This window comes from Corvus kubaryi, unplaced genomic scaffold (genome assembly GCF_017639235.1).
Source record: "Corvus kubaryi isolate FWS band 111438036 unplaced genomic scaffold, C.kubaryi_AGA036_p1.0 76, whole genome shotgun sequence".
In the NCBI taxonomy this organism is placed as follows: domain Eukaryota; kingdom Metazoa; phylum Chordata; class Aves; order Passeriformes; family Corvidae; genus Corvus; species Corvus kubaryi.
The window spans coordinates 4,995,712-5,051,703 of record NW_024582063.1 but is presented as its reverse complement, the minus strand read 5'-3'; the positions used below and the strand labels follow the sequence as shown (position 1 = coordinate 5,051,703).

The 55,992-nt window shown below is 45.2% G+C and overlaps 1 protein-coding gene and 1 long non-coding RNA gene across 2 annotated transcripts; both read right to left on the bottom strand.

Annotated features, from left to right (window-relative positions):
* Nucleotides 1-18,481: 18,481 nt before the first annotated feature.
* On the bottom strand, nucleotides 18,482-28,397 carry LOC121675952. Its single transcript, XR_006020293.1, has 2 exons — nucleotides 24,623-28,397; nucleotides 18,482-22,154 (listed from the first exon to the last, which is right to left on the bottom strand). It is a non-coding gene; the product is annotated as an uncharacterized LOC121675952 (long non-coding RNA).
* A 23,416-nt stretch (nucleotides 28,398-51,813) lies between these two features.
* On the bottom strand, nucleotides 51,814-54,087 carry LOC121675928 (cystatin-like). The gene is made up of 3 exons (XM_042051777.1): nucleotides 53,805-54,087; nucleotides 53,219-53,332; nucleotides 51,814-52,220 (listed from the first exon to the last, which is right to left on the bottom strand). Exons 1-3 carry the CDS (start codon nucleotides 54,042-54,044, stop codon nucleotides 52,143-52,145), a joined length of 432 nt encoding a protein of 143 aa, XP_041907711.1. The 5' UTR covers nucleotides 54,045-54,087; the 3' UTR covers nucleotides 51,814-52,142.
* Nucleotides 54,088-55,992: the final 1,905 nt, after the last annotated feature.

Below are 55,992 nucleotides of genomic sequence, written 5' to 3'. Positions count from 1 at the left end.
GGGAATTGTCAGCTTGTCTGAATCATGGTGGATCTGAGCTTCACACAGATGACTTAGCATGGCTGCATTAGGAAATTACAATCAAAGCCCTGTTCTCACCAAAGCATGCTGTGAAATTTGGGATAAACCTTCTAATTGAAAACTAATTGGTGTTATACCGAGAAACGCCAAACAAGACGGTGCCGGTTCAGATCGTTCCCTTTCTCAAGCACCAAGGACAAATTCAGGTTCCCAACAGGGTCACACAGTGAGATGTATTTTCACCTGGCATTGAGAAAAGAATGCCCACTCTGGGAGCTGTGTAGGCAGCTTCTCTTCAAGGGTGTTCTACCACTTCTTGCAGTAGCAAACACAGAGTTCCACAAAGACTGGGACCTCGGAGGCGTCCTCGCCACCATCACACATTGCAGCACCTCCCTGCCTCAGGACAGGGCTGATGCACATCTTTACAGAGACTCCTGGCAGAGCAGGCCAAGCTTGTCACCTCCAGGTCATCTGGCACTCTGAAACACACTCAGCTCCAACACCATCCCAGCAGGAATGGGAACTGAACTGCATTGTGGCTGATTAATAAAGGCAACCCGCTCTGGTGGGATCAACACTCCTCTTTGAGGTCAGCTCGTTAGGATGAGAGAAAGTGCAAGAAGTTCTTGTGAAAATTAGAAGTTTCTGCTGATTTTTCCACTTTACTTTTCCAAGGCCTAGCAAAGAGAGTGATTAGCCTCTTACCTCTTTACTACCACTTTTTACCTACTAAAAAATAATTGGAAGTCTCTGCTCAGGCTGGTCTTTCCTCTCATACTGTGTGTTACAGATGGCCCCTCTGTCTTGCTGTCACTCCTTTCTCTGCACTGGCATTTTGGCAGTGTCCCTGCATCCTTCTTGGATCACAGCTTCACCATCTTGATGCAAGACCCTGCCATCCCTGAGGTGAGCAGGGCAAAGCACTGTCTTCCAAGCTCCACTCCCATTTTCACTGTTCAAATCAGCTCTGCCTTTTTGCTAGGGCATCCTGCATCCCCAGCAGTGTCTGTCCTTTGCATCCCCAACATCTCCCTTCTTCTCAGTGTCATAATCCATGCCCTCATCTCAGACTGCTGAATGCTCCTGCTCTGTGTGTCACACCAAGTGTGTCTTTAGCCAATGCCACCTGAGAGGCTGCAGACCATTTTCCTACTTCACCCAGGCAAAAACTGACCAAATCCTATCCCTCAGAATCACCCTAAATCTCTCAAACTTTGTCTGGGACATGTCAGTTAAACATTTCTGTATTTAATAAATCTATTGATTGATATCAGGCATTGTTTGCACCTCCTGGTAGTTTCACCCACACTGTATGTTAACTTGCTTTGCTGGAGGCGGCATCAGAAGACCTCACTCATGTTAGCTGATACCACTGATATCCACCACTTTCCCCTTCCCCTTCAGGCAGGTCACCCAAGAAAGCAAATGCCATCACTGGCACTGCCATTGTTCTGGCATGACTTGATAAATGTGAGCTGACTGCTTTTAACCCTCCAATTAATCTTTGTTAAGGACTTGCAAAAGAAATGAGTGGATGTCAGTGTCATTCTGGGCATCACAATCAGACTGATGAGTTTATGAATGTCTATGTCCTTCCTTTTAAAAAAAAAGCACCATCTCCAGTGCTGTGGGCTTGCAGCCGTGCCCCAGGAGATCTCAGCAATAACAAGTTTAGAAGGGAACATTTAAACTTTTTACTTCCAGCCTCATTTCAGAAATAAATTTTCTTTTATATTATTGCATTCAGAATTAGCCTATTTTGATGAAATACCATCTTCAAGGAGAAGTATGTTCTGTCACACACTTTTTAATCAGCTCTCTCCCTAACTCATTTGAGGAATAATGCATTATTTTTCATTTTGTTTTGTTTGGTAAAGCTGAGGTGAAGAAGATTGCTTTTATTTCCTGTAATCATGCTGTCTGGTTTGTTGATGAAGTTCTGTTTTCTGCCTGTGAAGGAGTTTTGTCTCAATAGATCTTAAAATACTAAGCACAGGAACCTTAACTGATCTTGGGTAGCACTAAATGCAAGGGTGATTTCATCATTGTCTTTGCAGAGAGCAGTTAGACTAGAAAATGTTTGAACTTGTCTCAAATCAAGTGAATGAAGAGCGTTTCAGTACTTGGTGATAAAATCTGAATACATGATCAGCACAGAAAGCCTTAGCTGTGCCATCTCCTTCCAAGGCTGGGCCTAAGATGTTAAATGTAAAAAGTTCTTGTTAAGTGGTCAGTGCTCAGGTTGTGTTAATCAACACATCTGGATGGTGTTTGCCATCTCAACTCTTGTGCTGGTGATCTCTGGGTGATCAATCAGATCTTCAGGAAAGTGTTTGCTTGCCCACACACCAGGGCTGTGTCCATTTTTAGTACAACAATTTTTTCTTACCCTGTCAGTTTTGACACCACCAAAGCACTGGGGCTGCCTCTGCCAAGCCATAAAGAGCAGACTCAGTGTCAGTGCACACATCCATACTTAGCAAAGGTGGGGAAAGTCCACTCTTCTGCCTGACTTCCCAGCGGAGGAAGCCTTGACAAAGCTTTTCAATGCATGTGAGTGTGTCTGTTTCTCTCTCCCAACTCCTTGTCCTGTCACCCAGGGTTTCCATCCTTTTGACCCATTGCAAACACCATCAATGCCATTTCACAGCGACACAGAGCTTCCAGCTGGAGGATGGCATTGCTGTCTGGCGGCTGCCAGTGTGGCAGGGATCCTTTACCACAGTGAAGCTCCTCTGCACAGCTTTCTAGAACAAGGTCCCTGGTCATGTCTCCTCAGACACAGTTTTCAGGAGAAGAGACAATTAGACCTGTGTTAGGTGAGCTGCTGCATGAAGTTGTGTGAACTGCTTGCTGTACAGAAGGTGTCTCGCTCTGTAGAATTTCCCCGTGTGGAGGGATTTTTGCAAGGACTTTTCACAGTCACAGAAGGGACCCCCAAGGAACATTGACCCCAACTCTTGGCCCTGCACAGCACCATCCCCAGCAGTCACACCATGTGCCTCAGAGCATTGTCCAAATACTTCTCAAACTCTGTCAGGCTTGGTGCTGTGACCACTGCCCTGGGGAGCCTGTCCCAGTGCCCAACCATCCTCTGGGTGAAGAATCTTTTCCTGATATCCAACCTAAACCTCTCCTGACACCTATCACAGGATGTGCTTATCCATCTGGGGAACAGACATTTTGTCCAGAAGGATCCTGTGACAGACAGTATGGAAAGTGTTGCTGAAATCCAAAAAGATGACATCCACTGGCTTCCTTTGTCTCAGTGTCTGTCTGTCTACCCAGCAGATTGGTCTACTAAAAAAAAGCCCAATACAATTTCTCAGCAGATTCAGCCAAACAGGCCCCCAGAACCTAAACACCCGGGTAATCACTTGGTCAGGCACTCCAGTTCTATGGGAAAAGCCCAGGGACAGGATTTGTCACACTGACATGCTACAACTCTCTACGTTCCTACTACACGGAGTTCTGAAAACTAGAAAGTATTCCAGACATCGAAATAAAATATTTACATTCCCCTTCCTTATTGGAGACACTTTGCTGGACCAGCCTGTTGTCAGACTCCTTTATCTGCTTCAGTTCACTTTACTGCTAACTGTGACTTACGCAGGATTTATGATTCAAGTCAAGAGCTTGATTGCATTTAGTTTGCTGGTGACAGAATCGATTCATTGCGGGTAGGAAGAGTGATGCATTGCTTGTCAGCCCCTCACTGGCCCACATTGAGATTATTGAGAAGCCTAGTGAGCGTCTCTGTATGTTTTGGAGTCATGGGGTTTTTTTCTTAAATAACTTCATAATTACTGTAATTCAATATTATTCTCCTGAATGGAGGTTATGGAACAAGGAAAGCCCTGGAAAAAACTCTTAGTAAGTTTGTTTTAATACCAAATGGTCTCATCCTGCTGAAGTAAATAAATTCCTATTTCAACTCACTCATTTCCATTAATTTCACTTGAACTTTTAGGATAATATCAAACATTAATTTTACTATCCAACTTCAGTTGTGTTATTAATATTTGCTAGTATAATGCTTTGTTATTATAGAATAACAGTGTGTGTACCTTATGGAAGTGGAGCATTTAGGGATTGTTGAAACAAAATTGTTTGATGTTGTCAAGACCATCCAATTTGATTATTCTCATTACACATTGCTGGAGGAGGGAAAAGGAAGAGAATTTTATGCTGAAATTTGATTTAAAACAAAAATGACTTCTGAAATGTTGGGATTTTATCACTGGCTAAAAATGCTGGTACCTGGCAGGTATTTCTGCCAAGAAACAAAGAAGCTGATAAAATTAGGCACACAATGAAAAAGAGCAAGGAAAGGGTAGTTGCTGATGGTCCTGTCTGGAGCTAAGATGTTTCCTTGCATGTCAATAGATGAAGCAGAGCTGCTGTAGGAAGTCAGAAAATAAGTGTACTCAGCTCTACAAATTAAATGTCTCAGCTTCATCTCTCAACCTCTTATTGCCATTTTTTTGCCCCTCCCTCTGCAAGTGGCATTGCTTGAGTTCTTGCTGCTGCCCCAAGAGAGGGAGACTGGGAGAATGTCCTCTCCTTCCTGTTTGATTTAAGGCTCTCCAACATTTTGCGCACTGCTGAGCACGTCGAGTTGAAGGACAGGCTTGTCCCCAAGGACATCCTTGTGTCCCCATAAGCAGCCAGATTCACTGGGCATGTAGGACTAAGACATCAGACTGGAACTGAGCAGGCCTGAGGTGCTTCATGGAGTCCTGTAAATATCTACCCCAAGGCTGTCTGACCTAAGGCTACACTTGACAAGTTGCCCCCCAGAGAAAGGTGATTCCTGTGTTGTCTGTCTTCCTGGCACAGCTCACTTATGCTGAAGACACCACCCAGAAGAAGCATAGCTTTAAAAGTGCCTTAAACAGGAGAGCTGGATGCAATTAACATGTGGATGAGGGGAGCTGGATGACCTTCACTCCCTGATGGATTCACTCCTGAGCTAAACACGTCTAAGGCTCTGGCTGTATCTATTCATCAAACTAATGGTGTGATGGTAGTTGTGCTTATTGGATTAAATCATCCCTGAGCCATGGGCTTATGCTAACAAGCAGCAAGCTCCTCAAAGTCCCTGAAGTGTGTGATGTGTGCTGGTTGCTCCTCCAAAAGCAAGGGACACTGTGTCAGAAGATGCACCACAGAGTGTAATAAAGGCTTTTTAATATACCATAAAGAAGCCAGAACAAAAGCTTACTAATGCTGGCCATGCCTGAATAAATGCATGCCAAAGTCTCAGATGTGATGGCTCCTTGCTCCTTAGGAGACCCCATAAAGCATAGGACCGTTGGTGTGGCAGCATTTTACACTGGCCTGCTCAAGTCCACTCTTTTCCTTCCAGTGGTGGGAAATAGGGCAGGAAGGTTTCCATGCACTGGAAAAAATGGGTAATGGTGACACTTTGCAAATCCTACAATGGCAATTGCTCAAACCATGCTGGTGCTTGAGTGCCACTCTTTTGCTAACAGGGGTTTGGGCTTAGGCACTCCCGGGTGCTTTTTGTCCATAAAATTTTGCCTCCCCAAGAAGTTCCCCCGAGGTTCCTCTTTCTTATTCATTATTAGTGACATCTAGTGACCAGCGAGAGTCATGCAGCAAACGAATGAAACCGTAATTAGTAAGTTCGACTGAACTTACATGACAGGAAACTACTTGGACTATTAGTTTAACAAGTATTTCTCACTGCTGCCAGTAGAGAAATCCATCAGGTTCTTGTGCTTGAAATTATCCTTTGCTTCTCAGCCTTTTGCAGAGTGCCAAGGGCTGCCCTAGCCCCTGCAGGAGGTCCTGTGAAGAAGGTCCTCAGTTGAGGCTTTCCAGAACGTTTTATGATCCAGATAACAGCCTTGGGGTTTGAACTTTGATGTGCTTTAAAGGTTCTGATTTTCAGGCATCGAATTTTCAGCTTTTCTTATAAATCAGGTTTCCTCAGGGTATCTCAGCTGGGTGTCTAAAAGATTTGGCAATTTGTAACACCTCCTTTCAACTTGCTTTTCTGATAAAATAAGAATATTTTATTGCTTTGCCACTATTTAACTGAGTCTCTACTCCCTATCACCTTGCAGCCCAAGCAACACAGTAGCAGATGTCTCTGAGGTCATTATGCTCCTCCTGTGCTTCATGCAGATAGGAAACCACGCAGAGCAAAGTGCCTGGGATGGCTGCACAAGTACTGAAATCCTAAGTAAATTTTTAAAAATTCATTTGGGAAAAAAGGCAAGTGGGAGAGACACTTCATAGTGCAGCTACAGCAAAAAACCACGTTAAGTTCTTGTCTTCTAGTACACAAATTTGATTTGAGATGCAAATCTAGGGGGAAATGGGCTTGGCTTGGCCTGGTGTTTGCTACTGCAAGATTAATCTGTAAAAATAACTTGAGAAAGAGGCCCCTTCTTCCAAAGTAATGCTGCACTGGGTGAACAACAGTGTCCAGGTGCAGAGCACCTCAGGTGTGAGGCTGTTATGATCCATGGGAGATGGCCCTGCCCAAATTCAGGTGTAAATCAGACCATAGGCCAAAGTCAATTACAGGGATTTTATTTAGCACTAAATGTGAGTTAGAGAGATAGAAAAGAGGAGAGGGAGAGGGAGAGGGAGAGGGAGAGAGAGAGGGAGAGAGAGAAAGAGAAAGAAAGATCAATGAGAAGATAGTCACTACCCCAGTGGCATCCCATGGGTCCTTTTTCACCCTGGGCTTCTGGGCAATGGGGATCCTGGAGTCTTTCTGGAAGTGCCACCTTTATACAGCCCTACTTTGGGCTATCCACGAGGTGGTCACCAACGTTCCCAATAACTTGAGGTGGCGTGTGCATAAGCAGTTGCTTCCTTTCCCACAGTTTGACACAGTGGTAATTTTTGTCTGGATGCATTACCCAGGATGTGCTCAGCAGACCTCAGCTCTGCTAGGCCTGCAATCAGTGCCTTCCTGCTGTAAATTTCTGCCTTCTGCACTTAGCTCAAGTTCCCTCTGTGGTGGCTTATCTTATGGCAAATTCCTTCTGTGGCTTTGGCAGTGTTTTCAGACAGGCAACTGTGTTTCTTAAGTCCTTTTAAGAGGCACAGAAGGGAGACAGAGACGTGAATGCCCCACATTTCTATTTTTTCTTGCCTCTTGAGGAGATGGGGAAAGACCAATCTGGTTTTTGCCAAGTGGTCCAGCTGAGGAATCCAGCTTCCCAGCAAGATTTCAGAAAGGTTTCTCAGCAACCAATCCTCCACACTGAATGGAGATCGTGGCTCAGATAAAAGGCATTTAAAAGGAGCTGAATCAACACTGGGTTTTGGCTTGTACACTCATCAGGGCGCCATGCAGGACACAAACTCTGTGCCATGCCTGGCCTGCTCCTGATACTGCCACAGGAAATGGTGTGGAATGGGATAGCAGGACTGGAGAGACACCCAACTCTCTATCCAGAGCACACTGCTGGTGCACCTCTGCTGCTGAAGGAATCTGAGTGTGAAATGCCAGTCCAGCATGTGGGAATCTGCAGGGCTGAGCTGCAAGCAAAGCACAGTGAGAGAGAGGGAGCAGGGCAGTCATGGGCCAGCAGCAAGACTCAAAGTTCTCCTTGTGTCCCTGCTGTACTTGTCAGTCCAGTCCTGAGTCCACAAGGGTCCCCAGGGATGCCTAAGGGCTATGGGCTCTTCGGGCTGAGCCTGCTCCCCCCCACAGGCTGGGGAGGGGAATGTCTCAGCATCATTTCTTCGGAGAGATGCTGCAAATGATAGGACTGGTGACAGATTGAACACAAAAAGCGTTGCAGCCTCCAGCAAACCCGGAGCCAAAAGGGCCACACCATTATGCCATTAGTCAGAGCAGATGCTTGTGATAGTGGCAGTGACCTGAAACTGCTCATCTTGTTACTCAGGGAGGGCTTCAGCCATGGGGCTGGCAAGTGTGGAATAAATAAACCAGGCTCTTCTTTCCTTCCTGAGCTGCCTGCCACTTTCAGCTCTCACTTTAGGCAAAGAGAACAGTGAAGCAGTGGTGACAGCTGACACAATGCCCTTCACAGCCAAACCACTGCTGGAAACAGCTGCTGAAACAAATTTTGCACAAAGATGGCTTAGTTGGGGGCTTGTAGCTTTTATCTCCTTTACTCAGACTCTACTCCTCTGCCTTTTTCTGAGGTTTCATTCTACCTTTACACCACCAAGCACCTTGGGGCAGCGATCCCAGGTTGCCACTGGCGTGTCCACCCTCACGTGCACTTGAACAAGAAGTTAATGCCTTTCCTCCTTGATCCCCAGCACACTGACTCGTGGGCCAGGCATCCCATAGGAGTCAGGTGCCTATATTCTCTCTTTTAGGGCCCCTCTCTGCTCCAGGACTGGCACATCTACTGGAGTAGGTGCAAACATCTGGAACAGCTGCTGCAAAAATAGGCTCAGCCTCCACACTCAGAGGAAGAGCAGCTGGAGAGATTTTGCTTTCTCTCCTTGAAGAGGAGGTGGAGAAACAGATGTGATCTACAACTTGGGCAGTAAAGAAGGGTCCACTGCAGAAATTCTCCAACCCCCTTCCCAGGCCGTCCATCCTGTCTTGCATAGGGCATACCTGTTTAATATAAGTTATGCCCATCTCCTATGAGGTGACTCTCCCTCTCACAGTCCCACCCTTCACAGTGAGTGTCATTCAGGGTAGCATCTGCAAGGTCTACTACAGCCTCGTTGAAAAACATCCTTTAAAAAACAAAAAAAAGATAGAAAAACCATGTCCAAGACTAGGTCAAAACATTCTTTGGAGGAAGTGAACTGTGTGGAAACTTCCAACAGTTCTCAAAGGAACACCTGCAACCACAGTGTGCCCCTGCCTTTGGAAAGTGTATGGACAACTGTAGGCACAAAGAAAAATGCTCTTGGATGAAAACTGAATTTTTTTTTTTACCATCGCCTCTCTGCCTCCCTGGCAATGTTGCAGGCAGTAACTTACTGGAAGCTCTAAGTAAAGCCATGAAACACTTGGCTGCAGCAGTCAGCATCAGAATGCCTTTGCAATTTTCATTTAATCAGCTGGCAGCTGTATTGAGAAAGATGGGTGTGCAAAGGCATCTCTTTCCAAGGAGCTCTGACACACAGCTCCTGACAGGCACAGACGCCTTGCTCCCAGACAGACTGCAACAGGACGTGTGGCCGGGAAGGGCTGGAAGGGCTTTGGCAGCACCTGGAACACATACCTGAGGCAGCAGAAGTAGATAGTAGCTGCTCAAGAAGAGAAGGTGGCCTTGGAGCACCCCCTGAAATGCTCCACAGGCCTGTCATCTTATTGGGAAATCTGTATCCACAACCACCTCCCTCCTAATCCCCGCCAAGTTATGTTGATAATGGTCCCTCCTTGCCTTCCTGTCTGCAACTTGGCTCCACTTTAAAATCCGAATATAAACAGAAAAACCTTTAAAAGCTACTACTGCAACCATGTCAGTGTTAATCACACTGTTTATCATTAGCTTTAATTGCTTTACTAACAACTGGCAGGATGTCATTAATGTGGCTAAAAAACCAATCAGACCAAAAAGCTCCCTGTATTTTACTGTGTATATCAAGAACATAAGGTAACACATAAGGGCAGACTTTTGCCCAGTTTTCCCAAGGAAACACTTTTGTGCCTGTCAGCAGCCACTTTCGTGCCATTTTTCCTCCTTTAACATTTTTCCTGTGTTGTGTCCCGAACTGGTTTGATATGAAAGATACAAAAATGCTGATTTCTGTCAAACACCATGAATATAGGCAGGTGGATAGAGAGGAGAAAATACAACAACAACATGGCAAACATTATTAGCCATGATTTCATATTTACTTTTAAAGCTTTAGTGAGAATATAAAAGTGTTTTGAGCATCAGACTGGACCTCTACGGTCCTGTTTTATGACATCCAACACCACATTCTTCTAAGATGTTCCAATTCAGCTTAGAGTGTACTTTTTTGTTCACGTGGTTCCTTTGTTCTGCTTTACTCAGAAGCCCATATGAGGGAAAAAAACAGCATTTCTATGACAAGACCTATTTTCCATAAAACCATAGTGGCTGTCATTAAATCTTATTTGCATTCTCTCATTATTTTTTCCCTCAATGCTGTATTCCCTTTCTTCTGCATTGCTTTGTGCTGGGGAGTTCAGTATTACCTGGATCACCATCACTGGGAATTGTTCTGGGTACTCTGGGATGAGTGAAGCTCATTTCCTGTTTTTCCATCCTGGGATTCCTCCAGATGGTAAGTCTCAGCAAGACCAGACAGCAGCAGGAAAGACTCAGGAGAGGTTCATAAACAGCCCTCTCCTTTTCTGCAAGAAAGGAGAGATTTCTTCCCACCTTGCGGCCTTTGCAGCAAACAAAATGTGTGTTCCCCCTTTGGCTTTTATCAGCAAGTGCTGGTCCCTCTCAACTGGAGATCCCACAACCCTTCAGCCACTGAATTATTCCTCTTCTTGAATCACTGGCAATGCTGCCTGGAGCAGGGTGGAGGCAAAACTGCCCACTTGTAAAGGAAGCTGTGAAAAAGACAAAAAAAATGTTGCCTTCCTTCACAAATCACAGGTGAAAAATTCTATCCTCTTGCCAGAAATGCAGATGTTTCCTAGGGAGAGCAGCTGGATGGTCAGCAGGGAAAATCCTCACCGATTTGTACCCGTCCAGGTGCCAACATCAATTGCACCACACACATGAATTTCCAGTTTGATGTTTCCTACAAATGGGATCTACCTTCAGGAGCTACTAAAAAACCTTTTTCCTCCTCAACCTGAGAGATTCAGCTGACGCATCTGGGGAGCTCCAAAAAGGTTTTTAGCAACACCAGGGAAGAGGAGGCAAATTCTCAGTCTGTTAAGCATTATGTCCCCATTGGCATCAACAGGCTCTGGCCATTCACAGCAGCTGATGCCGCGTCTGGCACCAGAAATTCTCCAGCTTTACTTTTATGAGATCTTGAGATGTACTTGTGGCTCACAGCAGAGCTGTGTGCCAATGTCTCCTTGGAAAAAAACCCCAGTGTGTTAGTTTAACGTTATTAGTAAATATTTAGCTCTGCTGCAGCAGCACTTTGTGGTTATTTAATACCTCCAGGGACAACTTTCTTAAAATAATAGGTGAAGTGCTGGGACTTGAGAGAGCTGAGTGTAATTCTCTGCTGTTGCAGACTCAGATCGTTGGCAGATCAAAGAGCAGTGCTCTGCTGTGATAGGGTATCTGTGTGTATCCCAAACCCTTGGGAGAGGGGGTGCAGAGCACTGGAATTATGGATATACAGTTATTTTGTGTGAAAGCATAGAAAGCAGTTCAAACGTGAACAGGGTGATAAAACCTCAGTGTTTCCAGGAAAGCCCAGTCAACCCCAAAACACAAAAAAGGGCATTAAGTTGCCTTGTCTCCAATGTGGACACAAGAATATTTTTCCAATCAGCAAAAAAAGTTATCCCAGCATTCAAGTGAGGCCTGTGTGATTGTAAAAAAGGAGTCAAGATCTGGATTCTACAGAGAAACATACTCAGGTCCTGTTCTGCAGATTTTAAAGGCCTATGAGCAAATAGCCAGTAATTCCCACATGTGTAGAGTTATCCAGCTTCTAAATGTATGTACCTTATAAAATGCTGGATTTGTTTGATCTCTTTTGTCACAAAAAATCCCCTAGGGAATATTTATCCTGCCTTTGCATGGAGATAGTGAGAAGAACAAATTTTTAGTTCTAGAATATCTCTGTGGGCTGGGCTTCATGCAGACAAAGATGTCAGGTCTAGACACAAAACATGGTGTCCTGATGCAGCATTTGAATCTGTCTCCACCCTGCTTGTGGAGATGTATCCAAGAAAATTCCTGTCTTCTCTAAGAACCATTTCATCAGAACTGAGAGGAGATGGTGATATGGTTTGGGTGGCCAGTAACTCTGAACCAGGAATGCCACTTTTAAGCCTGGCTTCTCCAGTACTCCCAGCTTTCATGTTTAGCCTGCAAAATAAAGCAAATAGAACAAAAATGTCGCAAAGAATCAAACAGCTACCTTAAACTAATATATGAGAGGAGAGGAAACTCTAGGTTGATGCTGAGTGGTCCATGAGAATAAGAACATGCTCAACCCCACTGCAGTGCCATGGTTCCTTCAGCTAGGCATGCAGAGCCTCTCTTCTCAGAAGGAAAAGGGATTGATTAATTAATTAGTTAATTAGTTAACGTGTAGCAATGTGAGGGTGGGGAAAGGCTGCAAGATAATAGTTACCTTTATTATCAAAACCACAAAGCAGCTTCTCATAAATGCCTTCTTTATTTCTCGTGTAAAGGATGTTGTCAGGATCAGAAGAATTTCTCATCTCAAAAAATTTCTGTTAAACAACTTGGTACTGGGCTCCAATTTGAAACATACTCTATCAAGCAGACAATATGAAACAGTGCCTAAATTACTTACCACAAAGATTTAAAGCACAAAAACCGTGACAAATCCATCTGAATTTAATGGATGGATGCAGAACATGCTGCACCCAATTCCATAAATACCTTTGTATCCCAGCCCTTCTTTGCCCTTCCTATAAAATGTTTTTATGATGACAACTTTATTGGTGTTGAAACTACTCCTTTCCTGACTTTCAGATCACAAGAACTTTGTTTGCCTTTCATGTATTACCCAATTATTTTGTCTCCTTATCATAATGCTATCCATTATTTCCCTTTATCTACATAGGTTGTTTTCCCACAGTCATGTCTCCTCTGTCCAGTGGAGGGGCATGGCTGGGCTGGTTGTGCAGTAGCAAATATAACACACCTCAGCCTCCTCCCTGAGGGAGAGGTGAGGAGCTCCAGGCACCATCCCTTCCTTTGTCTCATATCAGTTGATATAAAAGGTCTGTTTGTGTTGGGGCAGCTCCATAGGCGCCACCAGCAATACATCAACGGAGCTGCTTTTTTGTCCAATGTGTTTCTTTTTTCCTTCCTGACCTTTCCTTTGGAACCATTGCATTGGAAATCAATGGCAGGTTTTATGTTCTGATTTTTCAGCTTTGCTGTCACTGCCCAAAATTGGCAAGAGAGAGAAAATTGACAAAAGCCTTAACAGGTATTTGGCAGGCAAAGAAAAATTAACCCACATGCTGTTTTTTTAAAAATCTCACAAGCCATTCTGTGGCAGAAGTCTGGGCTCACGTTACAGCTCTAGGAGTTCACGGAATTGCTCCTGTAAGCAGTGGGCATCCCTCTGTATTTAGTGCGATGTGGCTGGAATCACAAAAAAAGGAACCAAGCAGAGGTGCTGCTCCAGACCTTTGTAAAGAAATGTGTATGTGTTGCTAATACAGCTCAAGCACTTCTAAGAAAGATATTGGATGTTGCTCGTGTTTGGCAAGTAAGCAGGAAAGCACTTCCTGAGCCTTCATCTGCCAAGCTGCTGGGCTCACATAAACCAATTTTCTGGAGCTACATCTGTGAGCAGTTCTGGCATCTCTTTCCTGTCTCCCAACATATCTCCTTGATCACGTCCTTAAGGGACCCAAGGAATGCTTAAGAAGGGAATGTGACTTCGTCTTGTCTCAGATTTTGGGCATCTTTGTGCTCAGATCATTAGCAGATAAGGAAGCTGTTTGCATCCCCTTTGGCAGTGAGGGATCAGTCTTTTCCAGTAGCTCCTTTTTGAGTGTACCAGTTGAAAGGTTAGAAGATAATTATTCCTATTTAGGGCAATATAGGTGCTTAGTGCACATTTTCCAAAGAAATAGCACTGCAAACCAAAACAGGAAAAGACCTGGTTAAAGAATGTTTAGAGAAGTTATGACATCCTTAGGAACAGCTGAAGTTTTTCCTCCTGCACTTCACAGTCAGGTGAGAAGATTTCTGCACCTTTAGGGATTATCTCTGTAAATTCTCTGTAGCTGAGGAATCAAGGAAGGCAAGAAGAGGAGTTCATCTTTCATGAGAGAATGAAGAACCAAGGAAATTGCAGTAATCTAATACCCAGAAAGGCAGAAGATAAAATTATTAAACGATATCTTAGTAGTCATCTAGGGAATAAACTGATAAAAACAGCCAGCATAGATTATTCAAGAACCTACTTTCTCAAACCATTTCTAATTTCATTCCTTGTCAGAGCAACCAGCCAAGTGGATAAAGAGGAGGCAGCAGATGAGATATGTCTTGAATTTATTAAGAGTATGACATTGTCTTGCATGACATTCTCTTAAGCAAAGAGAGAAAAATGGCCCAGCGGGTGCACTCATAAAACTTGTGGTTGGCTCTGTGTCGAGAACAGCACCAAGAACTTTGGAGGACAGGATTAGAAAAGGCTAATTTAGCTGGGGAAATAGCAGAAATCAGTGTAGATGACTTCGGTAAAGATAAGAGCAAAGGCATTCAGGCGGCTGTGAATGATTTCTTCTGGGGTGTCTGCCACTGCAACATGAGGGGATTTGCTGTAGCAGTTCTTTAGAAAATGTTTGCCCTTCATCAAAACGAATTGTGTACTTTCTTTCCTTGAACAGTCACTGGAAAACCACAAAACTCTCAGACTTCGTTTCTCCAAAAAAAGCTGAAATTCTTCGTTCAGGTTTGCTCCTCAGTTATTCCAGCCCCAAACTGACCACTGACCAATTCTTAGATTAGATGGTGTATTCAAACATCTAGGGCTGTTATTTTTCAGCTAGATAGAACTCATGGAAAAGAGCACCACTAACAAAACCCACATTTCCTGGGGCAGAGGAAAAGATGTTCGCTGGGGACGAATCTTCTCGGAGTAAGTAATTAATTAACCATGGCTTTCTTCAGTGCTGAGTCCCCTGTTCTGATGGAATAGTAGAGGAAAGGGCATTGCTGTGGAGTTAAATGCTTTGGCTTTATATTGCAGTAGACATTACCTTTACCCTTTTCATTTTTGAAGGATGCAGCTGAACTAAATAAAATAAAAGATGTTGGAATAAAGGATGCTGTGAAAATAAATACAGCAAACAATAAATTGCTGGATTGAGTGGTGTATGCCAAAGACTTTTCATGCCAAAAACACTAAGTTGCTACCAAAGCTGTATAAATTCTTATTAAAACAGACAATAAGAGTTTAGGATATCTAAAAAAAAAAAAAAAATCTGCTAGATTTGGTTATCAGTAATATCAGGACCTGCTTGTCCTGTTTCAACAGCAGGAGTCACCACAGCACCAAGTGAGCCCAGGGACAATAATCACAGACACATCTTTTTCTTCACTTTTAATATATGTGACACAGCTCACACAGAAATACACCACTGCTGCTTACAGAGATAGAAGACAACAAATAGACTTGATTGGAGAATTATACTTTTTGAGGAAATATTTAGGTGGACAACTTTTTTTTTCCACTACATGTTGAGCAGAGCAGGAAGGAGGGAGAAGAAGGAGTGTTGGGAAAAAAAATCTGCATGAAAACTCGTTGTTTGATGTTCAGCACACATTCATTAGCTGACATTAAAACATTCAAAAAACACAAGTAAGAAAGCCTAATTAAATCAAAAACCATTTTCCACTAAAATATACCAAGTAATTCTTCAAGGAAGTACCAAAGCCTTAACCAAAGGGTTTTCCTGTGAGTGCTGCAGGGTTCATTTCAAGGTTATCCAGCGCAGACTTACATTTTGGTCACTGCACTACCACCCACTCTTAGCTTGTCTTTTGTAGGGAAGGTAAAAGCCCTGAAAATTGGTAGTACAGCAGTAGATGTTCTGCACTAACCACTTACAAACAGTCTGAAAAGCATGAAAATCAAGTTGTATTTCAAGACAACATGTTTAGATATAAAACCTGGGAGCACATTTATGCATTCCCAAGAAATGTATATCCTGGAGCTCAGGTTAAACACACACAGACTTTGCCTGTTATTTCTAGTATAAATTATAAACTTGCTTTTGTCTTTTTCCCTTGAGGGCCTTTGCAAAGTTAATTGTCCCTGACTTCTTGCCAGTATTACCTCAGTAAATACAATATATGTGCATTGGCAAGTGCCTTGCACTGTGCACATGTCAATTGTAATAGATCAATAAATTATTTTCCTGTAATCTCCAATCTAAGGTACATTCTAGAGAGTTTCCAGAGAGCATATCACTCTGTGGAGGTGCTGGTGTACGACCATATCTATAAATATATTAAAATATTCAGAAAGGTGTAAAAATATTTTTAGCTGGACAGCCTTCTGTCTTGGGTGTCTCTGGCAAGGCTGGATGACTTCTTTCCTCAGGAACTCTGCCCAAGGCATGACTGTCTGTGCCTAGAAGTGGGCTTCCCAAATGGAGGAAGAAAAGTACAACATCATGACCTTAGTGCAGCTGTTTGCTCTGGATCTTGAGGTGCCCTGACTCTCCCAGGCAGAAATTCCACTGTACAGCCCAAGCTACACAGCCACTTGTTTCTGGACTTCCAGCTGGCTGTCCATATCATCACACTCCACAACCTGTCAGGAGTGTCCCGGGGTCTCCAGCTGCTTTCCTATGGCATGTTAGAGCAGTAACCTCCTTCAAGTCTTTCATTTCAATGCCTGCATCATCAGAAGCTCACTCCAATGTAAGTCAGAGGATAACTTGATCCATTGCAAAATTATGGCTGAGTTAGCTCATCATTTCCCCCCTTCACGGCTGCATTCATTGCTCCTTCCCATTTGTCAGTTTTGCAATTTCTTTGTCAAAATTCTCCTCCACCATTTCGAGGTCAGAAGTTCCCCACTACTGCAGCAGTTTTTCGGGTCCAATTAGAGATGAATTGTTCATCAGAAAGATGTCAGAATTACTGAAGCACAATTAACCCTCATTGTTTCCAGGGGCAGGACAAGTCCAGCCAGCCCCAGGTGAAATCCCTTCTCTCTATAAATCCCAGTTATGCTCACATTTGCTGTTATCAATATGTGCAGCCTGACAGATGCATTTTTCTTAGGCTGTGTGCAATCTCCATTTGCATGGTAATGAGGCCTTCCAAAGGCATTCAGCAGGTGAGCTGGGAGATGAACTCCTTCCATCAGCACCTGTGTCTCGTGATCAGCAGTGTTTTTCAGGAACAGGAAAAGCTCCAAGGGAGCTGTGCCTGTGTGTAAAGCTAAGACTTGCCACCACCAGTGATGGGACAAGCTGCCAAATCTGCTTGCGAATTAACCAGCCGTATTTTAGGATACACTAATTTATATACACTCGTACTGATGCCATGATGATTTTTGCCTTTTCTTTTATACCCTTCTTATAGCCTTTTACAACTTCTGTATTCTTAGTGCTTTTTGCCTACATTCTTGGACTTGTTTGTCAAGCTTCGTAGCTGGGGATCAGTGTGCCCCAGACCCCAAGGTCCTCTCCAGAACACATTCTGTAAACTAAGATAGAACCATCCAAGTGAAATTTCCTTGGGGAGGGGGGCTCACTCGAGCCTCTCATTGGGGAATCTTTGATAGATATGATAATTAGTAACACCTATAATGTTATACCTGATTAATTGTGTGTGTGCATTGTGGTGTACACTTCGGTGCATTCCACCTGGGCATGGTGCACCTAAGGATCCTTAAAATAAACACCAAAGTAAAAGCCCTTTTCCCCTCCTAACCGTGTTTGACTCCTGATTTTAAGACCGGGAAAAGGCATCAGTACCATAATATTGCATTAGAAGAGTGGATAGGAGATGGGGAATAATAATTTAACCAAGCTCTGGTGGCCTCTAACCCCAGTTTCCTAATGAGGCTGGGTTTTCAAACTGCACAGCACCATTCATCTTCCTCTCTACATTTTGATGACTAACACTGAAGCTGCTGCCCAATTTAAAGCTCATCAGACATAACCTGAGCTCTGGAAGATAATTAAATTCCCTGGGTACTGCCCCTTCTCCAGCTGTTTTCTCCTGGGCTATCCTGGGCATAGTTTACCTCATGTATTCATGGGAGCCTCTATTCTCCAGCCCTCCCTTACCCCTAAATTTTCTCCATCGCTGTATTTCCAGGCTGATCAGCCCTAGTTTGCTCTTCCATGGTTTCCTTGCCCAAAATCTGACAGGCTCCCACTGTCCCCATTGGAATTTGCTGAAGCATCTCCTAAAGACCCTGCTGAGGTGAGCAGACAGGTTTGTTCCCCACTGTCCAAGGTGTGGGCTGACAGTAACCTCCTCCCACAGCCACAACAATGATATTCTCCAATACCGTCTCTAATGACTCCAAACAACAGATTTGTTTTTGCAGCGTTGGTGTTGTTTATCCAGGCACCCATCATCTGTTTTCACAACTTTTCTGGCACAGGTGCTGTTCACTGGGTATGGTGTTTCCTCCTTCTGGAATGGTGCAGAAAACCAGGTTCCAGCTGCTTTCTTCCTGCTGCCTGGTAGTTCATCTGGGCTCACTATTCCCAGGCATTCCCACTATTTCATTGCATTATCTCGTGAGTTATATAAAGGTAATGGTGTACAGAAACTGCTTTCCCCAGACAGTGATTGGATTTTGCTTATGTCATTAAAGGATTCGTTCCTCTGTTGTTTTCTGTAACAGCGAGTAATTCCCATGAAATATTAAGTAATTGATTTGCAGTATATGTCTGGGGGCTTTCTTTTTTTTTTTTAAGTAATTGATTTATTTAGTCATTGCAATTACAGTCCTAAACATTGGTCCCAACACACTTTTTCCTTGGCGCATGCCTTTATCCCATGTGGTTTTATTGCTACACCTAGGGTTAGGGTTAGGGTTAGGGCTGAGAAAACCATAAAGCCTAGAGCTCCAGAGACACTGCAGCTGCAAATGGCAAGCCAAGTCCAGGGCGGCACTGGCCTAAACATTGCTCCCAACACACTTTTTTTTGGCACCTATCATACCCCCATGTGGCTTTTCATGCTCCACCTAGGGTTAGGGTTAGGCTTAGGGTTAGGGTTAGGTTTGAGAAAAATATAAAGCACAGAGCTCCACGGACACTGCAGCTGCAAATGGCAGGCCAAGGCCAGGGCAGCACTGGCATAACATTTCTCCCAACACACTTTTTCCTTGGCGCCTGCCTTACTCCCATGTGGCTTTTATTGCTCCACCTAGGGTTAGGGTTAGGGCTAGGATTAAGGGTTCATGTTAGGGTTATGGTTAGGGTTAGGGTTGACAAAACCACAGAGCCCAGACAAGTCCAAGGACAATGCAGCTGTAAATTGCAAGCCAAGTCCAGGGCGGCACTGGCCAAAACATTGCTCCCTTCACCTTTTTTCCTTGGCGCCTGCCTTAATGCCATGTGACTTTTATTGCTCAGCCTAGGGTTAGGCTTAGGGTTAGGCTTAGGTTTAGGGTTTAGAAAACCACAAAGCCCAGAGCTCCAGATGCAAATGGCAAGGCAAGTCCTGGGCTGCACTGGCATAATGTTTTTCCCAACACACTTTTTCCTTGGTGCCTGCCTTAATGCCATGTGGCCTTCATTTCTCCGCCTAGGGTTAGGATTAGGGTTAGGGTTAGGGTTAAGAAAACCACAAAGCTTAGAGCTCCAGGATCACTGCAGATGAAAATGGCAGGCCAAGGCCAGGGTAGCACTGGCCTTAACATTGCTCCCAACACACATCTTCCTTGGCGCAAAACTTCATCCCATGTGGATTTTATTGCTCTGCCATAATTTCCTGGAAATTGCCATTAATGACTGCAAATTACTTGCACACAGGGCAAATTTTCTTATCACTTGCAGGAAATGGAATTATTAATTTCCAAATGTTATTTATGTGTGCTGGTTTTTGGTGCTTTGCCACTGCCATTCCACCTAGTGAGCAATGCACAGGAAAATCCAATTATTGAGGTCAATCCCAAAGCACTGAGATCCCTGGTGTTCCTCTTCTCAGCTAAACGAGGCAGTGTAAAGAGAGGTAAAAATCCCTAATGGCACTAATGTGGGAGTCTGAGCACCTTGCTAACAGGTTTAATCTCTCATCTGAGGACTTTCTGTTGTCTAATACGGCTTAACTTCACATTTTGGTTGTTTCATTCATGTGAAACATGAAAATTCTGGCAATGCCTCCCCTATAACGCCATCTCTTTGAGGAGGGGGGAAACCCTGTATGAACATATAACCTTTTTAATCTCTCAGCTACTGGTAGATCTGGTGGAAACTACCAAAAACAGCAAAAAGGGATGGAGAGAAGAGTAAGGGAGACAGATACCGATTAAAAAAAAAAAATCACAGTACCCTTGTTTCTTTAGGAAACCATGTGAATAAATAGGTTTCATGCCTTTCATCTACTAAGATGCCAAAGCATCTCTGTGCTGCTGAGGATGGGATTAAGCCAGACCCCCTCCAGTCTCTGCTGCAACAGAGCTTTTTTCCTCTGAAAACTCAGTGCTGAGGATGGTAAAAATTCAGCCTAATTAGACTCAAAAGGACAAAACAGGTGGCTGTCTTGGGAGTCACACTTCTTTCCTCTCAGTCCTTTCTGTGTTTATTTTGAAGCATTAGTGAAATGTCCTTGCCTTCTTGTCACAGCCCCTGTAGGAGAAAAGCAAGTACAGAGAGGAGGGAGCTTGGGAGAAGGGGCTTGGGATCAGATCTTACGAGCCCACTCCTAAAAAAGGACCCAGGAATTTGCTCAATGATAAAGCATGTGATCAAAGAATCAGAATCCTGGAACTGTTTGGGTTGGGAAGGACTTTAAAGATCCATGGGCAGGGATGGCACTCACTCGGTCAGGTTGCCGAGGGCCCCATGCATCCTGCCCTTGAACACTTCCTGAGGGGAGAGGGTACATCTGATTCTGAATATGCACACAGGGATTATAATCCAAAGCAGGACTCCACATCTGATAAAATCCCCCAGCTGTCCCTCTCACCAAGCTTTGGGTCCCATTTGGAGCCTGCAAGAGAGATGCTTTTCATATCAAACTGGACAGAAGATGTGCTCCAGGAACATAACTCACAGTGACCAAGGGGACACCATTTTGTCACGGACTTGAAGTCCTCAGTGCCAGCCACTCCACACCACAGACACAGGACCAAAATCTCATTTGTATCTCATTTTTGTCTTCTGTTAGGCTGAGTTTTTTCATTCAGTCAGTGGTTAAACTTGAAAACAGAAGTTTAGAGACATGAGATAATTTCATCCTTGGAAATATTAAAAGCTTGAACAGACTCAGCCATGAGCAACCTGCTCTTCCTGGCCTTGCTTGGAGCAGGGGGAACAGACCAGAGTCCTCCAGAGGTCCTCTCCAGTCTGAATTATTCAGTGCTTCCCTTGCTTGTGTCACATACTAAATACATTCTGTCTGAAAAGGCCTGTAGTCAGTGCGTCTTAATGAGGTCTCTCAAAACTTCCTGTCACACACAAGCCAAACTGCAGGATTTCTTCCTCTTCATTTCACCCTTGGTGTGCTTATGTGGGTGTCGAAAATCACTTCAGAATGTTTAATTAACTCTAATTGAACCATTCTCGTTTTCTCACCGGTCTCACTCACTTCATTGGCCAATCCTGAAGTTTTGCTTTCAGGTCCAGTCTCAGTTCTGAGAGGGATTTCCAGAGCAGAAACAAATAACTAATAATGCCATAATATTTACTCTTGCATTGCTGTAACTCAAAATTTAGAAGCGTATTCAGACCCCTCCTTATCCAGAATAGTCTTAATATTTCCAACAAATACCAAAATGTGTCTCTAAGTTCAGTGAAACACTGAAGAAATCAGGAACAGATGATTTACTCTGCACAATCAATTTTTTCACATTTTTCATAAAAAAGGTAAGACATTTGGAATGAATATTTCATTTCCAAATACCAAGAGGGAAATTCTCTTCTTATGCTGCTTGTTTTGCTTCTGATATGATTAACTTGGCAGAAGCAAAAGGAGTTCCTCAAGTATGGCAGCACTGAGGAATTTACTTTTCACCCTTGAGGAAAAAAGTTCCAGCTGCAAAGTTGTGGCAGAGCTTTACTCCAAAAAGCCCTCATTGGCTTCTGTCACCTTTGCGTTGTGCCTAGTTCCCCTGCATCCCTCTACTTCATTTATAATCCTCAGGACACTCCTCCAAAAGCTTCCCAGACCATCTTCCATGTGTCTTCTCACCAGGTGGTCATAAATCAGCTGCTTCTTTACCTTCTCCTTGGCATTCCCTGCTCCAGTGAGTTTCTCCATCACCATGCTTGCCATATTTCTCTGCTCCCCCTTGGCTTGCCTTCAAGTAAATTTCCCTTCATCATCATTCAATTTTCAGTTCTGTTGGAGACAAGACAAAAAAAAAAAAAAAACCACACTAAATGAAAAGAATTCAGTGGACTGAACAATCAGAAGCATATTTGCCAGGCTAGACCAGGAATGAGTTGTTAATGAAAGTGAAGGATAAAATTGTAACAAATGCAGGCTATGCTGGGTTTTTTCAGTTGAAAGTCTTTCTAGCTTGGAGGTAAGAACAATCATTTCATTATTTCTGAAAAGACCTGGCAGGGGTCCAGGCCCAGAATTTGATAGTGTTGAGAACTGAGGTAGGCATAAAAGAGTTATTTCTATCTCAATGAGATTTGATGTTCCACTTAAAATCAGCAGATCCCTTGCTAGAGTTAATTGGTGTCAGAGAACAGTTTCTTCTGGAGCAGCTCAAAGAGACACCAGCAGAGAAACAGCCTTGCTCTATTTCCATGTTTTCCTTCCTTCCCTTTGCTTCTCGAGGGTAAAAAAAGCCCATCTGAAGTATGAACACAGATGAGAAGCCTGGAATTTATTGCTCCTGAGCTCTTGTAGGGACCCAAGCGAGAAGTAATTGTTCCAAAGGCCCCAGTTTGCAGGGCATTTAGGCACCTGTGCTTGTTCAAGCATTCCCTTCCCTGAACTGAGCCTGGAGTGTTCCCATCCCTTCAGCCCATGAGCCCAGGGAGGGCTCAGCAATGGGAATGTTAAACGCTTCAGTGTAATCCCCCCCTCGCTCAGTGATTCCTGGTGGGCGAAATGTGTTTCACAAGGCAGAAGAAAGACACGTTTTTTTTGCAGGGTGGCTCATTACTATGGCAACCAGCACAGTGACCTCCCCTCGCCCTGCAGCACTGATTTCAGAGATCAGGGAGACATTTCTGCTGAGTGTGCACATCACTTCCCACTCAGCTGTAGTGGCTGTGCAGACAATCCTAAAAGAGGAGCTAAATGGAATTCAATTAATCAACGTGCCCCACAAAGCCAAACTTCTGGATGTAGCAGCTACTGTGCTGTCTAATAACCAGGAGGTGACAAGGGGTCTGGAAGAGGTTTTTTCATCTCTATATGGTGATGGCAAACAACTGGCCATTGACACAAGCTAGAGTTCAGTTATGTACATTTTACAAAACCAGGGGAAGTTTTCAGCAACACCTTTTTCAGTCTGGGGAGGGGCAGAGAAAACAAGAGCCTGAGCTTGGAGAACATCATGTTTCCCAGGCTGCGCAGGAGTTTAACTTTCCATTCAGGGCAAGATAAGCTTCTGAGAAAAATTACTTTCTTTCATATCTGCAAGAACACAATTTGATTTGTTTTTAAGAGAGAAAAGGGTTTTCTTCCTCATTTCCAGTAAGTGCCTAACAGTTGCCAGGTGAAACAAACAAGGCAGAGAAATAGTTTCACTCTGGGCAATCACAGCCACAGCAGCATTTAGCTTTTGCAGAATGTGCTGCAGTCTTAACCTGCTCATTTTCCTACAAGAGCAGCCCCAAAGGAACCATTTGCTCACTCTTTCACCCTGCTCTTAGGGGGTTGATGTTGGTCCACCAGCAGCGGCAGCTTCTGCACTCAGAGAAACAGCCTGGACACCTGCTTATTTTCCTGTGTGTGCAGACAGTCCCTCCCCTTCCCACAAAACCTGCAAGGTGATTACCTCCCACAGATGTTCCTTGTGCCTATCTTGACATAACTTGGTCCTTGTGCAACTTTTCCTGCATCCCTAGAGACCTCTCTGAGATCACCTATTCCTTGGATACCAAGAGAAGGTAACCTTACTGCAGGGATGGTGCAGTCAGGGAGAAGGGTGGGACACTCACAGGGCCGTGAAATTCAACTGCTGAAACTCAGAAATCTTAGCTGATATAAAGGATTATTCAATCCTGTCAGACTGTTCTGTCACAAGGTGTCTGCACTTTGTCACTCTCCAAGCTCTTGCCACAACCCACAATAGGCATTAGACTTCAGAAAGCGTGAGGTAAAATGTTGCATGGAACCATTAAGTCAGTTCCTCGTTTCAAACCCATTGCAGCTGGTGCCTTTTCTTGGTCTTAAAATCAAGAGTCAAACACAGTTAGAAGGGAAAAAGGGATTTTACTTTGGTATTTATTTTAAGGATCCTTAGGTGCACACGTCCAGGTCGAATGCACCCCAATGCACACCACAATGCACACACACAATTAATCAGGTATAACATTACTAATTAGCATATCTATCAAAGATTCCCCAATGAGAGGCTTGAGTGATCCCCCCTCCCCAAGGAAATTTCCCTTGGATGGTTTATCTTAGTTCACAAAATGTGTTCTGGAGAGGACTTTGGTGTCTGGACACACTGATCTCTAACTACAAAGCTTCTAAAATGTTTAGCTTGACAAACAAGTCCAAGAATGTAGGCAAAAAGCACTAAGAATACAGAAGCTATAAAACGGTACAACAGGGGTATAAAAGAAAAGGCAAAAAATCATCATGGCATCCCAGCCAGAGGACAAACTCTGCACACTCACCCTGCTTCATCCAGTCTTGCCAAAAATTGGTGAGGGGTGACTTTGGCAAGCTTTGCACCGTCTCTTTCTGTCTCCTCCTGTGGCATACACATGCCTCGTCCTCTTGCTGCATGCTCTGATGGCTTCAGCAGACGTGCAATCCTCCGTGCAGAACCAGTCTGCATTGCCTTGGCACTGCCAGGGGACTGGGCATGGCCTTGAAGTTAAAATCCAACAGTAACAGTTGGGAAAACACCACACAGTCCCTGGAAACTCTGCTTTTCCATTGCCAAATTGACTGCAGCTGACTACCCTCAGATGTCCCAGATGAAGACTGTGCTTTTGCAACAGAGAGAGCTGCATTCAGATTGGATGTGAAAAGATGTGATTTTTGTTGTGCTGGACCACATTTCCATCTGGCAGGTGTCAGCATGCCAGAATTGCTGGGGCCATCCTTGTATCTATCCATCTGTCTGTATGGGTCATCACGCTTGGAATACCGCAGAGGAATAAAGTAAAAATCAAAATTCTTCTGCTCAACAGCTGCATGCTCTGGTGATTTCATAAAATGAAGGGAGGGTTGGAGAAGTCTGCCTTTATGTGGTCACTCATGTGTGCCCGTTAGTGTGGCTGTCTACAGCTCCACCATCTCCCTCCAGCTTTTGAACCCATCAGCTCAAGGCCTTGGGACACAAAGGATGAGAGGTCAAGTTGGGCATCACTCATTTTCCCTGCTCCTGGTGTGTCAGATCAAGGCTCATGCCAGCACAGTGTACACACCTCCAGGCAGTGACAGATTTACAGGCCTGTCCCTCTCTATTATTAGGATCAAAGGGGCCCTGACCCTCAGCATCCAACACCCGAATGAAAACAGAGAGGTTGGACTCAGGTCAGTTCAGTGGAGAAGGGAAACCTTACTGCAGTCTGGATCAATCCTGCCAGGGGCAAACAGGGTGACAGATGGGAAAATAAGGTGTAAAATCAGAGGTAAATGGGCAAGAAAAGGCAGGGAGGAAAGAGGAAGGTCTCAGCACTGAAAAACAAATGAGCAGTATTTAATTTCAGCCCTGCTCTCTGTACTCAAAATATGGGCTATCTCTCAGAAAATAGTGTTTGATTAACAAACATGAGCTGCAGCCTGGAAAATTTATCTCCTGAGAGGCCCCACACCTGGCACTTGCTAAATGCAGCAATATTTTGTGCAGGATGACCTGCCACTCATTGGCCAGAGTGTGGCTAGCACAAGTCCCACTGATGGCTAGCAGGTGGTAAATGAACATGCTGTAGGCAGGACTGAGACACTTCCAGGTAATACAGTAGCTACTGTGGTGCTTTGGATCTCTAATGATCTGACTGGTCAGAGCAAGATTGACCACTGACCATCACTACCTTGTGTGCACAATACAAGTTCTCAACATGCTTCAACTCACTTAGAATCACCAGGGGTTTAGGATTACTGTTAAAAAATGTTAAGGGTCACACCTATACATACACCTTCCTTGGATGTTCTTAGAGATTTTTACAATGCACAAACACATCCTGGTTACACCTACAACAATATCAACCCAGTGCACCTGGTGTCCAAACCCAGTCACAGCCAGAGCTTTCTGAGTCAGAGCAAGATTCTTCCAAGCCCCATTTCTCTATTGTCTGTTTGAGTCTCTGCTGTCCCTCTTTAATTCAGTGGCTCAGACCTTTGTCCAGTTCTGTCCTTTCATGACACATCTTCAGCCACAGACAGGTGAGAGAAGGAACTTGTTACCTTTGGAAATAGCCTTTGGAAAAGCCTTCCTTCCCTCATCCCTGGACTGGACATTGTAACGGGCCGTGCTGAGAGTTGTACCAGGGTTCTTGTGGAAGGATTTCAACGTTAGAGAGCATTTGCTCTTTAACTCATAGTACTCAGAGACCACAATAAGCATAAATCACATCTGCATATGCCCAAAATCCTTCCTAATCATCAATTCATTCTGCAGCAATGATCCCTTTTCTGTTCATGCCAGCTCATCTGTGCTGGGGGCAGAGCTGCATTTTCAGCCTCAGAACCCAGAGGGCAAAAAATAAGAGGAACGCCCATTTATCACCTTCTACAAGACAACGAGCTTTGTGCCCATCTTACAAGTCTGGGGAATTGTCTGCTGCTCTTGAACTCACAAGCTTGACAGTGCTACAGTAAAAGCAAGTGGATTTTAAAAATTCAGTGGTCCAGGCTCTTTCCAGAATCTGTAACTCATTCTTTCCCCAGAGAGACAAGAAACTGAGATGAATGTCTCTGCTGGAGTTGTGCCACATGGATTAGTGAAGTGGGACTTTTCCCCTGTGTGCAGATTGACTTCAATTCACCCTGGCTCTGTTTCAATGAGCCTTGTCCAAAAGCAGCCACCTGGGAAGGAGGAAGGGTAATTAACTGATGCTTTTGAGAACATTCCTGCAATGAAAGTACAAAAAATAAGCCAAGGGCAAGGAGATGTGGTGCCTTCATATATGCATATTTGTGTGTGTTTTAGCAAGCAAACTTCAAACAGTGGCTGCCATCAGGGCTTTGCAGGAGAAGAAAGCCAACAGCAGTAAATCTAGGAAGCAGCTGTTTGACAATCTGTCTTCAGATAAAGTTTCTTCCAGATCTGAGTCCAGCCCTGGGCTTCCCAATACCCAGGCTCCTCATCTGTCTAGCTTTGACTCTTAAATATGTCAGAAGCACAGTAGGAGCTAGAAAAATACGTGGTTTCATTCAGATCCTATAGCACAGAATTGGCTGTGATTTTTAAGGAGAAAAAAACCAAACCAGGATTCCTTAATTTGTTATCTGGCGTCTCCTGTTTTTGCTCTCTGACCATGGTTCCCATGCTCTGTGGGACAGGATAGGAACCAGAGCTGCTCCCCCACCTCCACCCTGCTCGAAACTTTCAAACCTCAGATCTGGTCTGCCTCTGACACCAGAGCTTCCCATACTTAGTTTTTCCTTTTTCTTCACGGATGTCTCACTTGCAAGCAAAGGCAGGTATTTGCCTCTGCACAGCAGGTACCAGGATATATCCAGCCAGATTTGGGAAGGGAAAAAATGAGCCTGGTACACCCTGTGGGCCAAAGGGTGCAGCGAAACCCCTGAGGGCCCGCTGAAGCCCTGGCAGGAGCTCTGGTGGGCAGCACTTCTTCCCCCAGAAAACCAATTTGCAGTCCTAGGTCTCCCAAGCATTTTTTTTTTCTGTTTTTCTGGCAGCCATATCCTGTCTCTTCTCCCCATGCTGGCTACTTTTCTCCATAAAAATCAGTGCTAAAAGTAAAATGGGGAAATCATTTTAATAGCTTTTAAACACCTAAAAATCACTACACCCCAGAGGAACCCCTGGCAGAGTTTAGCTCCCTTCATCTGTTCTGACGTCCACTGAACACTTAATTCATGAGTTTCTATGGCACGGGGTGATCAAAAGCCAATGACATTATTATTCATTGCATTTGCACTTTGTCTGAAGCACTTGCAGGTGAGATGAAAATGCTTATTCAAATGCAGGCTCTAAAACACTGTTCACAAATCCATCTGGACACCAATTAAATTACATCATGAATCCAAGATGTAGCAACTTCTTTTATCTGGAGACAACCAGAACAATGCCTGGGTGAGGAATTCTGAAAGCACACAGCTTCTGGTTACAACTTGAGGCTTTCATTAAGGAAAGGTTTCACTTAGTCTTTCTTTAGTGGTTTTTTTCATCTTTTGCTGGAAGTCCTTGAATCATTCTTTCTCCTGGGTGATACTGACAGCTCTTTTTAGAACAAGATTGATGGCCCATTGTCAATAGCCATCATGCTCCTGTAAGAGAAGTGAGAGACATGAAATAATTCGGTTTTCAATAATTCAAGTGATGTTGCTAAATTTGGAAAACAGACACTGGGAGGAATAGGGACATGACGGAACCTTTTTGGGGGAAAATAATTCAGGACTTGTCACTGAGTTTTAATTTGATCAGGAGTGTCGTGGCATCAATAGACCAATAGATTTGTATTCCAAACACTGCTTTACTAGCAGTTTGAGTAATAATCACCTAATGAAAATAATCACCCAGAGAACACATAACACATAATCTGATACCTTTTTGGCCAGACTTTTAGGTATGTTTAGTCTTCTAGTTCACTTCTGTTGTTCCTGAGTCCTGAGTCCACCTTAGACTGTTGGGAGTAGAGCAGACATCAGCTCATGAACACATCCACAAGGTTCATCCCAGGACTGATTCCCTCCCTGCGCAGAGAGGTGCTCCTGTACCTACGGGGCAATGGAAACAGACTTCATGCTGCAATTCCCTTCCCTGTCCATCAATAATATTTTACTTTCCAGCTGGTACCTGCTGAGTCCTGAGCTGCAGGGCCAAGTCCAGTATTTGAATAGACTACTGATAGATGTTTTAAAACCAGTGAAGGTATGAAATAAACTTTAACAGATGGGAAAAGACCAAAAAAAAAAAAAATCCACTAGCACGTCTTTCTCAGTTGAATTTAATAGCCTCTTAGCAACTGACATGGTCCCTCCTGGAGGTAATTACAAAATGTAATCAAGGCACCAAATGACCTCCTTGTGCAGCATTTATGTGTTACCACTCAGTAATGCTATTGCTTGGCTCTTCCCTGCTCATGCTCTCCAACACTCTTCTCCAAGGGAGGGCAGGACACCATACCTGGAGCAAGCTACAGCTAAGCACAAAGGACCAGAAAGGCAATCCATCTCTGTCTCAAAATCTCCCCAGATTGTGAACACCTAGAGAATCTCTTTCTGCACCTGAGAGATGAGTAATTTTTTATCACTGGTTGATCATAGAATCACAGAATGGCCTGGACTGGAAGGGACCGGACCTCAAAGATCATCACCATGGACAGGGACACCTTGCACTAGATCAGGTTGCTCACAGCTCCATCCACCCTGGTCTTAACCACTTCCAGGGACGAAGCATCCATAAGTTATCTGGGCAATCTGTTCCAGTGGCTCACCACTCTCACAGTAAAGAATTTTCTTTGCTCTCCTTTATCCTGACACCTTGGAGCTCCCTATTGTTCTGTCAAATTCTGCTGAAGTGAGGCTCAGAGTTACAGGTCTGAGACATGAAGCTCTGCTTGTGCCAGTCCACAAAAACACCATCACGAGCTAATTCTTATTCCATAGGAAACCAACCTAAAAATCTACTCACTAAAACACTAGAGCTGAGTTCTGGGCTTGGAAGACAGAGCAACGCAAGCCTGGTGAGAGTTTTATTAAGATGACACACATCTGGCTGAGGTTCAGGTCTCCAAATGGATACCTTAGGAAAGGAACAGGCCTTCTCCTCCTGGGATGTCTTAGCACGGAGCAATCCAAACAGCATCCATATAATCGGAAGAAAGCTGCTCTCATCTACCACTGGGAGTCAAAGCAGGTGCCTGACAGCTTCTTATTACAGGTCACGCCTATATATGGGATTAAAAAAAAATGAAAAAAGAAAAAAAGAGAAAGATCAATAAAATAAATTTACTCTTCATGGTTCTCTGCTCTCATTCTGCTTTGATGATGGACGGAAGAATCAGCAGCAAAGTGACTGGAATTTCAAGTGGCAACATGAAAATTTAGCCAGCTGTCTCCTCTTCAGATCCCACTTTTCTCCCACCATTTTGTCTCCTCCTACCCCAGTTTTAGAAGTTTCCTTCCTAAGAGGGTACTTCCCAGGGGCTTGAGAGACCGTGGAAGGTCTCTTAGTCACCCCCCCCGGACAGTAACCCCCTTGCAAACCAGACTCCCTGTTCCCAAGCCACCCCCTGACAGCTCCAGAGAGTTTGGCTCTTGGAGAAGAGTACCTCTATGTTTCATAGCCCACAATTAACTTTTCTTCTTCCAAATTGCCTGAGCACTTTTTAAACCCAAACATGCACATGTTGGCTGTCACACCAAGCAGCGAGAGGAAAAAAAAGGTGATTTTTGAGAAAATTGTGACCACCGTGTGGTGCCTGAGAGTGACTCTCAAGAACACCATCAGCACTTCCAGCCCCCAACAGATACAAGAATGAGTAGGCCACGATGCTTGCAGAGCACAACCATCCTCAACCCACCCCAAAGAAAGCTGCCAATTGGAAGCTGGGAGCACCCTGCTGGGAAGAAAGCCCAAATCTGTAGAAATCCTTTTTTTCATTCCATTTTTTTGGAGTGAAAGTCTGAATATAACTTTCATGACACAGAAAGTTCTGAATTAATTTCTCGTTTAAGCTAATTGTTGACTTCTCCACAGATGTTAAAATGAAACTGCTCCGTAACGTGTGGCAGATTGAGCAGGATTAAAATACACCACCATGAAAATGAAGTTTTTCCTTCTCAGGCCAAAACAAAGGACATTTAAGGCCAGAAAGTGCAGCATGCATACACTGCATTGTTTAAAAAAAAAAAGGCAGATCCAAAATGATTCACAGCAATTTTTTTCCCCATTAAAAGTATAATCAAACCCATCATATTCTCATAAAAGAATTTGCTGTCAAGAAACATGGCAATTTCTGATGGCAAAATCTGCTGTCTGGAAGGTTTCCTATTTAGCCACAGATGGAATGCACTGTGAGATGCTGCATTCTGGAAGTGCTGACAGAAAATAACCTGGTTTCTGCTCCCTTCCTCCTGTACATACAGCCTGCTGATCTGTGCTTGACCTCCTTCAGGAACTGTGGGATCGTTTAGGAGAGAATTGCACAGATTCCCGTGATGATTCTTTTTATTGATTTTGCCAACTAAGGAACTCAGCTATTCCTCCAGGAGCAGCAGAAGAGGTAGGTGATAACACAGTCAACACCAGTGAGCAGTTTTAGCAGGCACAACAACATCTAGGTTGCAGAGTCAGTATTTTGCAGGAGAGCTTGATGGAGTACGTCCTGCTTTTTTTTTCCTAGAATGTTCTCTGCTGAGAACTGAGGGGCAGAAGTGCTCCACTCTTCAGAGCACATGTAATTTCCCCTTGTGCTTGAACCCAAAATTTTTATTCCCTACCTCCCAGTCTAATCTTCCTCCAGGTGCAAACACTGCGGGTGAATAATACAAGTGTGTGCTGGACCTTAAGGGACAATAATTAAGGGGAATTAAAGGATGCAATCTGAAATGCTAAACCTGCAGCCCCTGCTGATAAACATTGCCCCTAACTCATGTTGGTACAAAATACTACTAAACCAATGGGATTTGCTGTAAAAATTGCCTTCTTGCAGTCAGGCATCCAATTCTTGTCCTTCCTTGATGGATATTCCCCAAATAGGTCTTTTTCTTTTTTGACAGAAGGAAAAATGGGAACATTCAGGACAGTTATCTCTGCATAGTTGAGCTATACAGATTTAATCAGCTCCCATCATCCAAGCAGCACAGCTTCTACCAAGGACCCAAATGGTGCCGACTGCAGCATTGTGCTTATTAAAGACCCTGATTTGGCCTTCATTAGGATTAGTGGGGAGACTGTCAAAGACACCTAAATAATTTAGCAGTACAGGTCATTAAGGATAAGAAATGTCCTTCTGGCAAACCCGAGGCACTGCTGAAAAATCCCACTGAAGATTGCGAGATTGCGCACTGTCCAGGGCAGTTCTGCTGTGTCCCATGAAGAAAATCTCTTTTAAAACTGTGCATTCCCAAAGGCTGTTCAGTGGTGCTGTTGAGTCACTTCTCCCTGACTGCCTGAATGAAGCATTCCCATTCTTTTTAACAGGCCGTCTGCTTTCACAACTGTGCACTGCTCCATTAACACAGTGATGCACACATAAATGCTAGGAATGGCCACAAATGCTGCCATTGGCCAGGAGACGTTTTCTGACTTACTAACATACAGCAGTGTTGAAATGAGTGCCATCCCATCATCAACCACTGGGAACCAGGGGATGATGAACACACTTTGCTGTGACTGTCCAGAGCACAGAGGGAAGAAGAAGGGTGCTTAAGGAGAGATTCCGAATCTTCTCCTCTTTCAGGGCTCCTAATTTAGAGGGAACAAGGCACCATCTTTTTGCTGTCAGAGTGATGGGGTTTCAGGCAGAGTAGCTGGGAAAAGAAATTTCCTGGCTGTAGGGAGCTGAGTGTCTCACAGAGCTGATTTTTCTGTGTTATTGGGTGCTGCTCTGACCCCTGTGGCTGTCCATATAGGGAGAGCTCCAGCAAGGATCAATCAGCTGCTTAGCTGAGCATAAAAGGGAACATTAGTGCGGCCTCAGGGATTTGTAGGAAAATTACCTGAGAAAATAAATGTTGCAAAGGAAGCATTTCTACCTGCTGCTAAAGTAACCCTGGCAGTCGAGAGAAGCTTTGCTTCATTCTGAAGCGCCTGAATCTCTTTCAGGGTGCCTTGCAGCACTAGTAGTAGATGGAAGGAGCGATCTGTGCCTAGCAGAATTATTTCCTTCCTGCCTGCTTTGGCAAGGCATAAATCTCTTCTCTATTACCTGGGCTATGTCTCCTCATTGAATCAGGGAGCCCTTCAATTCAGCAGCAACACTCATTTACTCTCCATTTCCATGTGCCCAGTGCACAGGAAGCAGAACAGCCAGGAGCTGCAGTGGCAGCCCCAGGTCAGGGTGAGCTGTCCCTGTTGGCAGTTCCCACCTCCAGAGATCTGGGCTGCTAAAGGAGATGATTTTTATTCTCCTGTACCACCTTCCTGGATTAAGCTGAAGGGCTCCTTATCCATCAGGGCACAGCACCAAGTGGAAACCAGTCTGGTATTTCCACAAAGCACTGCAAGAAGAGGAAAAACTGTAATCACACCCTCCCCATCCCTCACCTTTCTCCCCTTCTCTCTGTCCTGTTCTCCAGCACTTCCACCTTCCTCAAGAAACCCTGCATAGAATCTCCAATAGTAAATCATTCCCCCAAGGGAAGATGGTGTCTCTGGCAGCAACAGTTTCTCTCCTCAGCCTGTCCTCAAGAGCCTGGAGAGATCCCTTGGCTTACGGCCTTTTCATTGTCAGGGGTAATCTCTCCCTCCCTATAGCCATGGGTCTGGGGGGTGATTCATTCTCTGGAGATTTGGTTCAGTCCAGCCCAACCAAAAGAGACAAAAAAATTCCCATGCTGGAATACTGCTAGGGAAGAAATCTGTTGGGATGATTTTTCAAATTTACCTGTGCAAATTTTGCTGATGCTGCCCAGAGGAAAGGTAGCAAGATGTGATCTTGTGAATTCCTGCCAGCCCTGCCCTTTGTGATTTACCTGCTGCTGGTACCCAGGGCCAATATTAATGGCCACCTGTGCAGCACTGATCTACCTGGTCACGAAAGGCACAGGAAGGTGGAAAAGGAGAGGAATGAAAAGCTGTGCTTAAATTTCCAGAGGGTCTTTCTTTGTCCTCCTCTGTAATTGTGGGCACTGAAGAGTTTGCCAGGAGGAGTCCTGTCAGGTATGTTCTTGACAGGTGGGAGTATGAACACTGGAAGGGATAATTTTCCTTTCAGCACCTGGACCTACTGGTTTTCCAGTGAATGTTAAGTTGCTGCCTAGGAAAGTTTTTTTAACTTATCTGAAAGATTTCAATGGAATACAACAGAGAAGCAAATCTTCCTCTCCCTCCAACCTTTTCTTGTCTTTAGCATTTCCAAGTTTCAGTGCACTTCTTCCTCATACAGCTGTATTAGGTGTTTCAGTTACCCCCAGAGTGAAATATGCTCCTCTCTTTATAAAAACTTCTAGATTGTTTGAGCAATTTGTTCCAAAGGCTTAATGCAGTGAATGAGGTTTTGTTTCTTGTCCTCTTCCCCAGTGGTGTGCTGATCATCCTTTTCATAAACTTATTTCTTGGTTCAAATGAAGTGAAATGACATGGGAAATAAGCTGGGATCTCTACATCGTTCATAACTGATTTGATACAAATATTTGATCATTTGAGCAGATTGCAGAGTATTTCTCAATACTCACAAAGAAACTGATTTTTTTTTCCTTCAGAACTGCCCCTCTTGAGAGTCTTTATTCCTAAGGTTTCAGCAAATTGACACAAAACTTTCAGAATATAATTGAGCAGAGTGGGTTTTTTCATCTATTTTTTCATCTAGACTGTCAAGACTTGAATTTCTCATTAAATGGTTTAGGACTTTTGTCAAGATCCACTTTTCTGAAGAAATGTTATTTGTTTACTCTGTTCTGTTGAGGGGGTTTGTTGTTAGTTAGTGAGGAGAGAATTGCACTAATTAGGACTTCAAAATACATATTTTTTTTGCCAGTGGTTTCCCATTAGAAATGATACAACAAGAGAGTCTGACTCATGAGGGAAATTAGATGTATTCTCCAAAGGACAGCTCCCATGTCACTGTCTGGCAGTTTCCCCAAATAATTGTATTTCCACATATCCTACAAAAATCAAATCAAGATTCTAATTTCACCAACATTCTCCATTTTTGGGCAATTTTCATTATGACAGTTTCCAATAGGAAAAGAAAACCCAAACAACGCTTTCTGTGGGCAAGGCAAGCAGGAAATTTTTGACCAGCTTTGGGGCAGCACAGTTGGCATGCAAGAAAGTCATGTGAAACCTTCTTCAGACAGGCAGGAAATATTGTCAACTCCCTGGACCTCCAGTTAGGTGGTCACCACCTTCCTGCTGTTTAAGTCAAAAGGAGATACTATACCTCTGGGAGAAAGTGGGCCCCTGTGGCCACATAAATTGTTCAACTTACAATGATCTATTGAGTAGGGTAATATGTGTGTTGTAAAAAGAACAACATGTGGAAATACATGTAACAATCTTGAAATTATCTCTTTTGCTGGGGATTTACTTTGAATGAAGGAAAGCTAAAAATTTCTAGACACAATTAGCTACTGTGGATGTTACTCCAGAGTCTGGAGTGGCTGGAGGTTGTTGTGAAGCTACGAGAGACATTTCCTGCTCTGAAAACCTTTCAGGCAAACTGTGCATGGAACTCTGAATATTGTATGAAGTGTCATCATTGTGACATCATTAGAGATGAGAAATGTCAACACAGGGAGGTGATGTGACCAGGAGTACACCAAAATTCAGTGGCAAAATAGTGACCCTGGCCCAGAGACAAACACCATATCCCCCGTACCCACCAGGAGGCTGCTGAGGAGGCAGAGCCCCACTTCATCCTGGTCCATGGAAGCAACAGAAATGAGCTGAAATTATAGAAGCTAACTGGATTTAAGGAAAAATATTTTATTATAAGGATATTGAAGCACTGGAATGGCTTGTCCAGAGAGCTGGTAAAATTTCTGTTCATGGAGAACTTCAAGTCCCCTCAGGAGAAAGTGCACAGTACCCTAGTTTGAATTCATAATTGACCCATTCTGGAGTACACACCTCCAGAGGTCTCCACCAATATGAATAATCCTCTGATCTTGTGCAGCATGTTAACCTCACCGCTCTCCTGGTTTTTCCCTCATTTTTTTTTGTGTCTGTGCTCTTCTCTCTGCCTGTGCTTGGGTTCCTAGAGGGTGATCGATACAGGTCAAGAGCTGGACTGGCAGCTCTGTGCAGAAAGAGGAAGAAGAAGAAATATTTGCTTATTGTTACTGCAGCTGAAACCACATCAGAACACAGTTTCTCTCTCATTGATAATTTAAGAAGTAAAGAGGCTGCACCAGGGACACAAAACTGGTGAGCTGGTGAACAAGCTGCTGTCAAATGGATTTGTAGTATTGGTAATTATGGTTGTGACTGATGAGTTGAATAAACTCTTGTCATAAAATTGAGACAGCTTCTGCTAAGCACATCACAGGCATGTAATCATCTTCTGCACTGTCCAGGGTGTTACACCCTTCAGTAAAGGTGAGCTGTACACCACTGCTTAGAAAAAAGGCTTGACTTGCATGAAGCCAGGAAACCAGAAAAGAAGGAAAATAATGCTCAACAAAACCAGAGAGAAGAGGAGCTGGAGAACTTTCCCACACTGTGCACCTCTGCACCACAGCATAGAAGAGCTGACACCACCCACAGTGGCAAAACAGAGCCCCAAAGCCATGCTCCTGGTGCTCTCACAGGCAGGGAGGGCAGAGGACAAGCCACCTGAGGCTGGTAATATCACAGGGCACATAATGGCTTTAAACTGAAGCAGGGTCAACTTAGATTAGAAAGAATTTCTTACGACGAGAATGGTGAAACACTGGAACAGGTAGAGGTTGTAGGTGCCCTGTCCCTGGAAACATTCATGTTCAAGCTGGACAGGGCTCTGAGCAACCTGGTCTCAGTGAAGATGTCCCTGCTCACTGCAGGGGTGTTGGGATTGGTGGTCTTTAAAGCTACCTTCCAATTCAAACTGTTCTATGACTCTATAATGAAGTCACTTTCTGAAAACTCTTCCCTTGATAAAAATCCTCTCTCTCAAGAGGATTTATCCCTTGCAAGAGGGAAATAGCACTGGGAAGGCGTCACCATCCCAAATTATCTTCAAACACCTTCAGTGATGCATGCTTCTGATGCAGCTCCTTCAGCACCGTCTGCTGCAAACACCCTCCTCACGTGCAGCTCAGTGCCTGGCTTCTGCTCCCTGATCCCTGCCACTTCCCTGGCCAGCACACACTGTGAATCCTGAAATTGAACAGATCGCTCACAACTGGCTTTCTGTGGAGTAGCCGTGCTTAAATTGGCTTTCCCTGAGCGTTCAGCCCAGCGTGCTGCTGGCTTTTGCAGGAAATGAGCCGAAACCAATTCCTGGGATGTTGAAATGAAATCCAGCTTTTGAACATTGGCAGGAAGAAATCAGGGGTGGCTGAGCTGCTCAGGAGCACCCTAGCACGCTTGAATCCATCCCCTGCAGTCCAGGGTTGGAGGGACCCACAGCTCCCTGGAGGGCAGGGAGATGGGGCAAAGTAGATCTGCATAACTACAGCTTGGGCAATAACCATAATGGCACAGATCGGGGACGCTGATCCCCATCCACGGGGAATATCAAAACCACACCCCAACCCTTGGCACGTGGAGCTGCTAAGATTTCAACCTCCAGAGACGAGAAGCAGCACATTGTGTACAGCTGCTGTTTCGGTGCCACACACACGCTGGACAGTGTGAGGGTGGGTAATGCCGTGTGCACGAAGGCAGGAACACGCCAGGAGCACGGTGCACAGCCAGCTGTGGGAGGTGAGTTTATGACTCAAAACCTGGATAGCTCAGGCTATAAAACACCCAGGATTTGGGTGGGGTTTTTTTTAACTGAAGGTCCATTGTAGCGCTGCATTTCCTCACCGCTTTTCTTACTAAATTGTCCGCCTTTCCCACATTGTCCCGCCTTCCCTGCCCCTAATCCTGGCCATACCCTCGGGTTCTCCCTATTGGTTCCAGTACCCCAACTCCGCCCATGTACGGCCCCTGCGCCCTGACAAAATCCCCGGCTCCCTGACCGTATGGGCTGCGTGCCTTTGGGAATAGGCTCTTCATCATGTAAATAAATCTTCCTCTGAGGCCGCTGTGCTGGGACCCTTGTGCCTCCTTTGTTGTCACCGTGTTGCGGAGCCCGGCGAGCCGGAGCCGGAGCGCGGGGCAGCCCGAAAGGGCTGCGGGAGAGCGGAGCAGCCGCTGTCCCGGGAGCGGCCCCGCAGCGCTCTCCGGGAAGGCTCTGGCTTCCTAAACCAGCGCAGGAAGCTGAACCACCGCAACAGTCCATATCTAATATAGAATGGAAAAAGGCCTCTTTTACCTTTGCAGAAGATGACTGCACAGCAAAGGGGTTCCTGCAAAAATGAGTTTGGTGCTGAAAAACAGAGATGAGCAGCTTTTTTGTCTGCCCCCATCTTTCCCTTTCTTCCCCAGCCTTGGGCCTTTCCTGATTAGCTCTGGAGGAGGAAAAGCTCACTTCTGAGCGTTATTGTTACTGCCCTATTTTCCCCAGTGGAAGGAGACCAAAATTCCCATTTATGGCTTGGGTTTGGACTCTTCCTTATGGCAAGCTCAAGAGAAGTCACGTTGTTCTCTGCTTGTCAGGTAGGATGCACCACAGGGGCAGCTCTGAAAGTGAGCGGGGCAAAAAGCTGAAGCACCACCCAGTTGGAAACATGGCACAGGGACAGAAACCACAGGGCTGGAGGGGGCTCCACAAGGGATGAGACATTAGCAAGAGGGGCAAGGGAAGGTGCAAGAGTGTGGAGCAGTCACTCAGCTGTGGGAGGAAAGCCAGAAGGAGCTCAGGGCTACATGGAGAGCTGCAAGAGCAGAACAACCCATGCCTTCCTTTAGCTGTGGAAGGTCCCCACCCATACAAACATCCCTGACCTGCCAGTGGGAGGCTGGATGATCCAATTTGCAGTGAGAATGTAATTCATTAGAAGCAGGAAGGAAAAAGGACACATCATAAATTTGATGGAAATAACACAGTTTTGAAGGTACTGACATGAATCACAAATTGCAGGAAATTTGTTCAGTAGAACTGGGTAGCTCAGAGTGATTCAGATGTTTCATTTCACCTTTTCTTTATGCAAGTGCATCCATCCTTCTCTTTGAAAGGAGACTTTTATTTCATATTTTAAAGCGATAATAAAAAGAGCTAAATAACCTGAAAGTTATATGAACTATTTTATCAAGAGAAATCCAAGGGGTCCAAGGTATAATGAGCACTTGAATAACAGCATAAAGCACTTATTTTACCTCAGCAGCGACCCCAGCATACCAGGTTCCCCAGAGCAACATGGGCCAGAGCCCTGAAGGGCTCTGTCCTGCAGAAAATGTTCAGGTTTGTGCCGATGAAATGTGAGCATTAGTGCATGAAGCTTGCAGAAGTCCCTCAAAAGGATGAATGTTGCATGACAGCCAGAGGCAGAACAAAATCTCATTCCCCATTCATCACTATGGGTCCATTTTCTATGAGCTAATGCTGGTTCAGGTAATAATTAAAGGAGGTGGGAGGGACAGAAAAGCTTCCTCTTCCTCCCCTTTACAAAGTAAAAAAGTTTCTGAGTTATGGGATGCCTGTTTTAACAGAAGTGGCACCTTAAGCTTGTGATCATCCCTACACAGTTTTTATTTTGAAATCTAATTAAGCAGGAAACTGTTATCATTACTAATCATTTATTTGCAATTAATACGATGAAGATGTTTTTCACTTCAGTGTCTCACTTCAGAACAAAAAGGAATTGCAAACCATCCACCTTCCTCTTGGAGCTCTTGGAAAAAACGCCCCTAGGCCTGAGAGGAGCAATGCTTTCAAACCCATCTCAGCTGACACCCTGACACCTTCTGCTTTGAGCAGAATTAAAAACACCGTTGTCCAAAGGCCAAATCTTTTTATTAAGATGAGAATTAAATAATGTGAAATCAATACAGCACTGTCAAACTTCTGCCTCCAAGAAGATTTCTGCTAGGTCCAGCCTACAACTGGCTGGGGGTTTGCTCTTCAAACACATCTGCACTTAACACCTGCATATGGCATTACTCAACTTCCTTCCTGAACAACATGGGAGGAACACCTACATTTTCCCCAAGGCAGTGATTCATGATCCCATCTCTCCTGCTGCAGCTGCTCAGGAGTGACATGGAGCCAAAAAGGAGCAGAGAGGGAAGAGCAAGAGGTAGAAAGGTTGTGAATTCCTGTTGGATTGTGTTTTCCAGCAGTCCTGACTGAAAAGTAATTTCTGTCCACAAATTGGAAGCGCAGTTGTGCTGAGAAGGATGTGTTCAGAAAGAAAAGCCAATGTCAGAGAGCTTGAACCACACTGCCATTTTTCAACAACTTCTTCATCTGATAGTCTCCAGAATCAATCAGAAAAAAACATTTCAACTCCAGCTTTCCTCTGTAAGAGGAAAAGTCTGTAAGATTTCTGCCAACTGTCAGCATGTCTGGCTTATCCAGGAGAAGCAGAAAAACTTCTAAGCAAAAAGATCAAGTGATCCAATTCCCTGAACATTTAACTCCTCAGGCTGGGATGCTGAGGGTTTATTTATCCTGGGGTGGAGCAGCCAATTAAATATCTGAAGCTTCTGCAGCCTGTCAGGGAGGTTACCAGCCTCAGTTACCAGCATTTGTAGCCAACAAAAGGAATGAAAAATGCACTCTTTGAAAAGCAAGGCTGAAGATGACAGGTAGGGAGTAAGCCAGAAGGATGCAGGCAGGAAACAGCAGCAACCTGCCCTCTCTGCCTATCTGCACGGGACTGAAAAAAAGGGGGATGGAGTGACACTGGCTCTGCTGGAAGGGGATTGCCAGCCCCTCGAGCAGCAGTGGGCGTGGCAGGAGATGACAGCTCATGGCTTGCCCTGATTTTCACTCCTGCTTTCAGCCCCAGTGTAGCCAGGCCCTTTACTGCGCTGCCACCTCAAGCCCTGAGCCCGCAGCTGCCAGCCCCTGGCTGACACTCAGCTATGCAGCAGAAAGCAGATCTGGATCCCTGGCCAAGGTCTTGCACCACCTGAGAGATCCAGCCTGGTGTTACCCCTCACATGGCTCTGCCCCAGAACATTTGCATGGATGCATTTTGCATACATCTTCTGTGGGTGCTGAGGGGATGGAGCCAGGCTCTACTTGGTGATGCTGAGCAACAGGATGAGAGGCAACAGGCAGAAACTGGAATGCAGGAAGTTCCACCTGAACATGAGGAAGAACAGGTTGCCCAGAGAGGTCGTGGAGTCTCCCTCACTGAAATATTCAAAAAATATTCAAGAAATGTCTGGATGCAATCCTGTGCAATGTGTTAGAGGATGAACCTGCTCAAGCAGGGAGGTTGGACCAGATGATCCTCTGTGATCTCTTTCAACCTGTCCCATTCCGTGATTCTATTTGTCTCCCCCTCTAAGACACATCTGGGTGTTGCTTTATTGTCCTTACAGCCCCTCCAACAGCATCTCTTGACTGGAAGAACCTCCTGAAAACGGTACTAGCATCCAAACCAGATCAGGAGGAAGGTGAATCCTCACTGGCTCTTGTTGCTTCCTCCAAACCTCCTTAGAGCAAGTTTTCAAAAGCGCAGAAGAGATAATTAATTGCACATTCTCATGTGCACAGCAGATGCTGGTAATTTGTTCAGTGTAAAACTTTTAAATAAAACAAAACTGCAACACCAAAAAAAAAAAAAAAAAAAGAAAAAAAAAATTCCTGCATTTCTTTATGGAAAATAAGGGTCCTGCCCTGCATGAAATTATTATTTTCCAGTAAGGGGAATGAATAAAGCCTATCCTAAATCATTTTTTAACTCACTGAGAATTGAGAAAGCATCTCAGCAATTTATAGTCAGATATTCATTGGAAATTGCTGAGGCATCAGCAGCACTACCTAACAAAACCAATCCTAAAGTTTCATGAAAGTACGGAGGTGGAAAGATACCGATACTGTATAGCACAATTAATTTCTCCAAGTAGTAGAATGACTCCTGTTTTGTAAGGGTCAGATTGAGAGAGTTAGGAAATGTTCTTCTGCAAAACCTGAAAATTGTTTGCATTACTGTAATGAGGCAGTTTATTCTGCAGTCCCCAGAACAAATTAAAAGTTACATATTGACAAAATTGCCCCAAAAAATAAGAGCTCAGCTCCTGTGTAACTGCAGCATTGAGTATTTATTTCTACCAGCAGGTCCCAAATGAGTTTGGGATTATTATTTTGGGCAAGGGAGGAGCACCTCATTATTACAGAATCATAGAACAGGGTTTGGGGTTGGTTTAGGGCCATCTAGTCCAACCCCCTGCAATAAGCAGAGACATTTCCAACTAGACCAGGTTGCTCAGAGCCCCATCCAGCCTGACTTTGAATTACTATCACCATTTTACAGGCTAGGGAAACTGAGGCACAGAAAGATGAAGGAACTTGCCCAAGATCACCCAAAAGGCCAGTAGCAGAGGCAGAAAATAAGTCTGTTAGGATCCAGTCCTGGTTTCTGGGACACTCTGTCCCCTCTGGGAAGCAGTTTGGCTCCCTGTTGCCTCCACCAAGGCTCTCTGCCAAGCTGAGAACACCCACAGGCCAACCTTGCCAAGGTATAAATCTCAGCACCAGCAAAGGACCTCCCAAAAGCCAGCAGTGGACCACCTGCAGCAGGGGGATTCATGGAGCTGTGTGCTTGCCTTCTGGGTGAATGTGGAGAAGTTGGACATGGGTGTCCAGAATTTCATCCTGAAGGTCCCAAATGCAGAACACCCACTAGGGACTCAGGGGAGCAGTGGCAGTCACGCAACAGCCTGAAGCCTGCAACAGGAGAACCACAGCATCCACTATCACATCCTTGGAAGAGTCAGAGATTGATGCAGACCTCCTTGTACTACTGGGAATCTGCTCGTAGGTCCTCTTGTGCCATCCATTCTCCAGGCTGAGCCTCTCAGGGTGTCTTGGGGTCACTTTATGATGTGTATCCCATATCGCTGTTCTATGCCCAGAAATTAATTTTGTGCCTTCCTGTGCCTTTAAACTGAGCCTGAGAGGGGGGAGAGAAGGAACCGAGCAAACACTTCGAAGCAGTTTGCAGTTTGTTCTCATGTTTTCAAGGACACGGAGATAGAGACAGCTCTGTGTTCAGCTGTGGCAAGAGGAGGGGAGGAAGCACCCAGCTTGCTTTCTTTCCAGCCAGCTTTTGGCCAGTTTTCAGCTCCTTTTCCTTCGGAGAGCTGAACTTTGTTTTCCTGGGACTCCAATTTTTCCCTTCTTCTCTGCTGGACGGTTTCAACATCAGAATACATTGGGAGGACTTTCCACCGAGGCCTTGGCCCTGGAGGTGGGCCTACCACCCTGTCCCAGCTCCAAGGAGGGGGAGAGAGAGAGATCTATGGAAGGACTCTGAAATTTTCCCAGGTTTCTCTCAGCAAATCGAGAGGTTTTATTATTTAACATTATTTTCCTTTTCCTGTGTGTTTGTTAAATAAATAGTTTTTATCTCTTTCACTTTCCTTTGAGGAAAATTTATTTTTTCCCAAACCTGGTGGGGGAGGGGTGGTTGTAACCTGCCTTCTCTCAGAGGATATATTTCCAAATTTGGGGACAATATTTACCAGCACACAGGGGAATGCTCCAGCCCAATCACCTCTCCCGTTTGCAAGGCCTGGGGCACTTCAGAAACATGGAGAAGACACAATTCTTCCCCAGCACAAAAGGGGCGAGCCAGGATTTGTCCTGGCCCACGAACACCTCTGTGCATGCAATCCATTTTCTCCTGATCCATCCACCACCCTGCCATCCCAGTTACTATGCAGCAGCCAGATCAGTGTGGAGCACGTTTCCCTCGAGGATCAGTAATTCATCTTTCCTTGGCAGCCTCTCAGCTCCTGCAAAAACACTTTGTTCAGGCCTGCAGGGCTGAGAGTTTGAAGAAATGTTACTTCAGCTCTAGCACAGCCCAGTAAATGTGATTTGTGCCAATGCTGGTAAAAGGCCACGAGCTTTCTACTGCCCTGACAAGGCAAGAACTCAGGGCATGCTAATACAGGAGGAAATGCACTAATAATAACACATTTTGTGACATTTGGGTAATTGGTTTTATGAAGGACTATAAATAAATTCAGGCAACAGTTTCTGCATCCTTGCAGAAGTGGTAGCAGTCAATCAGGGAGAAAAAGTGGCACTGCCACCCCTGCTCTAACCACCACCAAATCTGTGTAAACATGCCCAGAACCTCCTTTTCCATCCCTCACAGCCTGAGATGTTCCTCCAAATAATGTGTTATTTTGAGACACAAATGGCTTCTGCCTTGGGAGCTAAGAAGCAGCTTAGGAGAACCAAGGAACCAGACACCACCCTTAGACATCTTTCATTTTCAAAACTGTTAGGTTTTGGTGCAGTCTGAAGGTCTTACCCACATTTTATGGTACTCCATAATAATAAAAATTGAGTATACCAGCAAAACTGACCTATAAAAATAACCCTAAACTCATTAAAAGTAAGACATGATAGAAGTCAAGTTACTCCTGAGATGAACTAAAATTAGTGAAGTAAGTGTTCTCTCAGATCTGAAAATCCTCAAAAAATGGTAGCTGGTACACAAATCCAGAGAAAAAGGACAAAAACTTCACACCTGAATGTGAAAAAAACACTTTTCCTCTGCTCTGGCAATGGCCTCAGAGCACATTTAGCTCTGACCAAGGGTTGAGCCATTCTGTGGTAAGCACAGAAACCAAAAGGTTTCCTTCAATCTCACTGTTACTTTCTCCTTCAATTGAAGAGTAGAAAAAAAATAATCATGAGTCTGTCTGCTCTTCCTGAAGATTTCTTTCCAAACCCGGTAACTGAGGACTGAGATGGTGACAAGACAAGCATCACTATAAACTTTCTGCTGTTCAGTAGCTGTTCAGCAGCTCTTTAGCAGCTGTTTTGCTTCCAGATAAGTAAGAGATTTACCCTTCCACCACCCCAAGCAAGTATTGAAGAGAGGCAATTTTGTGCAGAGCTCTCTGGGGACTCCAAAAAGGAAAACAGCTTTCTGAACAGTCCACAGGAAGGCTTGGAGGGGACATCCTGGCTCCCCCCAACACCACCATCAGAACACCACAGCTGGCACTGGATCATGCTATCAAGACCTCCCATCCTTTACTCAACACCTTGTCTTCACTCACATGCACCTCATTAAACTCTGGCTGTTAGCAGAAAACAAGAAATTTAGCCATGCCTAACCAGGGCACAGGCAGTACCATCCCCAGCCAAGCACTCCCAATTAACATTTGCACCTTCACAACCTTTACCATTTGATAGGAGACAATTTGCAGTTTTCCCAGTCTTACCTCAGAGTGGGGACTTTCACCCTCACAGGGAATAAATGAGCCCTTAATTGATGGCACAACATCCCAAGAGTGAGCAAGCAAGCAAAAAAAAAAAAACACCCTGGTTTTCATTTCTTCTGCACAATGATCCCAATTATGCCATATATCACAACATTTGCATTGCCACAACACAGCCTTTTATATCTGCTTGAGTTGCCAGCTATTTAATCTCAGCCTACCTTTAAAAAAAGGCTTGTAGAAAATGAGATGCTTGCTTTATGCTGATGCAGTTAAGAGAGCTAATTTCAATTCCAAAGCAAACAAGATTTATGCAAGTCAATAGACTGAGGTGTCCAGGAGCCAGCTAGAAAAAGGCTCTTGTTCTGTTTTAATAATCCATGGGACAGTCCCAGGAATTTACATAAATTGAATCCTCCAGATCTCATTTCATTTTGGGCAGTGACTTCCTAGGGTTTGGAGGACATTTACCACTGACCTCAGAAGTGCACATACAACTTTTGCGGGCTTTGCATGTGGCCCTGAAACATATTTGGGGCAGCATAAAGACAGTTTCCCACTTGGTGCTTGTTTACCAGGATTAAATGCCACTGGGATGGAAAGAGGGCAGTTTCAGTGTCTGCAGAGCCAGTGGTTTACCTGCCCATTGCAGGGTGTGTTCAGGAGCTCCAATGTTTACAAACAAGGCATGCGTCGGCCGCTGTTTTTGGGAAGGCCATGCAAAGTTCTACAAAGGCACAACAGGCTGCATTTCAGTTAGACCAGAGATCTGAAGAGTCACTAAAATAATCTGTCATTAACATATTATAACATCCAGTTCCTGCTTCTTTTCTCATGGCAGCGTACTAAAAAACAGCTGATTATTTCACCAACAGAAGTTAATATTTTCCTATCTGATCCTGGTTGTCCTGAAGAGCTAAATGTAAGGAGATATCTTCAGTGTAAGGTTTTCAGCAGAGCTCAGGGAAGTTCATAGCCCTTCCCTGCACACATTTATGTTGATAGCTGTATAAAATTTGTAGCAGCCACAAATACAATTTGTCAGTCTCTGGGTTAGAGTGCCTCTCCAGGCACCTGCCAGGTACAAGGGTAGTGGAGGTTCAGTGGTCAAGGATGCTCATATTTCAGTATCCCAATTCCCACACTTGCTTACACAGCCTCAGGATTTCTGCTTGCAGGGACAAGACCGACAAGCTCTGCAGCTCTTCATCACATCTGAGCTATTGAGAAAAACACATTTTCTATTACAAAGCGAATAGAAATCCCATAGCAACAAAAGCAATTTTTATCATGCTCTCAGAGAACATTGTAAACACTCCTCCACCTAGGGGCAGATATGTTTGGGTTTGCTCGTTGCACTTACACAAACAACTCTCTTCAGAAGCAGGACAAGAAGATGGGGTAAAATTAGAGTAACTTCCTTCAGTTTGCAGAACACCTGGACACAACTGAGAGGTGTCTGTTAGCAATGGAAATACCCAGGCAAAGAGCTGCAAAAATGGGTGCTGATCCTTCAAGAGAGCATCTGTATGGGACATCCAGGATTCCGAGGGGATAATTGATGTAGTCCCCTCAGTCCCCCTGACTGAGCACAGGACACTGATCAGTCCCCTCCAGTGTCCTTCTGGCCAGGTGATCAAAGCAGGCTCCATGCAGGCTGGATCAGACCTTCCTCCAGCAGACACCTAGGACTAGACGGACGATTACCTGCTGGGATAAGGAACAGGGCTCTGGCAGATGCTTGGCGCTGCCTTCCTTTTGCTGAGGGTAAGAAACCGGCCTGTCTGCCATTCCTGTGCATCTCCTGTGAGATGCTGACCCCCTGTGGAAAGAGTTTAGGTTACATGTATGAGGCTCCAAGAGTTGGGAAAGGAAGGCTTGACCTAGTCCCAGGTATCTGGAGGAGCCAGGGACCACTTTTCCGTGCTGGAAATTCATCCAGTACTGTCACTTACCCTGCTCCTCCCATGTGCAGCAGCAGTGCTTTCTTCTCTCTTCCAGTGCTGGGAGGCACAAGTGTGGCAGTCAGACATCTGTGTTTCAGGAGGGCTTGTGAAACAGCATCTTTCACCAGATAACACAAATGCCCCAGTAAAATGCAGACAGTGATGATTAAGCTCAGGGAAGAGCAGCCCAGAGGGACATCTGGTCACATCTGCAGCTTCAGTGCTGGTTTCAGATGCTATCACACAGCATGTTCCCCAATGGTAGGGGTTCCCTCAATATTCTCTATAAAAATAAAATTCTAAGAGGTAAAACTAAAGATATAAACCTTGCTTGCCTGTGTCAGTATTTCAGACCAAGGTCCAGTCTATGTTTCTATGCAGCAGGCATCTGGAACGTGACCAAAACATGTCAGTCTGGGGCCAATGGTTAATTTCTCACTCACTGCTCACTCTCATTATTTCCCGATCGAACTGGCTGTTGATAGATGGAGGATGCTCAGTGGAGCATCTGAAAAACCTGTCAGGCATTTTTCCTCCCACCTTTCCCCCTATCATCAGCTGAACAGCTCTGCAGTTAATACTGAGCTGACATTCTTTGTGACCCGGTGAAAAATTTGGTTTCCAGCAGCCACATCTCTTCCCTGGTGAATCCAACCATGGCAGACTCATGCTTGTGCTCTTCTCCTCTAATATCTGAATTCCTTGCTTTCCTAGAACAACCATCTGCAAGAAGCATTTCCTACATTTGGAAAGTAGTTTACAAGAGCACAGAGCAAATAAGTTTCTTGCCAGTTCTTCAATTTCCTATCAAACTGAGATCCCAGATAGTTTTGTTCATGCAAGCAGTTGGGCAAAAAGCGTGTCAGAGCTGTAGAAACATCATGTTTCATTATTCTCTCAACATCTCACAGAAGAAATAATTTTCACCGAACCATCTGGGGTGTGCAGCAGACACTGAAAATGTCAGATTAAATAGGAAAAACATTTCCATCTATGTTATCTGGCTAACACAGAAAGCAGTGAAAAGACCTGCCGTTCAGCAAGGAAAAGGGAAAAGTAGGTAATTAAAAATCTGTAGTCATCTTAACCAGTCCCATGGGTTTTACCAAGGGAAGGTCAGTGCAATTAGCCAACCTGCCCAGCCAAGCCATGCTCAGAGGCCCCAAACTAATTTCATTTTATAGGTTATGGCTTGTCTTGAGAGAAGCCTGTTCCTGAAGAGTTCCCACATATCCCTTCTGGAACCAGCTCTGTGACCCCCAAGCTCACCAAATTGTGTTTCTGCACAGATGGAGCCTGGTACATCCAATTTCACCCAGGTGAGCTGCAACATGGTATGTGAAGAGCATCTGTCCCACTGGCTCTGGTGCCCCTTCTCCTCTGAACATGCTGAGAACTGTATGGCTGCATTTGTGAACCACAGTCACCCTTAATGCCCAGCCAATCTTCTCTCCAGCCTCCTCCTGCTTTTAGCCAGTTCTAGCACTTGGAGATGGTAATTTTCCTCCAGGGATGCCAGGGCTTCCCTCCTTGGCCCCACAAGAAGGGAAAAATCCACACAACTCACCTGTAGAGATGAAGAGACTTCACCTAAGACAGCAGAGAGGGACATGCTTAGGGTAAGCATCACTGTTTCACTGAAACAACTTTTCTCTTGCTAACTTTTATACTCAAGACACAGAATCCATTCCCTGACCTGGACTGAGTCCCAGTTTCTTCTGCAGCTGGGTGCTGGAAAGTGTTGGAGTTGGCAGGGCACAAGGTATGACGTTTCTCAGCCTGTGGGGAAGAGAGGACAGTGCCTCCCAGCAAGGCATAGTACAGTGAGGGCATCATGAGTCACTGGGGATTTTTCTCCAGCTGGAAACAGGGAAACGTTTTCCAGTCGTCAGCCCTATGCTCACACACCCCCACATCTGCCTCCAGAAAGCTTAAAAATAGTGTCCAGCACACACCCCAAGACTCATCCACCAGCTTATCATGGGGACGAGCAGCTGAACTTCTCTTCTTCCCTGCTGCAAAATCCTACCTACCAGCAGGAGCCCATCAGCTCCCAGAGGTTGGGCAATGCCACATGAGTGAGTGATGACACAGAAGAGAGGCTTTAGCATGTGTCACCTCAAGCCCTGGGTCCTGCCCCAGGTCTGCTGTCCCAGTGAGCTGTGGCCCATGCCAGAGGGTCAGCAGGGAAGCACTCATAAGGGATTTGTGAAGCCTGCAGGTCCTCTTCAACCCTTCCTTGCCCAACTGGGACTATGCTGTCCAGAGAGGAGAAACAGGCACCTGCCCTCCCACCTTCTCACCTGCAGGCCACCACCAAAGCTGGGTGAAATGAGTCATGGAAAGACTCAGCACAGCCAGCACTAGGACACTTTCCTGCTTAACCCTGCAGAAATGATCTCCAGGTGACCATTGCATCCCACAAAGAAAGGGACATGAAGTCTTCCCTCTCCCATGCCAAGAGATAAAGCACCAAGATTCAAAACTGGATGTGTGTTTGATGGGTAAATTTGACCTTCTGAGGGATCCACACTAGGGATTCTAAGGCATTGCATGTTAACAATGAATACAACCAGCCAAGCATCTTTAGACACTCACTGAGAGGTCTCCATGTCTTAGGCTAAGGAATATTGTGTACACTGAGCCCATGCACATCAGGAACAGCTCTGAGTGGCTAGACTGAGGGCTGCAGGGTGACCCAAATCCTCACATGGTCATTTCCTTCCATAATTGCAGGAAATTGCAATTTCAGCTGTGTGTACAGGGAGGTCTCTATACCTGGCAGGAGTGCTGATACAGCTTCAAGAATCTCAGAAAAACCCTGCAGGGCCACAACCCAGGGAGCAGCATGAGCAGGGAATGGTGACCCAGGAGCTGGGAGCCACAAGTCCATGTGAGCACAGGCCTGCAAGTGCAGGCAGTGCTAAGGAGAGCTACACTCCTCACATGGTTGGCCCTAAACCTATCCCTGAGAACCAGAGCCAAGAAAAAGCCTTGGGTTCATGTAGCAGCAGCAAAGCTCTAACCCCACTAAGTTTCAGGAAGAATGGCCCCAGAATTGATCCATCAGATGCAAGCAAAGCAAAGCAAGAGATTACATGAAACAAGCACATCCCTGTTCACATCTGACACTGACATTTGAAAAAGTCAGGCAGAGAATGCAGCTAACAAATGAGGGCTCAGTACTCAGCTGGCCCCATCACCGCCAGCCAGCCAAGCAAAAAGACCTGAGGAGCAAAATGCTCTTGGCAGGGGAACTTCCACTAATGCTCTTAGCCTGTTGCAAATGCAAAGTAACACAGCCCACAGTGGAAGGTGTTTAAATTAGGTCAGGCCTTTTTGGCACTTCTCCAGGTGCAGAGCACACAGGGATAATCACCAAGGCTGACACTCAGCAGCTTGTGAGCGTGGAGTAATCTGTGCCATTCATTCATGCCCTCAGTCACTGGCATTTCAACAGGAAAATGCAAGACCTTTGGATTCAGGAGCTCCTAACACTCAAACTCTCATCTTCTCTGGCACAGCCATTCTTTTTCCCACGTGCTGTTCTGAGCTGATAGCTAATAAATAGAACAGAGTGCTGGAAATTACTCATTATGTCTATCTGTACCTTCATTTCTTGCCTAGACTCTTTTCTAAGGAGACCAATGCAATTACCTGTCCTCAAGCCAAGAGGATAACAGAGGCAAACTCACCTAAAGCACGAGGGAACCCCTTCACCACTGCCTTGTGCTTGTACAGGTGGAAGCCAGGTAATAAGCATGTATGAACTGAGGACTTAGAGAAGGACAAGTGAGGACACCTGAGCAGCTTGACCCAGGACTTCCAGGGCCAGCAGATGGAAACATGCAGAGTCACTGACCTGGCTGGCAAGAAAAAACAGGCCACCTATATGCAGAGCACTGAGAATGGGGTGACGAGGAAGGAAAACAAGGATTTATTCCTGTTGGATCTGAACACAACCCAGATGCAGATCTCTGGGGTCAGGCAACCAGCTCATCCTCCCAACAACATGAATCAAGATGTTGCCTAATGTTCACTGCAAGCTTGGCAAACCCTGGCAATGATGGGAAGTTGCATTTCCCTTGGGAAGAAGAGGAACCCACGTAAGATGCACTCCCCAGGAGCTGGACTCCCTGTATGCGTGGGTGAGATTTACACCAAAAGGCTTACTTCAAAGTACAGAAAAGCCAAGACACAAGATAAAGCAGGAAATGTACTACCAGGACTGTGAAAAAACAAGAAGCACCCCCACTGCTCACCTCAGCACCTTCACCCACTCCCAAGATTCTCTGTTGACCTGGCACCTTTCCCCTACTACTTGAAAATGTAATTTTTTTCAAGGGGATCCTCCTCCTTCCTTACAGCCTTACAACAAAACAGCACAGCAGCCAGAACCCAAAACCATTACAGTCTCAGGACCAGCTAATCTTCCCAAGATCAAAAGTTTTCCAAAGCAGAGCTCCTTCAGTGAAAACAGCTAAGGCTTCCATCTCTTACTCAAAACCTGAGGCCAGGTTAAGGAAGAAGGAAGCATGGTTTGTTTCCTATGGGATCAGAGCCACATATTCCTTCTCATCCCATTCTTTGGGCAGGACAGCATAGGTGACAAATAAAAGCAAGCCCTCCCTCCAAGACAGCAGACGATCAAAGAAAACCACACATCATGGCAATTATTAATTAAGTTTTTATGTTTACAGTAGTCATTTAACGTGGATACCAAGGGGTTTTAATAAGAATTCTGATGTCGGAGTGAATTCATTGGGAAAGCTGTAAGAAGACCAAAACAGCTGCTCTAAGATAATAATTCCAAAGAAGAAAAAGTTGAGATCATACTGTGCTTTAAAAGTGAAGTCACATGGTTTAATTTGCATAGCACAAGCATATGTCAGTAGCCAAGTTACAGGCATTGATAAAGCCCGTCTCAATTTGTGTTATTGCCTCTTTCTTTTAAATCTGAAGAACTGGTTGCTGGTCTCTGCTGGAATCTAGGTAGGCTTACTGGCACTTGCTCTCCAGCAGCTCCATTTGGTTTCGCCAAGGAACATTCAACACTACGAAGTTGCAAATGGTGTGCTAAGGAGAGAAAAAAAAAAAGTAGTTATCAGAATAAGAGCATGAAACAGTGTTATTTACCACTCTTCTACACTCCTGTGGCTCTCTAGATGTGCCCTCTCCAGACAAGTATTCTGGAGCAGCACTACAGGGCTCAGGGCGAGTCACATCTCTTAAATAAACCCTAAGAAATAATCTGATCCTCAGCAGTGCTGAGTGCTCAGCTTTATCTCCTTTATCCATTCACAGAGGAAAGCTTTCAGCACAGACAATACTCAAACATAAGCCCACAGGCACAGCTAAGCCACATGCACCTGTGTCAAATCATTGCAGTTGCTAGAGTGGTACAGACCAGCTTCGTGTTTCTCTTATGTGCAGCTAGACCTTACACACGTGCAGGAAAGGGCACATACAGCCCATCACTGCCATCAGCAGAAGGAATGAAGCACTATGGAAAAACCAAGGCCAGACGAACTTGGTGTTCCCACCCAAAAAGCTCAATTACTCATTACAAAATGCCTGTGTAATAGCTTGGTGGGCACAGAGAGATAGGGTGATCTGCTTCCTTTGGGCAGTGCTTTGCCCAAAGCTCTATTCACAGCAATACAAGTCCCACAGGAAAGCATGCCAAGCATGTTTACATCACCAAGGGAAAGAAGAGATGAGAATTTTATGGGGACTGAGGACCCTGGACTGAGAGCCAGGAGGCTTGGCAGAGTTTCCTCCACATAGCCTTCTGATCCAGACCATGACTACTTCTTAAAAGGACTGAGACACATGCAGTGCTCCAGCCTGAGCTCCATTTACAAAGCAGCCAAAAGGCCCTGCCTTCTCTGACAACTGGCAAAACAAGTTCTGCAAGGGCAGAAATTGCTCTGCCTTGTCAAGGATAAAGGCATAAAGTCTCTGATGTCGGCTGAGGCAGACAGGGGACACTGACCACAGCCATCTGTATTAAGCCAGCCAGTGGGATGGGGGTGGAAACTGAAGCAGTCAGCAGGCTGTACCCCGGAGCTTACCTTGGCCATCTGGGGCGCCTCATGGAAAGCACAGTGCTGGATATCAGTTGCTGGCTTTGTGCAGGTCGTCCGGGCAATCTCCACTTCCATTATGTACTTGACTCCAGCCACGATCTGCAACAAGACAAGTCAGCAGAGGCAACTTTACTCACAGCACACGGAGAGAGAGAGGCAGAGAGGCAGGCAGTGTTCCTGTTACATGATAGAAAACAGACTCGGAAAGTACAGAGGGAATCGTATGTGGCAACCTCCACCAAAGAGGCACTTGGCATCCTCTCAGAAACAGGAAACAAAATCCAAGTAAACACGTCCCTCAAAGCAGCTTCCTTAGCAATAAACAAAGACACGTGCTAACTCATGAGCAGCACAGGGAAGCCACTGGCTACTTCCACAGCGCGCAGCACTCAAGGTCACTCAGACTGAGAGAAGCCAAGATATGAAAAAAGACTTTTAATCCCCTTCTGTGGGGAAAAAACGACAGCTTGAAGAGGCCCTCAGACTCGCCGTGTGCCCTTTCTCCAAAGGAATCCGGCCGGCCTCATTCCCAGCCCCGCGAACAGAGAGGGCCGCCCCCCGGATCGCTCACCTGCCTCTTGGCGCTGATGATGCGCACCACCCGGCTGGAGTACATGTCGTTGCTGGCCCTGTTGTACGCCGTCATGGCGAACTGCAGAGCCCGCTCCAGCCCCTCATCGTTCTCGGGGTCGTCGATGGTCTGCGGGGCGCCCACCAGCCGCGGGCGGAGCTCGCCGCCTCGCACGGCGCCAGCGAAGAAGAGCAGGGCCGCCGCCAGCAGCACCGCCACAGACACTCTCTCGGCAGCCATGACTACACTCTACCAGCTCCCCCTCACGGCCGTCGCCATTTTAAAGCCGCGGGGCGGGGCGGGCGGTGTTTTGGGCCGAGCCCCGCCCCGCCCCGGCCCGGCCGGGAGCCTCCGCCCCCGGCGGCGTTGGCCGAGGGCTTCCACAGGGTCAGGGGCGCGGGGGGACACAGTGAGGGAGGAGGATGCTTTCCCGGACGGGCACGGGAGGTTGGAGGCTTTTTCCAGACTCTGTCTCCTCGTGGGTTATTCTTGTGCTTATTTCCGTCTACTGTAGAGGGAAAATAAAAGCCACAGAGCATTTTAAGGTACCGGTGTTGTTCCCAGCACAAAACACCCTGAGTAATTTCCTACCTCTGCCTCCGCAGCGCTGGTGTTGCCTCACTTAGGCTTCGAGGGGCAGAGGCGGCTTCCCAGACGGATGGCTTCGCTTCCCGTCTGCTCCCATAAACACCAACAATATCTCCGTCGTCCCATCAGGAAACCTAAGTTTGGAAAGACAGGAGTTAATATAGCACGAGAAGCCAGCTCCGGTGAGATTTAAGGCCTCATGGAGTTGTTAGGCTGAGAGAGGAGGAGGTTTTGCACCTGAATATCCACAGCTTGCCTTATAATGGAAAGGGCTTGTCTGCTGACTGGAATGGCTGCCTGCATACCAGCATTTTCCAGCATGGAAAAACCCCTGCAGCTGGCAACAAGCTGAGCTATCAACACTGACAGGACATTGGGGTCGTTCTTAGCAAGAGAAATAATCATAGAATGGCTTGGGCTAAAAGGGACCTTGAAGATCATTTCATTCCAACCCCCCTGCCATGGACAGGGACACCTTCCACTAGACCTGGCTGCTCAAAGCCCCTGGATGAACACCACCAAAATCACCTGCAGACACCCAAACAGAAACAAGCTGCATTTGTTGACTATTGCCAGTCCAAACCCCACAAAATCAGGACTTGAAACAAAGCAATTATGAGGAGAAAAAAAGGCTTGGCAAAAAAATTGTGTTCTACAGTTGATGAATAAAGAGCACCTGGTTCATGAAATAAAACTCCATTTTGCCCATTTGTTTCTGAAGGGTGCAGGGGTGCAACTATCTTGCTCTATCGGAGGTGCTTTTTTAAAAATATAAAACAGAAATTCCTGAATAAGCAGATGGCCAAAGAATCTAGTAATTAAAGAATCTACCAAGCAGCAGGAGACTAATGATAATATTGCAAGAGGTTGTAATACTGTGTGCTATCAGCATAACCAGAAAAATAGTGGGTTAGCATCTTCTTTTGTGGTTGGTTCAACACCACTGGAGCAATATCCAAAATATTTTCATCTGCCTTTTTGTCTGTGTTTCAGTTTCACTCAGGACTGCTGAGATTTTTATGACACCAGGCTTACTAATTTCTCCAGATAACTCCTACATTCCTTGTCCTTCCTCTTGACATCCCTCATCTCTTGTTCACCATTCAAAAATATAGTTGTCAAACATGAAAGTTTCACTTTTACAACTCTAGCCATTACAATATGTGCATATGTGCAGAAAATCCTTTAAATAAATGTTCTGTAGCCTCTAGCCAAAGCTTCTTGCCACCTGTATGGGCACAGAGATCCTGTGAAGTACAGTCAGCCAGGTCATTGTCCAGCTGGACAGTTATATGGACAGCTCTGTGTCTGTGGGACTGAAAGGTAAAATGCTCCATTGAATTCTTTGGTAAGGTTTGTGGCATCAAGCCCATAAAGACCTGGACAACAGAAATGGCAGATGGAAGTAGGATGGCCCACATCCTACTGGGTAGTGTTGCTGTGGGCCATGTCCCCAGGGTACTTTTCATGGCACAAACATTAACTCAGGGGCTTGTGTTCTTAAGGAAAAGAGTGTCTTTAAATGTGGAGATTTCTCCCCTTTGCAATTCCTAACGTGTACACAGGGCTATTCTCTGAACACACTTCCAGAGATTGGTTG

Coding starts and splice junctions, on each gene's coding strand:
- LOC121675928 (XM_042051777.1), bottom strand. CDS start 54,044: ATGGCTGCCGAGAGAGTGTCTGTGGCGGTGCTGCTGGCGGCGGCCCTG. Junction 53,333..53,804: donor TCATCAGCGCCAAGAGGCAG/GTGAGCGATCCG, acceptor GTCTTGTTGCAG/ATCGTGGCTGGAGTCAAGTA. Junction 52,221..53,218: donor AGGCGCCCCAGATGGCCAAG/GTAAGCTCCGGG, acceptor TTCTCTCCTTAG/CACACCATTTGCAACTTCGT.